General features: G+C 36.1%; 1 protein-coding gene and 1 long non-coding RNA gene across 5 annotated transcripts; both read right to left on the reverse strand.

The window, feature by feature from the left end:
- Positions 1-6,153: 6,153 nt before the first annotated feature.
- LOC149945649 (uncharacterized) lies at positions 6,154-25,761 on the reverse strand. 4 transcript variants are annotated; one of them, XR_016481070.1, is made up of 4 exons: positions 25,558-25,761; positions 24,426-24,828; positions 7,730-7,909; positions 6,154-7,574 (listed from the first exon to the last, which is right to left on the reverse strand). It is a non-coding gene; the product is annotated as an uncharacterized LOC149945649 (long non-coding RNA). The 4 variants fall into 4 exon arrangements; XR_016481069.1 differs by having other exon boundaries at positions 6,155-7,655; XR_016481068.1 differs by having other exon boundaries at positions 6,155-7,909.
- LOC149945650 (uncharacterized) lies at positions 16,610-17,254 on the reverse strand. The gene has a single exon (XM_090176653.1). It carries the CDS (start codon positions 17,252-17,254, stop codon positions 16,610-16,612), a length of 645 nt encoding a protein of 214 aa, XP_090032779.1.
- Positions 25,762-72,089: the final 46,328 nt, after the last annotated feature.

Below are 72,089 nucleotides of genomic sequence, written 5' to 3' on the forward strand. Positions count from 1 at the left end.
GGAGCCAAGCCCATTGGAAGGAGCGCCTAAAGGGGAATGGCGGGCACACGGCAGCCCGCATAACCCGGCACAGCTGGCACCGGATATCCCGGTGGAACTCCAAAAGGGCCGGGAGATGGGTCCGCAGCGCCCTCATACGGAGGCCCGCAGCCCCACAGCAAGCAACTCAATCCGCTTAGAAAGCCAGTTTGCCAGGCCCCTCTCCGTTAGCCTGGGCCGAAGCCCAGTTACCAGCCCACACCGGACCGAAGTCGGAGGTGGAGATAGGACCATTTGGACGGAGCTAACATCTCCCAGTGCGCCACCGCCCGTGACGGGTTACAAGAGCCGGACCCCGACTTCCCGGTAAAGCCACCAGTAATTGCACACTCCGACCCTTCGTGGGCCAGCGTCCACTGTCAGCAGAACCAGTAAAATTTCACCTGGAAATATACCTGATGACATTGTATTTCACTAACATCGTAACTAGTACAATCAACTACTACAGCCAATTGGGCTTTAAATTGAAATTGTTTTCAAGCAAACTCTTAAGCTAGAGGCATTAAAAAATACCACGAAAAAAACTGAAAAAGTGTCAATCAACTGGTTTTTACCATTTCAAACAACTACAATATAATATTTTAAAGAACTTTAATATAATATTTGAAACAGCTTCAATATAATATTTGAAACAGCTTCAATATAATATTTGAAACAGCTTCAATTTAATATTTTAAAGAACTACAATACACTATTTTAAAGAACTACAAAATAAAATTTTAAAGAACTACAATACACTATTTTAAAGAACTACAAAATAATATTTTAAAGAACTACAATACACTATTTTAAAGAACTACAAAATAATATTTTAAAGAACAACAATATTTCATTTTAAGGATAAGTTTATATTTGCGTTTAAGCTTAATAAAACAATTCATATATGACTACTCTTAATTTTAATTGTTTTTAATTTGGAAATAGACAAACATAAACGACATTACGCGCATTATTAAACAATAAGAACCTATTTTAAATGCGACTTCGAACCTATGTGAGTGCCTATTAAAACCTTCAAATGATAATGCGAAATTACATCTTTCTAAGGTGTGCAATTGACCCATAGCGGGTTTGATTTTATTCCTAGATTTAAGATTCAAAATGGCCTTGGAACAAGAAAAATCCGTGACGTTTTACCATGAAACATTGTTTAAACTAAATAGTTATCTAGTAATAAATTAAGCGATTTCTTTAAAATATTACTGGTCCCAATGTTATTGAAGCTGACAGGTGGTATGTGTTACCGTTTGTTATGTAATCGATTGTGAAAATTGTATCTGTTATATGATTGGAATCAAAATGGATATGGTATAATTCCAAGTCAAAATAGTTAAAAACTATAACATTTGAATCAAATTCCAATATATAAAATTCATGAACATTTGAATTGATAAAAATAATTAAATAAGACCAGAATTTGCATCCCACTGAATTATTTCAGGCTCCAGATGGATCTAATTTGGAAATGGGATGATGCCATTTTCGTAAGAGATATAATCAAATTACGATATATATTAAAAAATGACAAATCCTTTACATGGTGAGGAAACGGAGGTTTCAACCAATGTCGATATATGCAAATTGATGGACGAAATGCTATGCAGGGCAAGGAAGGGAGGGTTCAACCGAGGTCGAAGGACTATAGTTGCAACGGGTGGAGATGGACCGAAATGCTATGCAGGGTGTGGGACGGAGGTTCAACCTAGGTCGAAGGACCATAATTGCTACGGGCAGCGATGGAACCAAATGCAACGTAGGGTGAGGGACGCAGGGGCGTAGGAACCGGGAGGGGAAGGGGGGCAATGACCCTCCCTAGAATTTTGCTGGGAGGGGCAACTAATGTTATTGCCCCCTCCAACCTTTGGTCAGTTGAAATCTTCAAAAGGCTCAAATTATCATTTTAAAAGCATATACAATTTATAGAACCTCAACTGGGTTTACATTTCAGTCTTTTCCCGCCAATTTACATAGTAGTAACAAGTACACATGCATTCGGAGAAGCTACACTCCATTAAAAATTAAAAACCATTCTCCAGACCCCTTTTCGTTTATCTTTGCCCCCTCCAACTTCTAGAACGTTCCTACGCCCCTGGAGGGACGGAGGTTTTAACCGAGGTCGAAGGACCGAAATTGTGGCAGGGGCTATGGACGGAAATGCAATTCCGTGCTTGGGACGGAGGGTTCAACCGAGGTTGAAGGACCAAAATTGCAGCAGGCACGATGGACCGAAATGCTATGCAGGGTGATGGACGGAGGGTTCAACTGAGGTTGAAGGGCCGTAATTGCAGCGGGAGGCGATGGACAGAAATGCAACGCAGGGCAAGTAACGGAGGTATCAACTGAGGCCGAAGAACCGATTGTGAAGCAAAGGCGATGGACCGTAATGCTACGCAAGGCGAGAGATGGAGGGTTCAACCGTGGTCGAAAAACCATAATTGCACCAGGGGCGATGGACTGAAATGCTATGCAGGGTGAGGGACGGAGGGGTCAACCGAGGTTGAAGGACCGTGATTGAAGCGGGAGGCGATGGAACGTAATGCTGTTCAGAGCGAGATACGAAAGGATCAACTAAGGACAAATAGCCGTAATTGCAGCGGGATAAGACAGAAATTCCAGCAATGGAAATGCTAGGCAGTTTGAGGGACGGAGGTGTCAGCCAAGGTTGTAGGACCTTAATGGCATTGGGAGGCGATGGACCACAATGGAACGTAGGGCGAGAGACGGAGGTATAAACCGAGTTTGAAGGACGGAATTTGCTAAAAGAGCAATGGACGGAAATGTTATGCAGAGTGAGAGACAGAGGGTTCAACCGAGATTGAAAGACCGTAATTGCAGCAGGCACGATGGATCGAAATGCTATGGAGGGCGAGGAACGGAGGGTTCAGCCGAGTCCAAAGGACAGATATCGCAGCAGGGGGCGATGAACCGAAATGATATGCAATTCGAGACACGGAGGTATCAGCCAAGGTCGAAAAACCGTAATTGCATTGGAAGGCATGGACCGCAATGCAACGAAGGGCGATAGACGGAGGTATCAACCGAGGTCGAAGGTCGGAAATTGATGAAGGGGCGATGGACCGAAATGCTACGCAAGGTGCTGGACATAGGGGCAACGGAGGTTGAACGACTTAAGGTGCAACGGAGAGTGTTGGACATTGGGTACAAAAGAGGTTAAACGATTGAAAGTGCAACGGAGTTAGCTGGACATAGCGTACAATGGAGGTTCATTGAAGGATTATGCAACGGAGGGGGCTGGAGATAGTGTGCAACGGATTTTGAATGACACAATGTGCAACGGAGAGTGCTGGACATAGGGTGCATCAAAGGTTAAACGAAGGAAGGTATAAACCAAGGTCGAAGGACCGTTATTGTAACGGGAGGCGATGGACTGTAATGCTATGCAGGGTGAGGGACGGAGGTTCAACCTAGGTCGAAGGGCCGTAATTGCAGCGGGAGAAGAGGGACAGAAATGCAACCCAGGGTTAGGGACGGTGGTATTCATAAAGGTCATTGGACCGTAATTGCAGCAGGGGCGATAAACTGAAATGCTACGCATGGTGCTGGACATAGGGTGCAATGGAGGTTGAAAGACTTAAGGTGCAACGGAGGGAGCTGGACAATGCGTACAAAAGAGGTTGAACGTTGGAAAGTGCAACGGAGGGGTTGGACATAGTGTCAATGGAGGTTGATTGATGGAAGATGTAACGGAGGGGGCTGGACATTGGGTGCCACAGTGGTTAAACTACGGAAAGTGCTAGTTGGGGACTCGACATTAGTAGTAACGGAGTGGGCTGAGCATAAGTGGAACAGAGGTTGAACGCTGGAAAGTGCAAGGGAGAGGGCTGGACATATGTTAAAATGGAGGTTGATTAATAAATTAAGCAACGGAGGGGGCTGGACATAGGGTGCCACGGTGGTTGAGCTACGCAAAGTGTACCTTGGGGACTGGACATTAGGTGCAACGGAGGGGGCTGGACATAGTGTGCATAAAAGGTTAAACGACGGAAGGTATCAACAAAGGTCGAAGGACCGTTTTTGAAGCGGAAGGCGATGGAAAGTAATGCTATGTAGGGCGAGATATGGTGGTTTTAACCGAGGTCGAAGGGCCGTAATTGCAGCAGGAGAAGAGGGACTGAAATGCAACCCAGGGCTAGGGACGGTGTTATCAATTAAGGTCAGAGGACCGTTATTGCAGCAGGGGCGATGAACTGAAATGCTACGCATGGTGCTGGACATAGGGTGCAACGGAGGTTGAACGACTTAAGGTGCAACGGAGGGTGCTGGACAATGCGTACAACAGAGGTTGAACGTTGGAAAGTGCAACTGAGGGGTTGGACATAGTGACAATGGAGGTTGACATAGGGTGCCATAGTGGTTTAACTACGGAAAGTGCACCTTGGGGGCTGGACATAGTGTGCCTAAAAGGTTCAACGACGGAAGGTATCAACAAAGGTCAAAGGACAGCGATTGGAGCGGGAGGCGAAGGACCGAAATGCAACTCATAAGAAGGGACGAAGGGATAAACTGAGTTCGAAGGACCGTCATTCCAAAGGGAGGTGATGGACCGAAATGCAACGTAGGGTGAGGGACAGAGTAATCAAGGGAGGTTGAAGTGTGGAAATTGCAGCAGGGGGGTTGGACCGAAATAGTATGAAGGGCGAGGGACTGAGGGTTAAACTGACGTTGAAAGATAGAAATTTTAGAAGGAGGCGAAGGATCGAAATGCTACGCAGGGTGCTGGACAAAAGGTGCAACGGAGTTTGAACGATGGAAAGTGCAATTAAGAGACTGGCGATGGGGTACAATAGAGGTTGATTGATGGTAGATGCAATGGAGGGGGCTGGACAAAGTTTGAAACGGAGGTTGAAAGACGCTAGGTGCAACGGGGGGGGGGCTAGTAATAGGTTGCAACAATAGTTGAAAGACGGAATGTGAAACCTAGGGGCTGGACGTTGGTTGCAACGGAGTGGCTGTACAACAGTTGCAACAGAAGTAAAACGACGGAAGGTGTAACGGATGAGACTGGACATAGTTTGCAACGGTGGTTGAACGACGGAAGGTGTAACGGGGGCAGCTTGACATTGTTTTCAACGGAGGTTCAATGACCGAATGTGCAACGGACGGGTTTGAACGAAGTTTGCAACGGAGATTAAACGACGATAATTGCATTGGACGTTTTTTAACGTAGGGTGCGACTAAGATGAACGAGAGAGAGAGAGTGCAAAGAAGGTCGTTGGACTTAGATTGCCACCGAGATTGCATTTATGGAAGCTAAACATAATTTGTGACGGAGGTTAAACGACAGAAGGTGCAACGGACGTTGAACGACGGATGGCGCATTGGAGGTTGCTCAACTTAGAGTGCAACTTAGGTTGAACGATGGAAGGTGCAAAGAAGGGCGATGTTCATATACTTTGTAACTGAGATTGAATGTTGGAGGATGCTTAACATAGGATGTGACGGAGTTTGAATGACGGAAGGTGCAACGAAGGTTGAAAGATGAAAGGTGCAACAGAGGGGGCTGGGCTGAACAGCGCCCTTTTTAACAATAAATTAATTTTACTTTTGATACATGCATAAATTCTAGTAAGTAAAATGACTCATTTAGGCTGGCAGTACACATAAAGCTCGCAAGGGAATTTTGAGCGCATACTCATTCGTTTTCTCAAAAACCAAGTTTGCGCAGGAACAAGCGAAGCGTGCGCGAAGCTTGGGCGAAACTTTTATTTTTTTTCTAATATAGCGTGTCGTCTCTCGCTTCACGTGTGATGTATGCAGCCGGCTTTATTGATTTAGAAAATTGGTAGAAAACTTATAAATGGTTAATATACTTATGAATGAAACTTTGTTTTGACAAATTAAATACATTAATGGGTGGCTATATAATGAAACTAAAAATTTTTTAATCAAGAAAAGTGCTAATGCTCCAGTTAAGGAATTTATTTACTTACAATTATTAAGGTGTCTTTAAGGAAATTAACTTAAATATAAAAATGATAAATATTGGAAAAAGAAATGGGCAATTAACATTAACGCAAACCTTTTTATGAGCCACTAATTAAAAAATAATAAAAAAATTCTAAAGAAAAATGATTAATTTTAATAACGGAAATTACAAAGATACAACATAACAAAATTGAATATTTCCAAATTAAGGAAGTTGATTATTTTCTAAATACGAACACTAATTATTTGCTTAATGAGAAAATTAACTATTTTCTTAAAACGAAAATTGATTATTTAAATGGCTTATAAGCTACTTAAGGAAATTTCTAATTATATATATTAAAAATTTATATTTTATTCATTTTCGTAAATATGTTTTGAATTGAAGATAATTACTTTTTTAATAAGTATTTAACAAAAGTGTTAGTTATGAAAATGAAATAGTTCTTAAAAATGCATTGATTATCCTTAGGGCTGATTTTTATTATTCAAGAGAGTAAATCGTCGTTAAGTTAAATTCTCCTGTAAGGCTGGAATTTTTTTCACTAGCGAGTGAAACGGTGCTGAAAAATATTACTTTTCTAAACATTTGTGATCCTTCTTTCAAAAATAAGGATCGCAAATGAATAGGTCTATAACTAGAATTACACTATTTTCCGTTGAATTAAAGTCTGCCATACTATATCTACGTCACTGTTTCTTAAAACGGGCTTCAGCTGAACTTCGAATTAAGAACATCTGCCAGTTAAGAACTCTTCTTTTCGGAAACTTACTATGAGCATTGAGGAACATTAGTGCGAGACCTCTGTTCTTTGATTAGAGGGGGCCAATTAAAGGGAATATAACATAAGGTATTTGGTGTGGAACACCAACGTTTGCACCTTTTGCAACTTTTGACTTTGGCTTTAGAAATGTTTGGCGCCACTGTACAGGGTTATTTAAAAAAATTGAAGCGATCTTCCATAAAGATTGCTTTGCAGGTAATATCCCTTTAAGTAATTTATCTTTAAAGAAACCGACTTTTTAAATTAACCTCTAGTTTTGGGTGCTTCACTTAGAAATAACAATTCTTTAAGTCAAACCAACTTTATTTTAACTACGCTTGACGTAGACTTCTTAAGAAATAACAAGTTGGCAAGCCAAAATATACCTCTCCTCGGAAGAATTGTCCCTAGTGGTATTAATTTCTCGAGATGGCCCTTAAAGATATCTCCGCAATTCAGAGTTATTTACTAAAAACGTAATCCCGGTTCAATCCCGCCCGGTATAAAATTTTAATTTCAATTAATATAATTGAGACGAAACAACCGAGTTTAATTTATTCAGAATAATATAAATTAAGTAGTTACAACAGCGAGTTAGACCTACTAAAACATTGCACAATTGAATTTAACCCTATTTACAGAACAATTAGTTTATCAGTTAAATATATTACGAAGCAAATTTTAATTAAATAAATATCTACAGAGGGTATTTGTATGTTTCTCGCTTACAAAATACTTGCCGCATCATTAACGCTCATTTTATTTCAACACTCGCCCCTAGAATAGCTACATTCGACATCTGGTAGTGGACGACTCGTAGACTTCCTGTTGACGTTGTGACACATGCCGCATGAAAAAGACCAAAACCGTTCAATTTCCAATATCACATACCCAGGAAATCAATGACTATATTAGGAATCGTAGATGTCCAAATATCCACACACCAATAAAAATGAATTAACAAGAAGCGAAAAACTTACCATCACAAAGCACAGAAAGCCACTTGACTAAACCACAGCTCGTATATCAAACAAGTTGGCAAGCCAAAATATACCTCTCCTCGGAGGAGTTTTAAATTTTCAATGAAGCGTAACTGTATCCGTGGTTCTGCGGCAGAACGCTGACCTGTCGTACAGGAGGCCTCGGGTTCGAATCTCAGCCTAAGAAAATATTACACTACACTTAATGGCAAAAAGAGGGCAGTTTTTTTAAAAACCTTTTCCCTGATTCTAAGAAACTGCGTACGCAGCGATTACACTTTGCTCCGAAAATGCGAACGCGTTCGCAGCTCAGACCCACAGACAGACAGACACGGTGGTTGTATTACCCCTCCTAGGGTACGAAGTCCCCTCGGAGAGGTAAAAATAATTAATTAATTTTAAATTCAATATAATTCACAAAAGCGTAAAATGTTGTTGAAATTTTTTTTTACAAAAGTGTAAAATGTTGTAGGAAACAAATTGACGTCAATAACTTTATAACAGCGTAAAGGACTACCGCTTAGCTTTTTTTGAAAAACACCGAAGCTTAACAAGCGTCGGTGGCTGAGGTGTTAGAGTAAATCTCTCCACGCAGCAGACCCGGGTTCGATTCCCGGCCGGCGCCAATAAATCGCAAATAGACACTAAGCTGAATACCGTGAACAATTGGTGGAAACCCTGCCATTGGAAGTTGAGAGGTTGTTAATCACTCAGCATTCGGTCCGTCTCAAAAGTCAACAAGAAAAAGTTGGAGAGAAAATGCACGTACACACAACCAACACTAACACAACCAACACTAACATAACCAACACTAACATAACACACTCAATACCCACAACCGTCATAACACAAACTAAACATTCACACCCTACACATAAACATTAAAATATCGTAATATCCAATCAAACTGCATCCACACTGTCGCGACGGTGAGCGTAAAACATTCAAAACCAAACCCAACCGCATTGTAATCCGTTAACGCTCACCGTCAAACGGTGGTTTTGCCATCCCTTAGACTTCGCTCCCTAATTCCTAGCAACTGCGAACGCAAAGAGCCCTAGCAACTGCGAACGCGGTGATTTCAACACAAAGCGTACGCAGTGATTACACTTTGCCCTTAAAATGAGTACGCGTTCGCAGGACACACACACCCACCCACAGACACGGTGATTATATAACCCCTACAGGGTACAAAGTTCCCTCGGAGAGGTAAAAATGACCGTAGACGGAATAGTTAGTGCGACACCTTACCATTAACAAACAGGAATTTTCGACGTTATTATCATGAAACCGGATAAGCTAAACAACACGACGTACACATTGTAAAGTGTCCTCCAAAACTGTACGTTTTCGTGAAAAACAAATAATCTCAAAAAACCAAAGATAAAAATATAAGATCAAAAAATAGACAAAAAACAACATTATCTCGATCAGTAAAAATAACAAACGACCCTTCCTTTGTCTAAAACCCAGATACATATTATATTAAAAAAAGAGTATCCGAAAAAACTAAACCTACTGACAATTAAAGAGTTTAACATCGTCATTGAAATATATATTACAGATTTAAAACACAACGTTAGAGGCATCAATAACACAGCGCCAACGAATCAAAGTTCAAAAACCGCGCTCCCGGTTCAATTCCCGACGAATTAAAAACAAGTTCACAAAAATTAAAAAACAAAGTACAATAAAAAAATATCCACATATATTGTATTCTAACGTTTAGTAACAAAACCGGCCTTATCATAACGGTTCCTTTACTTTAATATGCTCCCTAAGGAAGTCAATGACCCAGCCGTGAACTATCCGCATGGTAACAATGCGACCCGAGTTCAATTTCTGATCACGATCATATTTTACATAAAAATACTTAAATATTTAATTAAATATAAGATTAATATAATTTATAAATATTTAATTAAATATAAGATTAATATAATTTATAAATATTTAATTAAATATAAGATTAATATAATTTATAAATATTTAATTAAATATAAGATTAATATAATTTATAAATATTTAATTAAATATAAGATTAATATAATTTATAAATATTTAATTAAATATAAGATTAATATAATTTATAAATATTTAATTAAATATAAGATTAATATAATTTATAAATATTTAATTAAATATAAGATTAATATATTTTATAAATATTTAATTAAATATAAGATTAATATAATTTATAAATATTTTATTAAATATAAGATTAATATAATTTATAAATATTTAATTAAATATAAGATTAATATAATTTATAAATATTTCATTAAATATATGATTAATATAATTTATAAATAATTCATTAAATATAAGATTAATATAATTTATAAATATTTCATTAAATATAAGATTAATATAATTTATAAATATTTAATTAAATATAAAATTAATAGAATTTATAAATATTTAAAATGATGTAGAATAAATTATAGTACCTAACGTTATAACTTTGTAAAGGACATTCGCCAAGGCTGTTTTTTAGAAAACACTGTAACGTAACAAGCGTTGGTGGCTGAGTGGTTAGAGTACATCTCTTGCACGAGGCAGATCCGGGTTCGATTCCCGGTTGGCGCCAATAATCGCAAATTGATACTGAGACGAATACCGTGTACAATTGGTGGAAACCCTGCCATTGGACGTTTAGAGGTTGCATAACACTCAGCACTCGGTCCGTCCCAAAGTCATTAAGAAGAAGTTTGAGAGTAAACGCCCGTACAAACACCACAGACTCAACATCCACAACCATCATCACACAAACTCAACACCCACAACCGTCATAACACGAATTCAACATCCACAACTATCATAACACAAACAGAACAAACTCAACATTTACAACCTACACATAAACATTGCAATAACGAAATATCCAATCAAACTGAGTTAAAACTGTCGCGACGGTGAGCGTTAACGAAAAAAAGACCATCCAAACCGAACCGCAAATCAATCCGTTAACGCTCACCGTAACACGGTGGTTTTGCCAACCCTTCGAGAAACTAAGTACGCAATGATTAACCTTTGCACGGAAACTGCGAACGCAGGACAGAGACACATACAGACAGACACGGTGATTGTATAACCCCTCCTTTGTCCCCTCGGAGCGGTAAAAATATGCAGTGACAGCCTAAATGCATTTCCAGGAAATTTTCAGTTAAACCGAGACGCGTTTATAAAAAACGCTTTGGAATTAGGGAAGACGGGACATTTCGCCAATTTGATTTAAAGAAGATTAACAAAATTTGTTGGGTTTTGAATTTGACAATTAAGGAAAGTGTCACAAACTAAGCTCATACCTCCCTTAGATAAATTCTGGCAGACAAAAATTTAAAACTTTCGGAAACACTATCTAGTTCCATTAAATTGGATAACAAACATTTCGGATATATCAAAAGATAGAACAGTAGACTTTGGTGTGTAAAAAGTACTTAAATACATATTTATTAATTTAAAGGAAAAAACTTCGTTAGATTTGCGTATACAGGGTGTCTTAATTTGATCGACACAGACGTTTTTCTCAAAAACTATAGTTGCTAGAAATGTGAAATTATCAGGATATACTCTTTCAAGGAGGACCCCCTTTCGTTTGGAATTTTCAGAAATATCGCGAAATCTGTCACCGTTTTGAAATTTTTATTTTTTGAACGATAGGTTGTAGACGAAAATGTTCAATCAACAAGACAATTTTTCATTGAAATAATATGCCATGTAAAAAAGTCAAATCATTTTAAATTATGTTTAAGAGGAAATACAATTTACATAGCAGAATTCCAGAATTCACGCGTCTTATTTTAAACTAGCTGGGAAGCCCGGGCGGGATGGAACAAAGTCCAAAACGCGTTACCGGAGCAAACTCGAAAAACCATGTATGCAATTTGGCAAAACCACTTTGTGACGGTGAGCGTTAACTGACGAATTTTGTTGGTTGCGGTCGTTTTTTTTTCGTCAACGCTCACCGTCACGCCGGTTTGGCCTAAGCTTTAAAATAATTTTGTTATTGTAATGTTTATGTGGGAATGTTGAGTGTGTATTGTGGCGGTTGTGGGTGTTGAGTTTGTTATGTGTTCGTTTTGTATGGGTGCTTTCTCTTCACCTCCTTCTTATTGACTATTGGGACGGACCGAGTGCTGAGGGTTACGGTAAACGTCTCACCGTCCAAATGGCAGGGTTTCCACCAATTGTTTACGGTAACCGTGTTAGTATCATTTTGCGATCGCATCGGGTGGGATTTGAACCCGAGCCCTCCTGCGTGACAGGCGAGTGTTCAAACACAGAACCACCGATACATGTTACGATTCAAAGTAAATTATAAGCTCAGCTGAAGTGGAAGAGTATATTAATCGTGTTCAAAGTCAAATGTTTTTAGGTATGAATAATTAAAGGTCAAATCTTGTTTTAGCGCAGTCAGCAGATAAGATGTTTAAGTGTAGAACCCGTAAGAGGTTCACGTTCTTAGTTTTTTGTAATTTATTTCGTTTTTTCTGTCGTATATTTCTATCTATTGTGTATTTAGCGTATTTAGTTTTCAAGCGTAATCGTTGATTTATGAAGAAAATATCGAGTTGTATACATCGGGCTCATACACTTATGTTGGTCTGGTTTTTAACTGGGTCGTCATTACTTCGTAATTTATTTTAAACGTTTTCTCCACTGATTAAGATGTTTAATGCAGTTCATCAATTGGGTTCGTTGGACTTTATTTATAAAGAGCCCTAACTATTCCATCTACGGTCATTTATTGATATACGAACTGGTGTTTAGTCAAGTGGCTCTCTGTGCTTTGTGAATGGTAAGTTTTTCGCTTCTTGTTAATACATTTTTTATTGGTGTGGATATTTGGACATATACGATTCCTAGTAAATAGTAAGTAATAAACTATAGTTACAGATACTTCATGGTTCAAAATAAACTTGTATTAGAAAATAATTTTGCGTTTATGATCTACGATTCCTAATGCAGTCATTGATTTCCTGGGTGTGCGAGTCATTATACGATATTGGAAATTGGACGGTATTCGTCTTTTTCATGCGGTATGTGTCACAACGTCAACATTAAGTCTACGAGTTGTCCACTACCAGATGTCGAATAAAGCTATTCTACGGTATCTTCATAAAGGGCTGGTGTTGAAATAAAATGAGCGTTAAAGAGGCGGCAAGTATTTTGTAAGCGAGAAAAATACTAATACCCTCTGTAGATATTTCTTTCATTAAAATTTGCTTCGTATTATATTTAACTGATAAACTTGTTCTGTAAATAGGGTTAAATTCAATTGTGCATTGTTTTAGTACGTCTTACTCACTGTTGTAACTACTTAATTTATATTATTCTGAATAAATTAAATTCGGCTGTTTCGTTACAAGTATTTTAATTATAATTAAAATTTTATAATGGGCGGGATTGAACCGGGATTACGTTTTTAGTAAATAACTCTGATTGCGGAGATATCTTTAAGGGTCGTCTCGATAAATTATTATCACCAGGGACAATTCTTTCGAGGAGAGGTATATTTTGGCTTGTTAACTTGTTTTTTCTATTATGTTAACGTTGTTAAATTTGAAATATTGCAAAGGAACTTTAAAAAACGCTATTTGATTTAAGGTATTTGGATTAAACACGTATTTAAAAGCAATATGCATTTCCAAAGCACTCCCACTTAAAGTTATGTGATGTTTTTATAAAAAGCACTGTACTTAAGATTATTTACAAAATCTGTTTGTATACTACATTTTTGTGAAAATATTAGGTTTTCTCTTTACCAGTGTACCCTGTTAATCAGTATCTAGAATTTGAACTTTAATATTTTCTTCTGAAGTAACTCTGGAAAAAGCAACATATAGTTGTCCATGAGCGAAAACAGGTTCTGGCAAAATATGCCCACATATTCTAGAGTTTTCTCCTGTGCTTTATTCACAGTTATAGCGAAAGCAACGCGAATCGGGAATTGTCATCTTTTCAGACTAAATGGCATATTTGAATCCGAAGGTTTTATGTCTATTCTTGGAATGAATACTATCTGTCCTATGCGTGAACCGGTTAAAATTTCTGCTAAAATTATGTTATCTTTCATATCATTAATAACTAACCTAGTGCCGTTATACAGGACTTTTTTGGTGTTTAAATTTCTGACAAGCATTATGATCGCTCCGACTTTGAGTTTTAGTGAGTATAATGATATCCCTGATGTTGTCAATGTGTTGGGAAATTAAATTGGACTATTGAGCCTTTCTTGTTTGTCATCAGTGTCTACGGAATTAACTGACTAATAAATTTGTGTCTACCCTTGCAACCTATCCAAAACATTGTCATTCAAAACGAATGTGTTTTCGTTTTTCGGGCGCAGAATATCCCGGTTAGCGAAAATTTTGCTTTGGAGTGAGGGGAATTCTTTCCCAAATATGTCCGTTAAAAAGAATCCTGCGAAATATACTGTGGTGGTATTTCTACAATATCATAGCCAAGGTCGAAGGAATTATAAATCTCACCATCTCCCAACTCGCAAAATTTCTGTTCTGCTCCCGTACAAACGTTTTTCGTCAATCGAAGCATAATAAAATGAGGCTACAAAGAACAGTATTTCATGCTTGATTGAACGATGGCCCTCTGGTACTTCGTAGAAGAACCGAAAGGGTTTGCCGGAAATCACCTCCAAACAACATAACCTTCCCACCAAAAGGCGAATTTTGGCCAGTTATTTCATTTAGTTATTTATCTACGGCGAGTAAAGCGATGCTTGGAGTCATACTTGCCTCGTCCCAAAGTAATAGTTTCGCCTCTTTCATACGCTTCCTTTCGAGGGATCCAGAATGAATTTTGGAAACTGAGGGTTCTGTCAAGGGTACTGAAAGCTGGAATTGCGAATGATAAGTTCTTCCGACTTTTAAAAGAGTAGCGGCCATTCCAGTTGAAGCGACTGGAAGAACAACATGGGAGTTTCCTCTCAAAACGCTCATGAACGTGTTATATAGGTAGGTTTTTCCAGTTCCGCCTGGTCCGTCAACGAAAAATAATCTTTTCGGACACTCAGGATTTGTTACCGCTAGCATAACTAAATCAAACACGTCCTGCTGTTCTTTATTTAGTTGAGATTCAAGTACCTCACTTTGATCTCGCTCAATTTCTGGGCAAAAATCCGCACTTTCAACGTTAACCGGAGGTGGTTCCGACTCTGGCAAACCAAAATCAGAACACGTTCTCCCATGTATTTGCTAAGTTCTTCCAATGTCGAATAGAGCTAAATTTTCTGGGTTCGGTTCCTTTCGAAATTCAAAATCTTCCATTAAGGCGACTTTGTGTACATCTCAAAGCAGCGGGCCGTTGCTTAGACACCCAAAAACGCAAATGAACGTGAATAACTCTCGCAGCTGTGTTGACATCTTAGTGAAAGTACCTTCTTTGAGGGCACTGTCTCATTCCACATCATCCGCCAAAAGGTGCCTTGCGGAAGCAGCTTCTTTCAAAACCGGATAAAGAATGTCATTGAAGGTGCGCAAGTCTTCGAAAGTGCGAGCTCCTTTTACATGTAGGAGAAGAAGTCAAAGGTAATATCGCTCGGCTTCGGCTAAACTGACGAAGCACATGCGGCTGATGACATTGCCAGATTTCCTCGGTTTCCACACGTTGTTTGGTTTCTGAAACACGTAATGGTCCGGCATTTCTGTATATAAAAATGCCCGTGCTTGGGCGTCGATTTGATTTAATTTGTACCAAGCCGTTAAAGTGGTTTCTTTGATTCTGGCCCTTTCTAACGTGTAATCGGATGCGACTGATGATGCATCTTGAAACCGAAAATCCTCCAGATCACTTCAGGTGCGCTGATATAACGGGAATCGAGGAATATTTTGACTTCATCGCGATTCAGAACGCCGTCCGATGCCGAATCTTCGCTTGGTGATATTTCTATGTTAGCGCAGTCATACCCTTTATATACATATTTGAAAAGGTTTTTTACGCTTTTAACCAAAGCGCATATTTCGACATAAATATGGCAGTTTAAATTTTTGGTTAAGTAAGGGTTGTACGGAACTACCCAATTATTATATTTTTCTTTATTCCTGACCGTGACTTGAAAAAACCCAAAGAAGAAATTTTGTGCCTCTGATAACGTGGGTAACCGCCGACGTTTCCGCGAGTATCAGATTCAAACTCTTTTGGGAACCCTTAGCTACGCTGACTATTTTCGATACACGGAACGTCAGGGTAGTCTTTACCGCAAGGGCCGTGTATCATGTGTTTGGTCACTATAGTATATAAGTTTGGATCTAAGGTCTGGTTAGGAATTTCGACCCAAACGATCTTGTCTATATCATTCCTGGTTCTTGGCTGATCTTCAACTGTTGAGGATTACTAAAAGATGTACGTGAGGTAAACCTTGTTATTGAACTCCACAACGTGAACCTTACCGATCACTCGACGAAAAATAGCGCCTTTAGTTATTTCGTCCATAACGTGGTTGACTTTTTGATTGAAAACGCGAGCAATTAAATCAGGTCGGTACACTCTTTCGGTGCCGCCAAGATTTTCTACAATTTTTTTCCAGCTGGGATTGAAGGTTACTGTAATAAAGATATGTTGACGGCTGAATTTTCTGACAATCGCCATTGCGTCTTAATAAGCTTGCGTCATATTGCGAGGGCTTCCTTGAAATGTTCCCGCTTTCAAGCCAAGTCGCTGGGATCGAGAATTTACGTGGTCCATTAATCCACTGTATTGTTCTACGCGTAGTTGTTTTTGGTTTTGTCGAAAAAAATGTAATCTGTTTTCTTCAATTTTACCGTACGCGTCTACTATGAATTGTTGAGTCAATTTCCCCGTGGCAAGAAATGAAGTAAAATCATTCCGAACGGACAATATGTGCGAATAATAATCCATTTAGGTTAATTTGTGCTTGGATCCAACGCTCCTCAAGTTAACGCTCCAGCCATCATTCCCGTAAGGAGAAAGAATCGGATAGATCATCGGATCACATTTCGAATGTAAAATAGATATTGATTGAGTCAAGTTGGAAGCCTTGTTATACAGTTTAAAGTCTCTGTCAAAAGATGGCTCTCCATCAACATTTTGGGAGACAACCACGATTTCATTAGTGGCACGTGGAACGTTGTTTCGTCTCAGGTCATCTCTAGGATCTTTTTTAAAAGAAAGGGTAAGAGATGGAAATCCCGTACCATCAATAACCAGTTCTTTTTCGACATCTGATATCATTTTGTATGACTTAGTTTTACCATTTTTAGTAACCATAAATTCGATCAATGTACTCATAGTTTCACGAAAACAGTCAGCGTTCTGAAAAATAGCCTTGCGCTGATTCAGCGCTTCGTTGGAGACTACAATATACAGTTGGGCGTATCGAGGTGGTTTTCCAGGTTCCGGATTTGTGGACCGGGATGTTCGGCGATAGGTTTGCCCGTGAATTTTAAAGCAAAAAGGACCACTCTGAAGAAATGTTTCTACAGACGCGCTCATTGAGGCGAAAGCTATTAAAATAGCGAATGTTCCCTTGAAAATTGTTAGCATATTTGTCTGGATCCATTAAAAGTACTTCCATGAAATGTGGGTTAGAAGGGGTAAGTGGCAATTTTACTTAACCCTTTTGGCAACCATAAATAATTTTTTTGTCCGCCAGCTCTTCCGCCCTAAAATTATTTGAGCCACAAAATTTGCATTTTAAAAGAAAGTTGCTGAGCGAAAACTCTGGAACATCACAAACCGCACCCTTATAAACGCGAGCTACGATTTGGTTCAAACAGCGTGCGCGAGTAACATAAGCGGCTTGCAAATATTTTCTGGCGACATGGATTTTTGCTCTTCTTGACGGCGTTAACACTGCGTTTATTACCAAGCGTTTTTGTCTTTTCGCAGTATTCAAATCGATTTTTTGAGGCGTCAACCGGGCGCTTGATTCCGCGCTTTTGTCCCCTCGTGGTATTCAATGCCACCCTTTTATCCAGAGTTAATTCGAAAGTTGTTCGAGCATAATGTTGTCCACGTAAGGCAGTCTTCTCAATTTTAACCTACGCATATCGGCACCGACGTTGTGCATTTGCCCGAATTCGCTTTTGCAATAAAGACAGAGTGATTAAGTCGTCTTTGTCAGCACTTGATCCAGGCTTTGCAATAAATGAGGGATCACTGGATCGAGGCATAGCAACAGCTGAGAGCGAGCGGAAAGCGTGTTAAAATGATTAGAAATGTAGGAAAAAACCAACCTACGCAGAGAGGCCACGGGACTAACCTACGAAGTCGTCATTGTCTGAGGGATCACGTGCTTTTGCCCGAATTCACATTTTCAATGAAGACAGAGTGATTAAGTCGTCTTTGTTAGCACTTGATCCAGGCTCGGCATAAATGAGGGTTCACTGGATTGAGGCATAGCAACAGCTGAGAGCGCGTGAACGAACCTAGGCATAAAGGCCACGTGACTGAATGTTACGCCGATAGAGCAACGGGTCTTTCAAACCGGAACGACCCCGAGACCCCCCACCCCCTCCCCCTCCCCTCTCGGTTTCCGAAACTCACAGGCCTTCTGAAACTACTTGATAAGCCCCCCCCCCCGCTCCGTTATTCGCGGCGGAAAGAGATAGAATTTCGGGTGTATTGCGGATTGGGACAAACACGGCCCATCTCTCAGGGGCGACAGATTTTGAGAATTTTAAAAACTGACATTTGCGTCACTTTTGAAAATTTGTAATAAAGAAATTAAAATCGAAATCTGAAATCGAAGCCGACTCGATGCGAAAATAAGAATAGTAGCGTACGTAAAAAATGCCACGCGAACCTCGCGCCCGTACCGCGCGCGCGGAAAGCGTCAGAAAATCGATAAATAAATCGCCCAAAATAGGTTGACCCAACCATAAGCTTTTATTATATAGATGAGGTTCAATAATTCCACCGTCCGCTGCAATACAAATCCGTGCGCGATGAAGCATATTTTGAAACGGAGCGAGGACCATCTCAGGAGTTACTGTAATGAAAATTTTTCAATACGTTACCCCTCCTTTAGATTTTGTTAAGGAAACAATTATTTTACGTCCCTCGGCATCCCCATATGGTCGCGTTGGATAGTTTGTGGGAAATAGGAAGTAGTTAGCGAAAGGCCAAAAGAGGGATCCAACGTGTTTCCATTTTTACTTTTCTGCTAAAAGGAATCTCTATGGATGCCTGAAATTCCCCTCCTGTCACCGAATGTGTGCGCGTCTTGTGATCTCAAGAAATTGAAACTTTTGGGCGTTTGAAATAAAGCCCTACGTTGAAATTTGGTGATTTGTCAAATCATAGTGTCTCTCCACGTGACAGCCCGTTATAGTAATTCGATTGGGTAACGAAAAAACCAGGATGGACCCAAAAAGTCACGTGGCTTATACAACAAAACTGGGAGACAAGAAGTTAAAAAAGAGAGAAGAGGAACCGAATCTCCGGATCTTAAAAACACCGCTCTGGATGACCTTAAAAAAGGAACATAGTTTTCGCGCCGGTCGCAATCTATGAATGTCACCAGCCAATTGAGCAGTTATCGCCGGACCATGGTTTTCATCTGCGCATCACCACCACAACACCTCGTAGTCAATAGTAGTAGCCTCATCGTATCTTCAACGTCTAATAGTAAATTTAGTAGTTGATCATTAAATCAGAATCTGGGTTTGGCAAAAACTTGTCCTTACTTAATTATTCATTAGCGTCCTTACGAATCATTTTAATCTAGTAGCATAGTAGTAGTATATGTCAACCTATTGGCCTATATTAGTATTAGAAAAGCGATTCATTTGGAGGCCCAGCCGGGATTTGTCTCTCTATGCCAGTTTAACCAAGAAACTTTGTTTATGGGGAAATTTATTAACGTAGATTCCTAGAATGAAATAATCACATTAACTCTGGATTAGACGTCCGGTTGATCACTCGAAGTGTACACCCCAATTAGGATCATTTTCAAGCTGTTCCGACTGTTGTCAATCCTTTTCGAAAACCCAAGCTATAGCTAGAGCCAAACGGGATCAGAAAAGAAATAGTAGGAAAATGAACGCAAACGCGACTGGGTTACTTTGGGAGGGAATGGATCTAGTAATAAAGTAGTCACAACTAGCAGCCCTGCAATAGTAGCCACTAGTTTACCCGTAGTAGTCGTAAGTAGCTAACCTTCGATATCCAGTAGTAGTAGTCTGATTAATACAACCGTGACAAGTTTAGTTTTTAGTTCAACGCCAATTAATAGTATTGTCTCAAATGCTCTGACTACGACCACGTCAGGCATGAATAGTCCCTTGCCAAGCAAAGTTAGTCCCATTCCTGCCGGTATGTTGATTTAGCCGAAATGCAAAAGCAGCTTCAAGACTTGCAATCTCAATTCTTATCAATTGTGCAAGCTCAATCTCTAGTAGCACCACTCTCTGGGGCGGAATGGCCCAAGGGGCAAATAGTCAATCTTCTCAGCTAATTAATAGTTGTCCTCGTCTGCATAGTATCAACTCGTTAAATATACGTTCCAGCTTGCCTCATAATAGATAAGATTCGCCAAATTAGGGAAACACTGGCTATGCCAGATAACCTATTTATACAAACCTGGGCACCGCAAATGTTTTTGGGACCAGCACTGGAATGGTGACAGTCGTTAAGGGTAAGGCCGACAGACTTTGATGAGTTGCAGTGTTTAATTAAAAAGTGGTTCGCTTTCCACGTAAATGACACGGTTTTGGCCGAGCGTATTATAAATCGCAGACCGGGTCATACCGAGGGAGTTCGCGACTACGTAAACAAAATGCGCGAATTATTTCTCCATATGGAAACCCCTCTAACCTTTAGCCTACAAGTTGATTATGTTTTTCGAAACATGCAAAAAGAAATGTTTCATTGAACTTAAAGTAGCGGATATCGCGACCATAGCATTAGTAGAGTCAGGCAGCTCAGTTACACTTATTGATCGTACCCTCTCTAATAATTTAGAACAATTAGGAATTAAAATTTCACCGACCAATATTAACCTTAGAGTTGTAAACAAAAATCTAATTAACGTTAACGAATCAACTAGAATCCCTATAGAATTTCCAGGAAAACGTTTGACACATGACGCGCTCGTACTTGCTGACCTAGCCTACCCTTATATCTTAGGCATGGACTTTTTAAAATCGTCGGGAATGATAGTTAGTTACGGTCAGTTGAGTTAGTGTTGGGATGCAAGTCCGTCCGTCTGGTACGAATTATACAATAGTGGTAGTAATTTCAATTTAGATGAATGTTGTTCATCCGAAGACGAGGATTTTGTTAGTGAAGAGATTAATAAGGCTTAAGAAGCAGCACCAGTAGACAATGAACAACGTGAGTGATTAAGGACTTTAGTTACCAAATGTAAGAGCGTGTTCTCAGTTAACCCAGGTATAACGCAATCCATGGAGCACTACGTCGACACGGGTGATAGTATGCCGATAGCGTGTCCCCCATATAGATATTATAATCATAAGAAAGAGATAATCGATAGTATATTTCAAGAAATGTTAGACTACACTAGTAGTTGAAAAACGTGATGCGAAACACTGTCTAGTTATAGATTATAGGAAACTTAATCACATCACGCGTAAAGATTCGTACCCTTTGCCCCGAATCGAGGACATTTTAGAATCCATAAAAGCCCCAGATTACCTAACTGTATTGGACATGCGATCCGGTTATTGGCAAATTCCGTTGCATGAGGGAAGTAGAGATACTTGCGCCTTTGTAACCCATAGTGGGATTTATAGACCCAAATTCATGATGTTTGGGCTTACCAACGCCCCAGCCTACTTCCAAAGGCTGGTAAACAATTTATTCGGTGGATTAGCTAAACAAGGCGTGTTCGATTATTTTAACGATCTATATATTGTATCTGATAAATTTGAAGACCATCTCGAAAGCTTAGAAAAGGTCCTAACGATTCTAAGAACCGATGGCCTAACCATTAAATCGTCAAAAACACAATTTTGCCGAAATAAAACGCATATCCTGGGACACCTTGTTTCTAGACAAGGTATTGAAGTAGACCCCGAAAAGGTGCGCTCAATTTCCGACTACCCCATTCCTCGAACAGTACGTCAACTCAGGCGGTTCTTATAGGCATGGTGGAATTCTATAGACGTTTTATCCCTAAGTTCGCTGAAATAGCTAACCCCCTACATCATTTGACCCATGACAATGTTAGTTGGCAGTGGGAATTGGAACAGCAGGATGCCTTCGACACGCTTCAATACGCGAGAAAAACCTTAGACTCGACCCAAAGAACACTATCAAGCACCGAGAGAGAATGTTTAGCTATTGTCTGGGCCGTAGAGAAGTTCAGGATATACCAAGAGGGAGCCCCCTTCGAAATCATTACAGACCACAAATATCTCGAGTGGTTAAAAAACGCGAAAGATCCGACTGGTAAATTTACTAGGTGGAGTACTAGACTTCAGCCTTATCATTTTAAAATTATATACATCCCCGGTAAGGACAATGTAGTAGCAGACGCGCTCTCCCGCATACCGGAAGCGTTAGAAATGGAAGAACCTGTCGTAGGACCAGTAGACATAGCAACCGAAAATTTTGAAAGTATCACATTCGATAGAGAATTGATAATAAAACAACAGAGTGCGGACTCGAAAGCTGGTCGTCTGTTGACCTGTCTGGAGGACGGTTCAGTTGGCGCCAATGACAAAATAGGCATCTGGATAAAACAAATAGCACCCTCCTGTAAATTAATTGACGGAATAATTCATAGAAATATTCCTGTAGTAGGTCAGTTAGGAAATAGCCCTATAGAAACGACTAATAGGGAGAGTTCCGAAAGTCAAATAGTAGAATCGTTTAAAATAGTAGTTCCCAAATGTCTAGTCAACACAATCATGTCCGCCTGTCACGATATTCCATCGTCCGGTCATCAAGGTTATAGTAAAACATTAGAAAGAATTAGAAAATATTACACGTGGGAGGGAATGACGAAAGATGTTAGTAGGTTTGTCAAGTCATGTAAAGTCTGTCAGGCCCATAAATCTCCGTCCGTCAAGCAGGCCGGTTTTATGAAATACGCAGAACCCTCTCAGCCTTGGGAAGAAATAGGGATCGACCTTAAAGGTGAATACCCGACAAGTAAAAGGGGGAACACTAAAATTTTAGTAGCTATAGATTATTCCACCAAGTGGGTAGAAGCTTTCCCTCTAAAGAAATCGACGACTAAAAACATAGCCCTCTTACTGATCAACCAAGTGTGTTCTCGATTTGGCGGCCCTATAGAATAGTTAGTGATAAAGGGCCGCAATTCGTATCCAATCTTATGAAAGAAGTATGTTGGCTATTTTCCATTAAACAGCGCTTCACATCATTCTATAGTCATCAAAGTAACCAAACCGAACGAGCTAATAAAAACCTCGGAATGATGATAAAATGTTACGTTAAAGAAAGTCACCAGTATTGGGACGAAGGGTTGCAACAGTTCGTTAAGGCCTTACGCAGTTCAAAAAATGTGTCTACGGGATTTTCTCCCGCATTCCTAAATTTTGGCAGGGAAATACGGGAATCAGCCATAATGAATGTAGACCATAATCAGTTATCGAAAGGCTGCCAGCAAATAGACGCCTAAGCAAAAGCCGAATTAATTAGTAGAGCCATAAAAAAGGCCCAGGCAAATTTAGTAGAAGCCCAGCAAAAGAACGCGGTTCTTTATGACCAAAAGAAGAGCCAGTTTGAGTTCACGGAGGGAGATTTAGTCTTAAAGAAAACACACTACCAATCGTCGGCCGGTTATAGATTTTCAGCAAAATTAGCTCCCGCTTGGGAAGGTCCCTTCGTTATAGGACCTAAACTATCTCCCTATACGTACAAACTACGCGATATAAATAGTAGCAAGGAATTAAGGGGGACATTTAACTTAAGGGGACTTAAGCTCGACACCGAGCGTGACCAAGTTACTGCAGAGCCCCAATTATCACCCCAGAAAGTGAAACCAAATAAAATTCGTCCTCCAGCCGACAATAGTTTCCATATGAATTTGCGTTACCGCAAATAAGTTACGGCATCAAGGGACTCTGTGTAAAAATAAATCTTATTTCGTACGCTTTACGTCCTGGGAAAGGTACACTCCCGGTTACTGTAAATGTCGTCGTGGCACATATTATCCTAAGCCACGCAATTAGTCCCTGTATATATTTAATTCATTAAATTTTGTCAGGTTTTATTTCCATTTAATTTTTTTTGGGGGGTGATTCTTCTGCCTCTCGAGGTCGTTCGGCTCTACGGAGTGTGGAATGGAACGAATATTTTTCAAAACGTTACCCATCTTTTATTTATTTTCAAGTCTCGAGACCAACGATAATCAAGAATAGTGATGAGTACTTTTTACATGGCGCAATTAGTGTATATAGTAGAACATGTATTTTTAGTAGTCTGGCATTGGTCGAGTGCATGCTGCATGTAGTTATTTTGGGGGTCATGTTAAATAAACTAGTAGTATTTTATTGTTAGAGGTGTTATTTGGTTTTTATTTAGTATTTCGATTTTTATAAGTTTGTCTAATACTAAATTTAGTAGTTGATCATTAAATCAGAATCTGGGTTTGGCAAAAACTTGTCCTTACTTAATAATTAATTAGCGTCCTTACGAATCATTTTAATCTAGTAGCATAGTAGTAGTATATTTCAACGCTAGGAACCTATAGGCCTATATTAGTAATAGAAAAGCGTTACATTACAAGTTGGAACGCTGCGATGATTCTCTGCCGTAGATCTTCTACGTTAGGGACAGGTGTTTTATACACTTCCTTCTTGACGAATCCCAAAGTTCAGGAAAACGTCCGGTGGTGCGAAATCTGGGAACCTCGGAGGCCATCGTACTGGACCTTTCTTGCCTATCCATCGCCCAGGGAACTCGTTGTTAATGTACTTCACGACGTGTCTTTCTTGGTGGACAGGTGCACCGTCATGCTGGATCCAAAGGCGTGGGACATCGACTAATGACACATCTTCCAACTCGTCTGTGACTTCATTTTGTAGAAAGGCCAGGTAGTTCTGCCCATTGAGTCAACGCGGAAGAAAAATGGCCAATAACGTGATCTCCCAGAAGACCAGCCCAGATGTTTAAACGGAATGGTACCTCTAAAAAATGATTAAAAATGATTTTGCTTAAAAAACAGTCCCTTTTTTATCTTTACAAACATACGATCTTTTCAAATTAGATGGGTTTCTCTAATTTTCTTTTTCATGAGACGTAAACCTTTTTGGGTAGTACCAACTTGTTTTTATCATGACGTATTATTTCAATGAAACATTGTCCTTTTTTGACCAAACCAATATCATCGAAGGTTTTTTATTACGCTCTACAACTTGTTGATTGAAAATTTTCGTCTTCCACCTATCGTTCAAAAAGAAATTGGAAAAAGGTGAAACATTTCAGAATTGTTCTGAAAGTTCCAAAACAAAATGGTCCTCCCCGAGGGAGTATATCCTGATAATTTAACATTTATAGCAACTATAGTTTTTGAGAAAAATGCCTGGGCCTATCAAATTAAGACACTCTGTATAGTTTTAATATATCTAGTGTTACTAGGGGTCTAATATGTTAAGCCCCATAGAACAACTAGGTTCATTATAACTATACATGCAAATCTAACGAAGTTTTTTACCTTTGAATTCATAAATTAGACAAAGCATATAGATTGTAAAGACCACACCTTCTTTCTACTATAATTGTTAATTTACCATTTTAAAATTAGGAACAAAAAAGGATCATCAAAATTTATACGTTGACGTCAGATCTTACGTGAAATTAATAAAATATAATAAAGATAAACATTTAAAAATCACAAGATTAAAAATTTGACTCACCAAAATTTACATAAATACTCTTATTTGGAGACGTTTCGATCGTAAATTTAGCTTCAACTAATCGTTTGAAAGTGGCACGACTCACTAACGACGACACACTCTGAGAATTCTTGACGTGGCGCGAAGATAATGTACAATCCATTAACACTAGGCGGATGACGTTCCTTTAAATAATTAGATTAATCACGCTTTTTACGCATTGCGGATGAATACTTTAGAAAACTACATATATTATTTGCGAATTGGGAAAAAATATAAAATAATGGTATTCTTTCCCCTCACAGTTTTCCTGTCAACTGTAGCCACGTCGCACCACCTGGGATGCGATGTTTAATCATTTCAAATAATGGCTTCAATTGGAAATTGACCAGAAAACAAACACTTGTATTTTTTGTTTAATTTTATGACTTTTATTAAACTGTCAATATAAAAAGAAATTAACTTTTTCAATTCATTGGGTTTATGATAATAATTCCTTATCTTAATTAAATAATTTTGTTTTGGTTGATTTTTTTCTCAACAAAAAATGCTTTATAAATAATTGAGTATAATCGTTTATCTTTAATTTTCTTAACGTCTTTATATATCAAGGTAGATTTTTAAGAAAACGTGGACGGGAAGCAAACTTTAAATCACATTCGAGAAAAAAAGAGATATTAAGTGGGGGGTTTCAACACTGGTCACTAGAGCATTATGTTTTTTAGGTGTAATGCACTCGTATCGAGCTTGGTGAAAGTCAAATGACCCGTTATATTACCACTTTTGTTAATTCTTAAAGTGGGTACGGAGATTATTTCGCCCAGATCTATTGCCATGGGAACATGCTCAAACATGGCGACCTGCTTAGAAGAGTCTGCCCTATTCAAGGGTTTAAATTTTCACCATATTCCCTTTACCCAAGGAAAAACATAATATTTTTATTTATCTTTATTTTTTAAGAACCATAAATAATTTTATCTTTTGTACATAAAGTTAGGTACCATAAAAACGACAGGTATAACGACTCCTATTTGAAAGTAGCGGACAGCAAGGGTGCCAGAATTTATAGCCCTGCGTACCTAGTAACAGAGACCAAACCACTGGAGTGCCATACGCCAGCGTCCAGAAGCCCGGACAGGTGACAAATCCAGCATCAGTAGAAGTAACGTAAAACTGATGGTCGCACCTTCGACGCCAGCCACTTAACCCAGCAGAAGGTGCAACAATGGGACTACCAACCCCTTACTTCGCACACAGCAGTGTGAATAAGAGCGGATGCTATAGTATTTCCAGTTGACACCCTATCTACGTAGGTAGAGAGCCAAATCCTTTGGAAAGAGCTCATAAAAGGGAACGACCGACACAGCGGCCTAAGTAACCCGGAAAAGCTGGGATCGGACACCCGGTGTAGCCCCAAAAGGCCGTGGAACAGTACCACTGAGCCTCATACGGAGTCCCACCACCCCACAGAAGGCTAGCCAATCCTCCGAGGCGGCAGTTTGCCAAGACCCCCTGCGTTAGCCTGAGCCGAAGCTCCCTTTCCAGCCCATACCTCAGCAGGAGATAGATCCATTTGATCAGAGCTAACATCTCCCAGTGCGCCACTGAACTTACGGGTTACATGAGCTGGACCCCGACAAACCGATAAAGCCATCAGTTATTGCTCACTCTGACCCCCGAAAGGCCCAACTTGATGGATGGAAGTTATTTAAAAAAGTGAATGTTCCATTCCTTCCGTTGCGTCAGCGCGTTTTTTGCTTTCCCGAAAAACGCTATATTTACTCCTGCCATGTTTTGTTGCCCTTCGGATATTATATGATTAAAGGCTCATGCACTGGTCGATAATTTTCCCAGCTACTGATGGTTTGAATCTGAGTCTGGCTGGGAAAATATGATGCAACTGCTTTTTTTTGTTGCATAGATACATTTCCGTATACTCCATTTTATGCGGAAGTGAAATATTATTTAAACCTTCGGATCATGGGCTTTACCACAAATCATTGACAATTCTGTTCATTAGAACCAACCAGTAATTTCTAGAAGTCATTTTAGCTTATCGATGAAGACTTATTTTAGAAAGTATCTGGTGCTGGCGGCATTCGTGGCGCAAGTTCATAACAAAATGTAACCTCGGTTATAGCCAGTGCTTTTCTAATTAATAATTAAGATACGAATCATATACTTTATCACGGAAGTTATATATAACAGGTTATAAAATCAAAATCATTCAATGGTTACCAAACTCCTTATAGCAATGTCTGTGAAGGTAAGTTTAGCTTTCCAAGAATGAGCTATTTTATTCCGAAGCAACTACTGTTCGATACCACAAATATGAAAATCCTCATTTACTCAAAGTAGCGAGAGAAATGTTATACAATCGAAAGGTCGCAAAAACACGAAAAAACGCATTTAAAATATATTCTACCACAAAACCATCAATGTTCCATAAGTTTAATGTTATAGCAGCCGTTTCTTGGATCCGTGCATATGTATTGTACACTCTGTTCGAAAGGTGTTCGACCGTTGAGGTTCTTGCACTTAATTCCATTTTTCTCAAACTCTATGAGAGGGAGGACGATTTTACCAATGCAATTGTTATATTTGAAAGTTTATATTTTACAATAGATCAGTTATACTTGTGAAGAATTTATATTTTCGCGTGAAACCAGAAATTTAATTTTTGGCAATTTTTCAAATATACGCGTCACACCACTGAGACTATCATTATCGGAATCACAACGGTTGATTTAAATTGTTTAGAGAGTGTCACTATGATCTTTCTAATAAAACATTTGAAAATATTGCCACACATGTACACACTTAGCCCATATCGTCCATATCTTTTAAACTCCAGATTTTCAGCAACGTTTTATATATTTTAAACTTTCATAGAAAGTAATAAAATGTTTAATTATAAAATTGAGGAACTCATTCTTTCCTACGAAAGCAAAGCGTTTATTGTTATAAACAGGGTTGCGAAGGCACCAATTTCGCATTTCTGGCTATTTGTAGGGAGACGGTGCCCAGTGTTTCAAAGACGCCATATTTAATAAAATATGGTCAGAGACGAATAACATTTTCATAATTATAACAGTAAAATTATATAGAGTAACAGCGAACTTATTTTTCTTGGAGAAATGCAGGGTTGTGTTTGGTGGCATTTAAATATCCTAGAACGTGGATAAAAATATAATGTTTTAAGTGTATTCCAACACAACTTTCGGTTACTTTAGGGGCTAGAAAGTCTTTTTAGGTCTTGATCACGTAACATTTATTTTCAAAGAAGCAAGTGGATACCCAAATGTTTCGCACTTCTTCCAGTCATCGATCCATTCCATAATTTGTTTGTTTTTCTTCGCGATCTTTGGCAAAAGATCAATTTAAAATTTGTCAAATTAAGAAGTAATTTACTAGTCCAAATGTGTTTAGAAATAGCAATGAAGGATGACTGATCAACCAAAACAACGAGTATGGCAAAAAATACATTGAACGATAAAGAGGGTTTTTTCTAACCAAAGTTATGAAAAGGTATAAAATCGCTAGATGACTTGGGTACCTATAAGACTAGCTGATAATTATTATTTTTAGTAAGAAACGGTGTTAGAAATCCTTGGTTCTCAATCAGAAAACTAAAAAAGAAATGGGTATTAGCTGGAGGGAGGGTCATTTGGTCAACTGTTTGGGTGACTACGACGACGCTAACTCTGCAAACCGTTTCTTTTTGCAAGACACAGAGCAATTCTTGATTTTTGTCGTCGTCTCTTTTGATGGCCAAGAGAGTATGTATCTTGATTTATCCTGATTTCGGACGATAAGGTAGTTATTTTTACTGTAATTTTATACTGACGTAAATATTGTTACGTTTCGTAGTCGTTTTATAGCTCATATAGTTTACCAGCCGTCAGGGTTACTAGGCGTCGTAGCTAGCGCCATTTCTTTAGCGATATAAAAATAACAAAAAAAGTGATGATTATCGGTTAATGTTTGGGTCTGCTTAGGAGATGCCCAAGCTGGCATTCTAAGACCTAAATTCAGGTACCTAAATTAGCAGAAGTAAATGCAAATCCTGAGACTATGCTATCCTCACAAGCGGCTATATATGACTAGCAAGACGCTTGAATGTATTTATTTCTAACTATTACTTCATTTAGGTTATATTTTATGCAAGACTCAATCCCGGCTTATACTGCCAGGGCTACGAGAGCATAATAAGAAGTTCAAGGTTTGGAACTCCCTGTTGGCAGCTTTTGTCTTCTGACCTTAATCCAGTGGGAAACGTCTGCTCCAAATGACTAACTAAACCAAACGGAGAATATCCGAGAAAATTTATCATTTGAGAAATATGGTAAACGAGGCCTTTAACCAATTGTTGGCCAACATATACGCTCTTTGACAAATTATTTTCGTTGAAGATTAAGGGAATGCGTTAAAATTTTGGTTTTATTTCACTAATTGTTCAAGTGGAATATGTTTTATGATCTAAATTGTGATATACAATTCGTTGACCTGGTTTTCAGCTGACTGCGAGACATTATCTCTGTCAACACATACCGCCTTCTCTTATCCTTACGCAGCAGAGGTTTTCCCCTGGATTGAGGTGGAAATATTAAGGCTTCCACTGCAGAAATGCCTAACCTTTATCACGTTAATATGCTCTCGTTGTCCTGGCCATATGAACCAAGCAATAGTTTGGCGTTAAATCTTCTTTTGGGGTATAAGAAGAAATGTTAAAATACTACTAAAAATATTAATAGATATAATTACCTTCCAGCGTCTTCCAAGCCATATATGAAGGTTTGAAATTACGATTGCGTATTTAGGTGCCCAATTAAGGGACTAAGAAAGCCCACTTGGTCATCTCCCAAGTTTCAGTTATGTGACACATATATTTAATAGGTTGTCAATGACATTATTAATAAAGTTTCACTAGTAAAAGTGATCGATTAATCTTTCAAATATAACAAATACATTGGTTTAGTCGTCGAACCTTTGGAAAGCAGGTACGGTCGCGAAAAAAACTTTGAGCTTATATGGTTAATATTTCTAGTTCTACTTTTTTTTTAAAAAATTGAAATTCCTTACTAACAAGATCTGCGGAATTTCTGCCATTGCCAATAAAAATAATCGTTTCTGAAGAATCTTTTGCCAAATTCACGATTTTCATGAACCTCACAAAATAAGCTTATATATCTCATTATCCTTAAACTTTCCTTTGAAACTAAACTCTTGCGAATTTAGCTAATAAAGCCGTTAAAAGTTAAAATGGAAAATCAAATTTGAGCTGTAATACCAATAACATTAACAACAACAATCAGATAGGCTAATACCCAAGGCACCAACTTAGGCCTAAGTCATCAAGCGCCTTTTAAAGCCATTACATCAAGTAATACACTGTTAAGACTTACAGTCGAAACGGGTTAAACGTTTGTTTTAACTTGCCTTCGGAAAATTATTGAATTTTGATTGCGTATGTTAAGGCAATTTTTATGATAATTATATTGCAAACACATTAAAATTGCAATACTATACAAGATTTACTCGACAGTAAATAAGAGGATACTAAATGCTTTCCTTCATAGACACATTTTTGACATGTCTGCTTTCATTAGTTGGGAAACTCTTGAGCTCGCAGCCGTGTTACAAAAATCAAAAATAATATTTCGTAAAGCATCGCCTCAACCTAGGTATACATCTTTTCAGTGTAAAGAAATGTATTTTTACCTCTCCGAGGGGACAAAGTCCCCTAGGAGGGGTTATATAATCACCGTGTCTGTCTGTGGATCTGTCTGTCAGGCCTGTGAACGCGTTCGCATTTTCGGGGTAATTGGCAAAACCATCGTGTGACGGTGAGCGTTAACTGATTGATTTGCGTTTGGGTTGGGTTTCGTTGGTCTTTTTTTCGTCAACGCTCACCGTCGCGACAGTTTTAACTCAGTTTGATTGGATATATCGTTATTGTAATGTTTATGTAGGTTGTGAATGTTGAGTTCGTGTTATAACGGTTGTGGGTGTTGAGTTTCTTGTGCTTGTGTTATGATGGTTGTGGGTATTGTAATTGTGTGATGATGGTTGTGGATGTTGAGTCTGTGGTGTTTGTACGGGCATTTACTCTCAAACTTCTTCTTAATGACTTTGGGACGGACCGAGTGCTGAGTGTTATGCAACCTCTAAACGTCCAATGGCAGGGTTTCCACCAGTTGCACACGGTATTCGTCTTAGTATTAATTTGCGATTTATTGGCGCTGGCCGGGAACCGAACCCGGGTCTGCCTCATGCAAGAGATTTACTCTAACCACTCAGCCACCAACGCTTGTTAAGTTACGGTGTTTTTCTAAAAAACAGCTTTGGCGAATGTCCTTTACAAAGTTATAACGTTAGGTACTATAATTTATTCTACATCATTTTAAATATTTGTAAATTATATTAATCTTATATTCAATTAAATATTTATAAATCATATTAATCTTATATTTAATTAAATATTTATAAATCATATTAATCTTATATTTAATTAAATATTTTAGTATTTTAATGTATAATTTGATCGTGATCAGGAATTGAACTCGGGTCGCATTGTAACAATGCGGATTGTTCACCGCCGAGCCATTGACGTCCTTAGGGAAAATATTAAAGTGATGGAACCATTATGATAAGGCGGGTTTTTTTACTAAACGGATTAATACAATATCTGCATATATTGTTAATTGAACTTTGTTTGTTTATTCTTTGGTACGGTTTTTTGTTTTGTTTTTAATTTGTGTTAAATTATTAACAAAATTTCGTTAAAACACAAAAAGTAGTACATTGTTACCTTTTAATAACGCTTAGAAAAAGGATAATTCTTCAAAACTCCCGCGGAAACTATATCAAAGTAATAATATAGCGCCACCGTGAGGAGAACTATCAATCAAACCAGGTAAAAAATATAATATCTTCAACTTTTCGAACTTTAGTCAAATCTCGACGGGTCCAAAAAAAAAACACAAAATAAAAGTTTATAAGGCCGTTGCCGTCAATATAGAAGATACAGTCTTTCTTAGTTCTTGGCTGTCAGACGAACTACTACAGGACGGGGTCCTGGTGTCGGTCAAAAGTTATGCGGTTTCAATTAGGATGTTCGGTCTTTGGTCAAGAAAAGAGTTAAATTGCGTTTCGCGTTTGGAACGTGAGTGAATGGACTTAAGTGTATGAACAATGCGTGTTTAAGACTGAAATTGTTAAAGTAATTGTGAACTAACTCAAGTCAGCTGTAAGATAAAATTGATTGTTATTATTTTTTAAATTGGAATAACCTAATTATACCCTTGAAATTAGCAACTCAACCTGTGAGGCTAATAAAGTAGATTGGAAGTAATTAGTAGCTCTCAGCTCTCAGCTGTTAATTAAGACAGTTTACAGTTAATTAGTTTGAATTTAGTTAAAATTACTCAGTATAATTTATGATATTTACTTAAGTGTAAGTGTGTTTTGGTTTATTTTTCAATCACGATGAACTAAGACAAATCTAGTCTTAGACACTTGAGTACAATTACGTAGAAGGGTTGGGTTATTGATGAAATTTAAATCTAGAACGTTCCATATACTGTTCTGAATAAAAATAAACATTTATAATTTTGCATAATTCTGGTTGCCATTTTATTTTCTAGTCACTCGCCCACAACATTACAATTCTGGCAATCCCGAATCAAATACATTTTCGATATAACGGCGACGGGAAATTATTCTCGTGCGGCCTTAGGGAATATTCTTTTAACAAAATTTCGATAAACTATCGTTTAATTAAAATCGGCCCGATTCCGTTAAAATTATAAACCAAAAAGCGAACGGTCGTTATAATACCCTCTGTAGATATTTATTTTATTAAAATTTGCTTCGTATTATATTCAACTGATAAACTTGTACTGTAAAAAGGATTTAATTCAATTGTGCTTTGTTATAGTACGTCTAACTCACTGTTGTAACTATTTAACTTATGATATTCTGAATAAATTGAAATTGGTCATTTCATCTCAATTATTTTAATTATAATTAAAATTTTATACCAGGCGGGATAGAACTGGGATAACATTTTTAACAAATAACTCTTAATTGCGGAGATATATCTTTAAGGGTTATCTCGAGAAATTAATACCACTAGGGACAATTCTTCCGAGGAGAGGTATTTTTGTCTTGCCAACTTGTTTATAAATAAATTTGGTTGAGATTCATTTATTTCTGCGTTAATAATTATTTTAAAATAAAATAACCATAATCTTGTTGAAATTAATTGTAATCAACATTTTAAAACTTAAGCCTTTGAACCCCTGTACTTATACGGTAATAACTTTCGAATATCGGCTATGTTTATATAATCATTAATCATTCTGGATCGATTATTTTTTACATATTTAATGTAAGCTATCACATAGTACTAACTATTATTACTAAACTTTTTATTAAAGTTAATTGTTCATTAATAATGTGTACATTGTTTATTAAAATATTAAAATAACCATAATCTATTTAAATTTATTTTATTTCACTTTTAAAAACTTATGTCTATACGCACGCATGAATGTAACACGGTAAGAGCTGCAGTATCAAAAATTCCCAGTAAATTAATTATATAGTATCAATTATAATTATTAAGTATTTTAATCAGTGTTAACTATTGTCAACTATTAAGGACATTACCGTTATATAAAATTTACCTCAAAGGTAAAAAGTACTATGTCATCTCTCATGGGCTATGGGAAAGATAATCACTTGATCAGTAGAGATGTGGGTTTAAGAAATATTTCACTGCCTAGCTTGTATGCTATCTGTAGCATCATTTATCTAAATAAACTATTGTACATAAATGGTAATTATTAGATAAGCGTTCTTGCTAGGGTATTCATTCTCTATTTTTATTCAATATTACATTACGAAACTGATCTAAAACATCGTTTTCCCTTGTTCAGTTTTCATATTACATAATCACATTGAGTTCAAATACCAAAATGCTATAAATACAAAATGTAAAAGTCAACATATTAACCATTTAATAAAAAAACCTATACAAGTAGCTTTGTCTTTCAATTTGAATATTAATAACCTTATGCAAAAATAACCGATTACATTCTTATGATATAATCTGTGAAATTCTACAATTGGCGATTTCAGATGATCTAACGCTGGGTCACTTTTAATGGGTATTTAATATAAAAAGAATCGCACAAGATATAATTAGAAGTCAATTTGGCATACAACAATTATACGATAAGTTTAGTATAATATATTTGAAAATATTTTAAATACCGTTAATAAAATTCAGTAATATAGTAAAATATCCTACAGCAAAGTACTTATCAGTTCTATCAATAATATTTTTAAAAATAAAACTTTTTATTTTCCAACTAACGGCTTTCTCTTACAAATATAAATTTTCGGCAAAATATGCCCTGTGAGGCAAAAAAAAAAGCTTTTATCAAAACAGTTGAAAGTTGATTTAAGGGGTAGTTATTGGGATCTAAGAAGATGCAGATATTGAAAATGTTTTAGGTTTCAAGAGATTTTTTTTTGGAATTTTCGAAAGCGAAATATATTTCTAAAATAATATCCATCGATTTTCCTCACCTTTAATATATTTTTAAAGCCTTCCCTTAAATATGAGCCTTGAAACTGTAACAGTAAACTGAGAAAATTTTAAATTGTAAGGGATTACGTGTAAAATGACAGCTTTTAACCTCTATATATACATATAGAGTAGGCTCACTCTGTAGGTTTCCCAATGGCCGGCCTTTTGTGAGGGATATTTTATACACTGAAATCACTGTAAACAGGGTGTTTTTTTTGCTCGAACAGGGGATTTTTTTCCAAAACTATGTTTACTAGAAAATTGAAATTTGAAGTGTACATTATACGTGCTGGGGGACACTTTCTACCAAATTGCATCTAAATTTAACTTAAATTTTAACCGCTAGGTGCTATAAGAAAATTTTCAATGGGAAAATTGTAGAGCGTCACCGAAAACGTACAAATAGCGTAGACGCGAAAAATAGACGTCTTTTTCACTGACAAAATATGACTTGAAAAAGTGACAAGTTGGGCAAGCTAGAATAACTTTTTTGAATTCCATTGGGAGAGTAGTGTATCTTTATGAAAGTCAGAAATTTGTTAATCTGGTTTTTAATACAATACCGCTAAAAATCGAGGAGACAATGGCGAAGAAAATAACTTAATTAATTAATTAAATTATTAATGGCGATTTAAATAACGTAAGATCTGGTGACCTTGCTAGCCAATGTGCCGAACCGTTTCACCCTTTTCATCGTTTTTAAATAGAGTATTTCAGATTTCGGGGTCATGAGGCGTGGCACTCTTTTTGAAACCACAATCTGGCTCATTTCGCTATTGACTTTTCCTATTAGTTTTTTAATCTTATAGGCCTGTGTTTGCAATTAGTCGTATTCGAAACCTATTTTAACCCTGATAGGTGATAAGATAAATAGACGATAGCTAGGTTTAAAGGTCAGTTAAAACCTTAAATGTATCTTTTTCTTTTTAGATTTTGATCATACAGCGCTATTAATTTATCCATGGCTAAATGGGCGTGATTTTTCAAATTGGTTTAAATATTTCGATTAGAATAGAAAACATTCAGAACTAAACACGCGTACTCCTTTACAATTTAACATTTCCTCAGTTTACTGTTACAGTTTCAAGGCTCATATTAAAGGGAAGGGTTTTAAAATATATAAAAGGCGAGGAAAATCGATCAGTAAAAGGAAACAATTGGGTCCAAGGGATAATAGAAACTGCACATTTGCGCGTTTTTTAACGTCTTGGAAGACGATTTTTGACGGCCAATTACTCCTCCTTACCCAACGAACACTCCTGTAAATTTGTGCCAGACATTACTGAAACACCCTGTATATTGACTTAAAAGATAATTTGTCAATTTTAGGTTTAATCGATTAAAACGCTTAGTGTTTCTTTTTTGTCGTGTAATGTATTTTATTATGTATATATAATTGCGGTTTTTAACCTTTAATAATATTAGCTATTATCAAAACATTTAACTAATGGGAAGAGTGATCGAACGTCCTGAAATCAAACGTTTTACGGAAGAATCAGACTTAAGTTATCACCTTTTAATACCTTTGCCCCCCAAACCCACTCCCCCTGCCTGAAAAGAAATCCTGAGTGAGTCCCGACTACTTACAACCTTAAGTAAAATCTCTGGATATTTCAGCTTTAATTAAAGGGAATATAACCCGCAAAGCAATCTTTACAGAAGATGACTTTAATTTTTCAAATTACCCTGTACAGAGGTGCTAAACATTTCTAAAGCCAAAGGCATGAGCGGCCAAAGCTTTAAACTAAACCTGAGCTTATATTCCCTTTAATTGAAAAATAATTTGCCTTTTTAAGTGGTATGAAGGGAACACCCCTAAAATATATTAGGGGCCACTAGGTGCTTTTTTCTGCTAATTATCTACATCAATAGTATGATTGTTTACAACTAACCTAACGATTTTTACCCGCTAACAGTGGCGCACCCCGATATAATTTATAAAGGGGTGGAGAAAGGGGTTTGGTAAAAACAACTACGGATAATATCCCTGTTACAAAGAACTTAAAGAAATAAATTGTTTTAGGTTTAACGTTTTACCTTAACTTTAAACTGTCGAGTAAACTCAGATCTTCCTATAGGCTATAAGACCGGGTTTAATGAACTAATTGTTCACGAATATATAAAAAATCATTGTGGTTAATTAAAAGGAGCATACACCCAGTTTTATTTCTGTGACTAAATCAAGCATTAAGCCGAAATTGACCCGGCTAAAATAATATAGATCATTAAACAAAAAAATAATAAGTATTTATTAGCAATACAAGTTGTTTCGCCCTCCAGTGAGCGATTTTCGGGGAACATCACCGTGATAAAGAAGCGCACCCTGACATTTCTCAAAAATGAAACAACATTCAGTCGCTCGGGTACTTCTTTTCCTCAGCACGCTGCGAGCGCTTCTTACTGACAAAATATACCATCGCTCACCGTTAACATGATCATGGACCCAACGATAATGATTCTTAAAAATGAACAAATATTTTGTTGCTCGGCGCGATCTCTCTCAGCGCGCCGTGAATGTTCACTACTGAGCCGACTACCCCGCCGCTGGGGTGGGGAGGTGGAGTATTTCTTAAAAGTGAGAAGACCAACCCGGGCGAAAGGCAGCTCTCGCTCAAAGTGCCGTGAACAATAGACGACTGAGAAATTTTTTCGAATATCCCCTCGAGCTGGCTCAGTTTAAGAGAGAGGAAATAAAATCGTCTGCCGCCGTCCCTCGCTCACTTGAGAAAGGCAATTTGAGAATTGTGAGTGTTCATTTTGGATGTGATTAAATACAGAATGCCTACCTCTGCTTTTAGTGCGTTTTCCTCAACTCACTGTGATTTTATACTGGAAAACCAAGTATTAGAATATCTTCCATTTTACCGTACACCATATGTTTTACCAGATCCTGTACCCAAGGAAATTCCACCTTGTAGTTGGAAAACAGATATATCTCTTTTGCCAGACACAAATATATATCACACATTTGATAATTATTGGAAAAAGCTCAGCTATGCTGAGGAAAAAGGAGATATATAGGTAACCCTGGGCATTTTACTTCGGCTAAGAAGGGGCAGGTATTAGAGAAGATAGTATCAACGGAAAAGGCCCTAACTGGCATCCCACCTAATGACATCTAATTAAGTGGCATCGTACCAAGGGGCATTGCCATAAGTAGAATCGTACCTAGTGGCATAGCCCTAAATGGTATAGTACCTAGTGGCATCGCACTAAATGGAATTGTACCTAGTGGCATTGTACCTAATCTGGTACTGAAATCTGGTGTGTATTGAGAGGGGAGTTTTGCTTTTCAGCCTATATACAGGGTGTCTAAATTTGCTCGATCAGGCCATTTTTCTCAAAATGTATTTATGCTTGGGTTCTGAAATTTTCAGGATTTATTTGTTAGGTATGGAAGGCTTTGGTTACTAAATTTCAGATGTTTATACTTATAAATCAAAACGGTTCCTGATTCAATATTGAAATATATATTTTTGATACATTTTTCCATTCCAAAAATAAAATAAGTTTTCAAAATTAGTACAATGGCACTTTTCATATCAAAACATTACGGGTGAAATTCTAAAGTTATTTAGCAGCTTGCATATAATAACTTATTTCTCCATTTTATTTAATTATATTCTATCCATAAATTAAAATTATTTTAAACTTAACTATAACATTGTACCATGTTTAATAAATATTATGGTGTCACCTCGTTATTCAACAAACCCATTGACTTTCAGGCAGAATTTAAAAAAATCCTGCATTTATACACTAAGGCCAGGCACTTGGCTTTATAATTCGCTAGTTGACTTAAGCCAACGGAGGTTCATAAAGCAGTAGCTTAGCTAAATATTATTATCATTACTTTACTTAAAGTATTGTCTTGAATTGGATTTTTTCATTAGAACAATTTTTAGAAACGGAACGAGTGGCACCTTGGAATTATTAATATAACTGGTAAAGAACTAATTTTAACCATTACAAACTAAAGAAAGGGTTGAAACATTTTAAACTAACACTAAAATACTAATGCACGATTTCAACAATTAAAATATATTACCGGCCTTTATAAAATAAAATACGACGCTTTTCATGTTGTGGTATAATTGATAAATCTCTTTAGTTTGCTTCTCACATGAAATAGTGTACCAATTTTGTAAACTCATAAAAATTCTAATTTCTGCAATCACTCAATTCTATAAATCTTTTTTCTTTTGCATATCCAACTGGTGTATAGTAAACGTATATTTGGCAGTATTTGCACAGTGAATTATTAACGACTGACTAAGTTCAAATAAATCGCTCTCTGAAGCCAATTGATATCATCCCACAATCGAATGAATTACACATATATTTGGTGCTAGTCCAATGACATCTGCTTTTCATTGCATGTACATCCATTCCATTTATGTCGCAGTATGAAACATTTTTGTCTTGATTTTGACAATAGTATATAGTAGACGAATATTTTACACTATTTGAAAAGTGAATTACCGAGAACTGACTGACTTGAAATAAACTGGTCTCCAGCCACTCGATATCAAAGAAGTACGCCACTACTCCGACCAAAAGAATGCTTTTACCAAACCTCTTATATTCTCCGGTCCCCACAGTGGCATGGGTTAGACAAATATATGGCACTAGTCCAATGACAGCTGCTTTTCAATGTAAACCCATTAATATCACAGTTCTTATATTCTCCGGTCCCCACAGTCGCATGGGTTATACAAATATATGGCACTAGTCCAATGACAGCTGCTTTTCAATGTAAACCCATTAATATCGCAGTAACAAACATTTTTCTGTCTTGATTTTGACAATAGTATATAGTAGACGAATATTTGACACTATTTGGAAAGTGAATTATCGAGAACTGACTGACTTGAAATAAACTGGTCTCCAGCCACTTGATATCAAAGAAGTACGCCACTACTCCGACCAAAAGAATGTTTTTACAAGGGCTCTTATATTCACCGGACCCCACAGTCGCCTGGGTTAAACAAATATATGGCACTAGTCCAATGACAGCTGCTTTCCATTGTTAATCCAGTAATGTCGCAGTATGAAACCTTTCTCTTTCTAGATTGTTACAGTAGCATAGAGTAGACTTATATTTGGCAGTATTTGTGAAGTGAAAAATCTTTGTCTAGTCAAAGCAAGCCAAACGTTTGATCAGCATCTAGCAGTCCTACCGACTAGTTGTAAACTTTCAACATAATTTCAGAACTTCTGATGTCAAGGAAATCCAACTTTTTGATCCAAGTTTTTAGGCCTTACGGAAGTTCCTCGACAGAATGTAATTTGCAATACATGCGGACATTTATTAAATTATACTTTCTCTAAAAATAAACAATAGACATCAGTCAAATTGTTATAAAACCTTTTTTTTGACTTATTTCACGGTCATTGCAAAGTGTCCACCCTGTTCCAGATCCAGGATTCTTTAGAGCAGCTATGTAATGCCCCACTGCACAGTCTTTTCCAATATGAACTATTGCAGATTTTGTTTTGAACAAGAAATCATTAATTTTTACTCTATCAGTACTAAACTCTTTAATTGGAGTGTGAATTTTAATACTTTCAGCCCCCCGGTAAGTAAACCTGGCCAAATTCAAAATAAGATATTTACTCGAAAAATACAAAATCGTTTGACGTTCATTCATTTCTTTTTGGCACTGAACGCAAGGGTTTTCAAATTGCTCCCAGTATTCCAACAATGCATTAAAACTTAAATTTTTTTATCAGCCAGTACATTAACAATGAAAACATTGCCATCTTGAGGTTGCTGATTATAAACTCTCTCATTAGGACAATTTGGACATCTTGTTTGATACTGAATACGAAATGACAATAAATTATCAATAAGAACATTTTCACCTTCAAATATTTGAGACAAATTCATCAAAAATACCACTGGATCCTGTTGATCGTTTCCATGAAACCGTACGTCAAGCGTACATCTGACAGTAGAGGTTTTCAAAAGTGCAATCTTAGGATCTTCCCTCTGAAGCAGCAGTTGTTGCAATGCAACAGTTGCTGGTCCTGGAGAAATAACTTTTTCTCGAATGCTTCTAACAAATTCTGGAATTTGGAAAAGAGCTTGCAAAATGGAAATAGCATAGCATGAGTTATCATTATTAAAAAACCCCTTTATTACCAAAGGTGAATTATCTTTAGGAATATTACCACTTACAGATTTCTTTGGTACTCTAGCCTTAGAGGGGCCAGCTTTACTTCTGGAACTAGCTTTTACACCCATATCGATTTCATCCCCTGTTTGCTCAAATCGCATTAGTGACACTGCAAAAGTGGTTTTGGTTGTTTTTTTTTTTGGAAAAAAGGCAATTTGAGGCAAATCAGGCCTAAATTATTTTCTTAGTCGATTACACTCTAATATAGCTTTGCGATCTGCATATATTTTCGACGCATCAAAATCAAGCAAATGAAGGCCCTCCAAAGATATCACTCTCGAAAGAGCAACGTATGCCATCCCACTTTGAAAGACGCTTGGTATTATATTTATCAAAGCACATTCCACACTCATACCTTGACACTTATGTATAGTAACCCCATAAGCCAAAACCACTGGAAATTGACTTCTTGAAACATAAATGTTGGTCACAATTTCAAACTTGATTGTAACTCTTCCAATTTTTTCTTCAGTGTTATGATTATAAAATAAAACCAATAACTGTGAAACAATTCCATTTTCGTTCTTTTTAAACCCTTTCACAGTACCCATGGCTCCATTAATAAGTCCTTCTCAGCATAATACGAGCATTTATGCAAAGCAATAGTCTAGATTCTAATCCTGCTGTTACTGATATATTGCTTTCGAGTTTTCCAAGCTGCTCTTTAACTGTTTTTTGCATTTCCTGCGGCCCATGGGCCTTATCCTCACTTAATATTTCCAAAATAGGATTACCACATTTTTGAAGCATAACACTGTTAATGTCATTACACTGTTTATTGGTTGATAACAAACAAACAGGTTTTTTACCTTCTTTGCACAAGTTATCGTAATAGTTGGCAACCTGCTCAACATTATCTGCACTGGGAATTAGGCGTGTCTTCAAAAGATCAACATCTTCAGCAGTGACCTTTCCTACCCTAAGTCTACTCAACATTTCTCCATAGGAAAAGTCTTTCTTATGTCTTTTATTAATAGTTAACTAATCAAATGTGAAAAACTGACGAAATTAATTAAATCCACCAACTGAGCCAATAGGTTTACGAGCTTCTATATGAGTGAGCATAGAAAATTCAGGATCCCCTTTAACTGGTTGTAATTGCAATAAATCTCCTAATGCCAAAACTGAAACTCAACCAAACGGTTCTTCTTTACCAATCATCTCACTTAACCTTAAATGGATATAACCTAGCAAAGCCGAAGATACCATAGAAAACTCTTCAATTATTAGTAGCTTCAAATGGCCCAATGTGTTCTGCATTATCTTCAAAGTGTCTGGGCCTAATTTGTAATATTTCGCAGTTTTGCCACGTTGAACAGGTAGCATTAACAAGGGATGCAGAGTAACTCCTCCTATGTTATGGGCAGCCAATCCAGTAGGAGCTGCCAAAGCCACGCAAAGTTTATCTTGAAAGTGCGAGCATAAAAATATTCTAAGGGTTTTAATTAGGAAAATTTTCCCAGTTCCTCCATATCCACTAATCAACATATGCAGTGCTTCATCAGAAGAGTTTGAACTGCAAAAATGACTAGCGATTTTATCAAAGATGCTCCTCTGATCTGTTTCCAAGTATACAAGCGCACAAGCTAAGCTGTCAGGAGTTAAAACTAAGTTTTCCTTAAGAGCTATGTTCACTTCATGCATTGCACTTTCGACTTCTCCCAACTCTCTTCCCTCAATTGGATTATCAGTGCTAGCTACCACGAAATTATTCTGATTATCAGCTAATGTATCTTTGGTTAAAGCTTCTTGCAGTTCCTTTTCTGCCTCTAGTAAAGCATTTAACTTTTCGTGATACTTCATCATATCCTTCAAAAGTTTTATCATTCCCTAGTATAGAACTTTCTTCTCTCCAAGGTAAAAATAACATCAACAACATGTGATAAAAAATTTCAGATTCTGATTCAGATTTTTTTGGATCATGATTTGGGTGCTGAACGAGGAATGGTTTATTTCTCATCTTTACAAAACCAGCTCCATTTTTTAGTTCCAGTAATTCTGAAGGTCCTTTTGTAATAAGCTTTGTTGAAACCCGATAGTAGAATCTAGCCCAATCATAGAAACTAGTGTCTTCTCGACTATCAGGGCGATTTGGATATATATCATCGACTAACTGTTTCATTAATATATCTGTGCTATCAGGATCAGTCTCTTTCAGAGATTTCAAATCTTTGTACCGCTTAAGTAATCGCTTTCTATATTCTTTAGGGGAAGTATTAACAAAAACAATGGAATCCGATTTCCCATGCAGATCAGCAGCCTCGTAGCTACCAATTTCACGATGTGAAATAGCTTTTAAGCCTACTGACCACAAACGGCTGCGGAAATCTTTATTTCCTAAATCATTCCAAAACTCTCCTTATCTGATTTTTCTTTTTTTCGTAATATAAGAGGTATTATAGCGTGCAATAGCCATTTTCGAGTCAGATAGAAACTGAATGTCCATATTTCCTTTAAAAGCCAAAAGCAACAAAGGGTTGTAATCATTGATGTGCGTTTCGGCTTTCGATCTAGGTAGCAAATAAAGCTTGCTCCTGGATTTTCCTACAGCTTGTTGCTTAATAGTAGTATCAACTGCGTTAAGAATAGCCGTATCAGTAACAACTCTGGGAAACTTGAAACGACAACATGTCATGAATTTATCTGCTTTTTTTTCTTCCTCAAGCAAGTTGCATTGCATTTGTGCCACTGGTATTTTGATACTAAATCATATAATGTTGGATTTTTATTCTTATCTGGTAAAGCACTAGTGACATACTTTTGAATAAAATGCAATACTTCCTTATCTTTTGCCATCCCAATTTTTGGTGCGTCTTTAATCCATAAAATAAAATGGATATGAGGTGCACCACGACTCTGATATTCTACCCTCCAGAAATAGTGCACCACTTGCCCTAAAACAGCGTTTTCTTTATCCATTATAAGTTTCTTCCAAACAGCTTGAAATCGGTTATGGTAATGTAACAGCAACAGGATCGTTATTGCATAATTCACCAACTGGAATTTTTGAAAAAATTTCTTTCAAAGGGTAAAAAGATCGCAAATGATCATGAAGTTCCAACCAGTCGTACTCTGCTGGGTTCAACGTAGCAAACCAAGTAGGAGGCCCATACTGAAAACACATACTTTTAACTTCGCCCAAACGTTTATACCAAAATTCTTGGGTACCACGCATATTTTGCATGTAAGCAAACAAACTAGCTTCTAGTTCTTTGTCTTTACATTCCATTTGATTCACTAAAAGATTAACAGAAAGAGACTTACTCGCAGTGATACGTAACATAACATTTATGCTATTTGACAACCCTTTGATTTCACTATCATAAAGAAGGTGAAAAGGGTATTGTTCATTTTTAGAAAACCTCCTATCTTTGTTTAATATCCTCTGAAGACGAAAATTTGCTTCGGACAACTGAGTAAAAGGTCTTTCCGAGTATTTGCCAAAATCCCCAGTGGGGTACAAATCAGGAAAACACAATAAATCAAGGTTTTTTTCCCAAATACTTAATCCACTTTCTTCAATTTTCTTCACTTGGAAAACATCCAAAATTCCCCTTGGATTTTTTCCATTTACAGGACAAATGGAATAGTGTTCAAATAACTCTTTGTGCTCCGATTGAGACAATCTTCTAAGCAATGACTTATTATTAGAAGCAATCTTAAATGTCTCCATATCAGAACACGTAAAAAACTTCGTCATGAAACTTACTGATATTTACATCACTGTAAAGTGGATTAATATCTTTTAATTTCAAGACAGCACTTCTCACTAAATTTAAATCCACTAATGACTGCCAAACGGTTTTACTTTTAGTGGGAAGCCCGTTAACTAGGATCAATAATTCCTGGTCAGCAGGTAAATTTTTGGGAATCATTTCTACATTTTTTGACAAAGGAAGAGGCAAATAAACCGCACTACTTTTAACTGCCCTTGTTAACCCAGAATGATTAGCAGCTTTTTTCCCCAAAAGCGTTTGCAAACGAATAATACTTTGGAATACTTTAACTTTCTGAATTAGCATTTTCTCAATAAACTTTAACTGGCTAATTTCATCAGGCACAAGGTCTACTTGTAAGCCATTTAGGAAACACTGAGGTGGAACTTTTCCCAAGATAATATACCGCACACACAAATCACATAAAAGTTTATCTTCAAACATGGACGGCACAATAATGTTACATTCACTTTCTGTAATATCACCATCACCAATATCATCCTGTACACTTTGATCAGAATACAAAATAGGAGTCTCACCAAATTGCCAGTTAGCTATTAAAAGCATCAAAGCATCATTGCCAGTAATTTGCTTCCTAAACATGTGGCCCACTGATTTTAACTTGCTTTTTTTAAACAACTTTTCACAACTGCCACATGGTGTATCATGAAACTCATACATATATTCAAAACATCGAGTTAACTGACCACCATACTTAGATAACAATTCCATTTCATCTAACAAGGGTCTTACGGGCTCAACTACATCACTCTGAGATTTATTGATTACTCTATCAGATATTTTAGTTACATCCATAACCATTTTAAGGAAATCCAAATTTCCAATCCTAATGGCAATGCGAAGTTTCTCATGCAAGTCACACTGAAAATTAATTCTATAGACTATTTTCACTAAGGTACGTAACCTACTATAATGCGGCGCTAATTCTCTCAATGTTCTCATATAACTACGGCATTTCAAGGATTCAATGCAATAAAGTGGATGTCAACTACAAATGGAGTGCCGTAAGAGGTTTCCCAAAAATAGGACTCATTCCAAGAATTATGATATTTTCCACCACCCAAACTATCTACCAAATTCTCTGCACTTAAATTAGCAGGAAAATTTTCAACGAATTTCTTACACATACAAACAAATTGTTTGGCCAAAGACATAAACCTTTTAAATAATATCATTTTAAAATGAAAAGCTTTTCTAGATATCAAAAGGCATTCTATTTTAAATTCCATAAACCCATATTTACGTCTTGAAACAAATTGTGATGAGCCAAACCTCTTCCTTAACAATTTTTCAACTAACATAGTTTGCATTATTTTAAATTTTGGTGGTGTCTTTTTTTTGTAACTTATATTTTTTTGTTTAATACGACTAGGATTTCTTTTTTTATAATTTTCCTGCAATTCAACATATTTAGATAAATTCTTCTTGAGATATTTTTCTTTTTTAGTTAAAGTCTCATATACATGAGAATTACAACTACGTTTAAAATGGCCTCTACTTAGACTCAAACATGTGAATTTCCGTTTTTTGGATACACAATTTGAATCTATAAATTCATATTCAATGTTCTTCTTAGGGTTGTTAATTTTCCGGAAAAATAAAAAGCGGAAAAATTTCCAGAAAATTTTCCGAATTGCGGAAAATTTTCCGCAAATCGGAAAAATAAAAAATTTAAACATAAATTACTTTTCAAGGGTTTTTAATGATTTAAACTTTTTATCGATTTAAAATGACTAATATCAGTAAACATACTACAAAACATTAATAGTGTTACATTTCAATCAGTTTTAACTAGTCTATAGGTTTAGTTTTACTTTTAGATTAGAAAAATGAGGTGAAAATGCCGCTTTATTTAAATTTGCAAACAATATATTAGACAAATCATGGAATGAAAACGTTTTTAATATTTTTCGGAAAAATACGGAAAATTTTCCGAGCGGAAAATTTTCCGACTTACAACACTAGTTCTTCTTTGTCAATGTAACATTAAAATTTTCACTTGCTTCATAAATATTATTATATGACAAGTATTCAAAAGAATGCCTATTTGTTTCACCACCACAAAGTCTATTAATTGAATGTTCATCCTTAGCATTGTTTATTAAATTACTAAAACGTTTGTCCAGACCACCAGAAGGACCATTAGTTGGCACATAATGAGAACAGTCAAAATATGACAGCCCACTAGAGACGTCATTATTGGACAGACCACAAAACTGGCTGTTATTTTTGGATACACCAACAAAAGGGTCGTTTTTCATCAGACCACCAGAAATGTTGATAATCGACATACCACAAGAAGGGTCATTATTCATCAGACCACAAGAAGGGTCATTATTCATCAGACCACAAGAAGGGTCATTATTCATCAGACCACCAAAAGGATCAATATTTGATAGACCAACAAAAGGGTCATTTTTCGACAGGCCATCAAGAAGGCCCATATTGGAAACAGCAGATAAGTCTTCCCTTACATTTGAGGGCTCACTTGCTTGGCCTTCAAAAGTAAGATCACCACTAAAACAGCTATTGAAAGCATCATTAGAAAACGATTAATTTACACTAGGTGAAATCCATACTTTGTTTCCTTTTATAAGTTTCTTTTCTTGGTAAATAAGTTTTTTTTTTACTCTTTTCTTAAAACTTTTACTAGGCATTTTAAATCATAAACTGAAAATAATATTTGTTTTCACAAACACAAAATTTACTGAAATTATACCAGAACCTTTAGCAGACACAATTTCTGAAATTCTGACAGAAATTTAAAAACGGGGCCAAAAATAAGGTATTATAAATTCTTGGTGCGGAAGCTAAAATCCCGGCTATTCTACAACTGGCCTTTATCCCCCAATGCAATAGAACTAGCTTCAGCGCCACCCCGATTTGGGAAAAAGTACTAATTATAATATTAATTATTTAATTCTGAAATATTTATAAAGAAAAATAAATACCGTTAAAATGTTTGAAGATTTTTAAAAATTGAAATTTTAACTATTAATTAAGTAAGAAAAAGTACATTTGGCCCAAGGGGTGATTATTCCTCGTTTCGGTTTGTCTCTCCGTCAGAAAATCGAGAGCTCCTCTAGTCGCAGTCGCGTGTGACGTAGTTGGATCCCTTCTTCGAAGCGCCTACGATCTAGACACAATAATGAGGCGGCTTACAATCTCAAAACCATGTATCAACTATGTCTGTCATTTTAAAAACTTCAATCGTTTTTATAAGAATTTAGGACTATAAAGGAACTTATGGCACACCATTCAGGACTAAATTCAACCAAAAATATTTATATATTTTTTGTAAATATAAAGGTGTTTTTAAAATAAAAAGGTGTTTTTGAAATATAAATTACTTTTCAAAATATAAGGCGAATTCGTCTAAGACATTCGAGGCCAGTTTAAGAAATGTACTACCTACCTGGAAGGTACAAACGCACTATAGTAACACTGGAAGGTACAAACGCACTATAGTAACACAAACCTCACAGGCAGTGGCGTAGACTAGGGGGATTTCCGTGTCACCGCTCCCATTAGGCCTACGTTTGACTGTACTAAATTGTCACCCCTCCTCGACCTCCTTTGATGAATTTCTGACTACGCCACTGCTTACAGCCTACAAGAATAGTTTTTTATATTTATTTCCTGCAACTATGTATTAGGAGACAGCAATTAAACCAAAACTTTCTCCTACAATGCAGGAAAAATGGAGTACACCCTAAATCATTTCTCCTAAGCATAGCAATGGAAAAAGGACAAAACCAGAGACCCTATATTTTAAAAACACCTTTATATTTTAAAAGCGTCTTTATATTTTAAAAACGACTTTATATTTTATTTACAAAAAATCTCTATTTTTTATTGAGTTTTGTCCTGAACAGCGTGCCATAGGAACTCTTATTTATTTACATCTAAATAATCCAAAGTTATATTTTCATAAAAACACTTTAATATAGACTAAATCCAAAAATAGTTCTCAAGTACAGAAATATTTATCACACAGGCATGTAAAATGATGAAACACCTTTCAATTAAATTATTAATACTAGTTAAGTGACAACTTTCAATATATTAACGCTTTTAATATTTTATACATTCAGTAACTATATAACGTAATGTGATACCTTAAGATACAGTTGTTAACAATAGCAGTAATTAATCAAATTATAGATTTTTACTTTTAAGTATTTTAAAGTATATTAATTATACATATTCAAAATTTACATTAACAATCAACTAGAACTTTAATTACCAATTTTATAATATAACACCTTTAATTTAAAATTTTAACATTAGCAGAAATCTATACATTACTGTTACTTTAGTAAATTTTAAATTTGTACATATTTAAACTTTAAATAACACGCTACTAATACTTTATCACTTTCTTTATACTATATTTCATTTCTTGTTCTTTTTTGAAGGAATGGCAGTGGGTATTCAGAGCCTCTTTGTATTGGGTTCATCAATTCTACTCTCAGATCTCTTGGATAATCTTCTTCATAGAAATGTTCCGAGCAAATCCTTGCATATTTCACATTTATTTTGTCTTGGGAACGTCCGCAAGCGGTTGTCCATTTTTGCCTTATAGTTATTTGATATGGGAATCGATGGTATGACAAATTCTTCTTTCGGGTGCCAATTAAGGAATTATTGCACCCGAGAACCGAGCATTTTAATCCGTGCATTACTGTATTATGTTGAGTTCATGACAACTTGACAAGCCTTTATTAACAAAATTCAAAATAACCGCCTTTAAAAAATTAAAAGTTAAGCCTCGGCTATAAAATTAATGGTTTAAAATAGTCAAAAATAATATTATTATATAACTATACCATTTAACACTAGTAAAAATGTAATACGATAATGGATCTAATTTATGGGTAAACGATTAATGCTTACCTGAATTTTAATCCACAAAGAAATTTTATAAAAAGGCAGACGCGGCCTGCCAGCCGAAGAGGAATGTTTGCAGTCAGTTCTCCCGCTCGGCTGTCTTCCCACCGCGGAGTTTCTGAGGTACGCGACGCCTGTTTATTTTCGTTGTACATCGCTCCCTGGGATCCAACTACGTCACACACCGGGAAAACACCGTGTTTCCCCCCCGTTTTCTTCTCAGCAGATATCTCTATTCCCGACCCCGCGTTATACGCTAACCTTATAATACACAGTATTTTTACCAACCTTGCATTTGGCCCCACTAATTCTTAAAGCAAAACAAATTAAAAAAAATGATGTTACTGGTTAAACGGTTTTTCGGCAGATGGCTCGTCCACTTTTATTATCGCAGTGAATCGCGGAGACAGCTGCTATTGCAGCCCGTAACCATGGACTAATTAATTAGTCCATGCCGTAACGGACAACCACCCGATGCCTTTTGAACTTTAACCTGTTGTAGAATAGCCGGGCTACTATGGTGACTGTTCACAAACACCTTGGATTAATAAAACTAATTATTACCATTGAAAATAGAAGCTTCCTAGAAAATTGGAATGATGGAGCGCCCACCGATTTGAAACTGGCGGATTAGGCTCAAACGCCCTCTTATAAATAAATCTTTATACGTAACGGAGGTACACTTTTTAGTTCCAAAACTACCGAGAGAGGCTGTCACCAAATACACGTAATTAGAGTTACCAGATTTTGGAAATCAGATAGCGTTTTAATTTTTAAGAATGTAATGTAAATGTTTGTTTAAATTTGACTAATTTTTTAAATAATGGATCTAAAATTAGCATATTTTGTTGCCATAAGTTTGCTCTCAAAAGAAAGATTAGCATAATGATGTATTTATAAAAAATATACGGCCAAATCTCATTGAACATGTTTTATCTTGTTGCCTTCAACGAAGTTGGCGCTAACTCGACGGGAGTCTGGACTCTGAACTGGCGGCGTAGTATTTAAACTTCCAAGGTTACGTCCATTCTTCATTTTCTGGTTTAAACTAGTCTCACAGGATCTCTGAAATTAACTCGTAAGTACAAGTCGTGACTCCAGGTGAAAATGTACAAAGGTATAATTGTATAAATTTTTTTCCTAGGAAAAAATGTACATGGTAAAAATGTACATGTGTTTAAAGTTACACGGTAAAAATGACCATCGAGAAAAAAAAATATTTTTTTAAGTATATAAAAAGCTCTAGCATATTATTATTTTTTAATACTAAGTTTATAAAAGCTCTAGCATAATTATGCTTCGTTTTAGTTCTAAACTTATGGTCGTTCGATATGGAAGTAAAAATGTTAGTTAGTAACAAAGGTGCCGAAAAGTTTTGTCTTTCGGGGTTCATGTATACCAAAAAACATGTCGGGAAATTATTTATTACGTGGCATTGTTCTGAACGCGCGAAGTTTAACTGCCGTGGTAGCCTTCAGATAAATTTGGATTTCAAAAATCCGAAAATTCGCACTAACCATGGACATCCTGGCAACGATAGACGTGTTGATTTAGTTGAAGCGAGACAACGAATGAAGTGTAAAGCCGAAACAACTTCCGAAAAACCACAACTAATTTTTTCCAACGTACTTAAATCACTTTCTGACGAGGTTGCTGCTCTACTACCAAATGACGGGGTTTGCCTTTTGAAGGTGAAGGACTTTTGGAATACTTTGACGAAACGTACGTTTCCGGTAAACTGCGTAAAATCCGCCACCACCAAAATCTTATTCGCTTGCGCGTACGAAGAACACCGCCGCTTTTTCCTCCTAACAGTTGGAACTGCCACAAAGCGACCACAGACTGTACCCCACGCACAAATAACGTTTCCGAGGGTTGGAATAACGGGTTTGCCAGACTAGTGGGACACAATCATCCAACTGTGTGGACACTTATAGAAAATCGAGGCAAGAGTAAATAAAAGAATAAACCAAATATTAATATGAAACCAAAACTATATTAATTTGTTTTTAAATAGGTAGTATCATGGATGAAAAAGGGCTGAAATCATCTCTATTACAAAAAGCCATGACTGAAATCTTCACTCCTGAAAGTTCAAACCCAAGTTCAAACCAAATCTCCAAACATAAATTATTAGAAAACCCCAAAAATAACTTTACAAATCGAGCAGGTAACAAAATAAAACTTAACTTTTTTAAAAGCCTCATTAAATTTAAGTCATAATTACTAGATGGTCAAACCAAGAGCACCACCACGCACTGCAGCAACAATGATGGATAATCAATCAACAACCAAAACCAAAATCGGAGGTGACGAAAGTGATGAAGGTGAGGGGAATAACAAAAACGACGACTTAGAGATGAATGATGAAATAACTCCTTCACAACTTAATTTTTTAAATGAAGCAGAAGAAAGTTTGGTAATCCTCCATTAATTTATATAAATATGAACTACCAAATTATTAACTTATTTTAACAATTAGGCTCTCCTTGAAACCACTAACTTTGTACCTGTTATTAATCAATGTATAAAGAAGAGCGGCAAATTAAGCCAAACCACACTTCGAAATGAAAAATTGCTATTTAATATAGAAGAGGGATTGATGAAATGTATGGGCATAATCATTGAAGCTCATAACTCCACAACACAAGTACTCGCCAAAATTTATTTTAAACCTAAACAACCAACTAACAGTTTTTCATATTTAAGTGCAATGTGAAAACTTCATTGAATTTAGCAAAAACTCAACTGAATGATTCATTAAAAAAGATGGAAAACTACCGAAGAGCCAACATCATACGCGATTATGACCAAACGATAAAAACTTCTGTTAGTCAAATCGAGTGGTCGAATATGTCACGGCACGCAATGCTTTTCCCGACAGGACCCTTTGAGGCAGCAATAAAAGAAGTTATAAAATCTCATGAAATATTGGTAAGAAAACATTTATTTAATTATTCAATAATCAAATATATCTAATTTCTTATTTCATGTTTTGCAGCGCCAACATGCTTCAATTGAAAGATTAAACCAAAATTATAAACACGGTGGGAATCGAAAGCGACCGTATAGCAAGCCGTTAAACCATCAATCATGAATTTCTTTATGCCTTTGTTAAGGGTTTGATAAAAATTTCAATGGAAATAAAAATACTTCTTTGCATCTATCAACTTAATTTATTTTGAAGCCAAAATTTAATATATTAATTTATATACTAACTCCGGAAAAACATTGCATGGGATGGCATATTGGACCACACAATTTGACTTGGAGGTCTTTTATTGTGTGGTTATAATACCATATGATGTTCACTCCTCAGTATTTTTATACACTCTGTATCAGCTAAATTCCATGATGTTATTACATTGCACTAAAATAACTGTTAGCCAGTTGTTTAAGTTTAAGATAAATTTTGAAGAATACTTGTGTCCATGAGGTATTAGCTTCATTGCTCATCCCCATACATTTGATACCTTTTTTAAATAACATTTTTTAATTTGGAAATGTGGCTCAACTAGTAAAAAACCCTTGTTTTAACAGAATTTTTAAACCTTGTTGAACAAAGTATTAGTGTTTTAATTTTTGAACTTAGAAATTTCGCTTTGGAATACCTAAATTAGAAGGAATCTTTGAAGTTTTAGAAATTATTAATTTAACAGTTACAATACCATATTTTACAATTAAACCACTTTAACCCAAGTCTTAGGCCCTGTGTAAAAGGCACACCAAATTTACATAATTTTATTAAACACTTAACATTACCTTTGTTTTCATATCAACGCAACGAACCATTGCAATTAACCACTTAGCCATACCCGGCGTTACTTATTTTTAATGATTGTCCATTTTGAAAAGCTTTTCGTAAATATTTAATAAAACTTATTAATAACAAAAGATAACTAAGTACAATATTTTTATAAAAAATTATTTATTATTTTGTAACCTATGTCTTCATTTATTGTTTCCTTCTCATGTAACCTTCTAATTATGACCTGAAAATTATGAAACTTATAAAAAAATCACTCTAATCAGTAATTAGAAAACCATAAAATAAGCTACATACCTTGAAACGCTTTCAATATACCAGTTACCAGTATTTAAATTCATTTTGTTTATCATAGCTCATAGATAAAAAAATGAAGAAAGGTGACTTGGGTATTAGCCTAGCTTATTATTATTATTTTTTATTACTAAGCCACCGGCTTAACTTGCTCTCACCACTAGCGGTAAATAACAACACCGTATAATGATAAATGTAAGCCTTCGCATGTAATTTCAAGAAAGTGTACCCAGACGACAAAATATCAATTGCTCTAGAGGATATATATTCGCAATTCATTGAGAAAAGCATGACTCCCTCCAAAAAGGAATTAACGTTAAAATTTATTTTTCTTATTTCTTGTTTTTTTTTTAATTCCAACTCTGCCAAGGGCGTTTTTAAGGGGGGGTTTGGGGGTACAACCCCCCAATATGTTGGTGGCGGGGGGGGGGGAGTTTAAACAAAAAACTGTAAAGCCATCGTCAACACCCCCCCCTGGAAATTTTGGCCTCAAAACCCCCCTGAAATAAAATACTGGATACGCCCTTGACCTCTGCTGTGTATCGACATGGCATAGTTATGATACTAATATAAATGTTTGAAATTTGCAGAAGCAGTACGCATGTCTGTGGATCAAAAGATTGTAAAGGATGTGTACGTGGAAACTGTTATGAAGAATTGGTTTAAGCATGCCAAAGATAGGGAAGGCGGTCGTTTAGGCAGACTTTTGAAAATTGATAAAGAGGGTACTCCTCACGAATTCGGTTCTAAAGAGATGAGTAAACCTCCAGAAGATATGTAAATCCCAATATAAATTTGATGTATACAGTTCTTTGTTTTAAAATGTTTACTAATTGCTCAAAAGTTCTTTTAAGAATAACAAATAATTTGTGATAAGGAAAGATCTCGTAAATTTTTATAAACCAGTAGAGTTATCAAAAGGACTGAACAGTGAAAAACAAATGGTCGTGAAATTTGAGGAGGTTCCAACATATTTCCGTTGCAATGAAAATAATTTTGAATAAAGATAAATATTTCGAAGAATCAGTGAAAACCCAGGAAAGCAAATGGGCTTTACTTGAGCTATGCATATAGACACAGTAAGAAATGGGAAAAACACGATGATCTCTTGGATAAAATACTAGATTGTAGTGATTCGGAAATCACCATTATTCATTTAATTTTATACTCAAATAATTAGTTATGTAACAGTAACATTATGTAATTTAAAAATGTTACAAAGTGTAAATAAAATAGTTTTTTGAAATATTCAAATTATAAATATTAAGCAATTTCAACTTTGTACCCAGCGGGTCAACTTAATAGGCAGATCGCCAACTTTAATATTTCCACTCCAAAACGAACTTATATTATCGCGCCAATTAAGCGCTATTACGCGCCATATACTTCGAATTTTGCGCCATACCAGTTTTTGAAATATTAAAATATAAATATTAAGCAATTTCAACTTTGTACCCGGCGGGCCAACTTAATAGGCAGATCGCCAACTTTAATATTTCAACTCCAAAACGAACTTATATTATCGCGCCAATTAAGCGCTATTACGCGCCATATACTTCGAATTTAGCAATTTAAATTTTTCAAACTAAATTTGTTCATTTAATATTTTGTAATATGGATTTTAAAATTGATTTATTCGTAACTTTGTCTTGCTTAGCGTTCGCTGCTCTCAATAGTTTTTCAGAAAATTTCAACCCGTCTTTTATAATCCAACTTAAAAAAACCACAAATAATTAAACACCGTATTTTCCAATACACCAAACATCGTACACCGATTTTTTTTTCACCAAAATTAACTTCACCGAATATTTTACCACGAACTTAATTTGGGGCTCTTAATATAGCGTTATTAGCAAAAAAGAAGTGTGAGCATAAAATAACGGGACACTTTAAGGAGCTCGTCAATTTGTAAATCACAAATAATGTTTTGAACGTTAAATTTATTTAAGATGAGCGTAATAGCTGAACGTAAATAATAAATATAGCTCTCGAAGTTAAAATTGGAATTGATATTTAAATTCGAAAATGGATATGGTGCAAAATTCAAACTCATTGGCGCGTAATGGCGCGTAATCTGTGCATTAATATAAAGTATGTTTCAAACTCATTTGAGAACTTTGGCTACTGCGTAATGTCAGCCCGCCAGTTTCAAAATGTATTTGTCATTCATTTTGAACAGAGCAAAATTCGACGATGGTGGTGCGTAATAGCGCGTTATTGTGGCAATATTTTAAGTAGGTTTCAAACCTAGTTTTGCGCTTGGCGGGCTGCGTCAACTTGGCCCGCCGGGTTTCGAAAAATATTTTTTTAATTTTTTGTTATAATAACATTTTCAAATTTTAAATTGCGCAAAATCAGAACTTTATTTTGAAAAACATTGCGTTGAAATTTAATGAGTTGGCGGGCTGAATCTCAAATATTGGATAATTAATAACTTTTGATCCGTTATGGCTCAAAAATTTTAAATGGTGGCGCACAATAGCGCAAAAAAGGCGCAAAATTATAGGGTGTGATTTAAGAGATATATTAGTTTTCGGCGAGCTGGCGTCAACTTAGCCCGCCGAGTTTCAAATTGAATTCTCTGAAATTCTACACTGGCGCAAAATTTGAAATATACGGCGCCCAATAGCGCGTAACTAGCGCCTAATTATGCGCGACCTGGATTTTAATTTTGAAGAAATGGTGAGCTAGGTTGACGACACCAAATATCGTTAGTTCTTGTTATGGACACTCCAAGAAAAATATATTTTTTTGTTCTTTTCGTTAAGGCTTAACATTTACGTTGAAACGAAATTAACAAATAAATATCAGTTCCATTTAAAATAATTCTTTCAAATTTATTTTTCAGTATTTCTGGGAATTAAACTTCTTAAATTAGCTGAAAAACATTTAATTTCAATTTGTCATTATGCAATAGTTTGCAATTTGCAATGTCAATTTTTGTATATGGCGTAAATCAGAAGCCTTAAGACAAATCATTGCCTCGTTTTGGATGCTAGCACGGGCTTTTAAAATAAAGTACGCAATGACTTAAATTATTAGTAATATTTGAATAGCAAAACTAACAGATAAAACAATTATCCTTGTTTATTATAATTTGAATGGAAAACCACACATCAGCCATGTACCTAAGCGGCGTCACTGTTTTGGACCAAGGATATCCTAGTTGGCATTTTTTTGAAATTATACATTGAAAGGTTATACGTATATAACTCGGAAATAGTTGCTTTGATAATCCTTTGTGTTTGATTTATTAAGTTTTTAAACTGGGATCATTAAAGTGTTAATATTTCTTCCTAGCTTTAATATTGTCCTTTTTCTATTTTTATTCATTGCGTGTGAGGAAATAAATATCACCAAGTGTTTTATAATTTTGCATCAAATGATTAATGGAGAAAAATTATGAAATTAATAAAGGTTATATATATATATTTTAGTTTGAATGAAAATGGATAATTTGGGAATCTGCGCAACACTGTTGTATTTGACAGCTTTACCATTTACTTTTTCTCAATTGAACCTCGAAACTAATAAGCTAACTCTAATCTTTAAGGTTAAACGTTCGTTTGGTATGTAAGGTTTTTTTAATAGAAAGATACCTTTTTATTTTTAGAATATTTCCTTATTTGATGACAATGAGCACAATTCGGCTTGTGCTGTGGTTGTTATTTTAGTAAATTTATATTTCAAAAAACTACTTTAGGAATAAATCACAATTGTAAAAAGGCTTTTATTTGAAGTAAATTTTTTTGAAAAAAATAAATCTTCTGTACTGTGCTTAGTATAGAAGGAATCACCTGTATTGGTACACTGAACTGCAATGTATTTCAGTCAAATTTCAGTCGAAAACAAAAATTGCAATTAACTGCATTGAATTTCTAAGCAGCAATTAGATAAAGTTTGACTGTAATAAGAGCAAGCTAAACTACTATTGCAAGTTTCATAAACCCGTTTTTGCGGCCAAAACTTTAGATGTCACATGGAAAAATTATTTTTATAAAATTAGTTACTTTATAAAATTAGACATTTTTGAAATCTAAAGTTATTTTTATACGCCACGTAGAGGACAAGTTAGCATTGTGATACTTTTTTTGGAAAAATCAAGCATCGAAATCAATCATGAATTATTTCAATATCTTATATAAACAATTCATTGCCTTATGTCCTTTATTTTTAAAGTTATCGAACAAAAACCACTGAAAAATGCACCAAATCCGCCATTTTCGTTTGGGTTTAACTTGAGAACCCGCAGGCTAATTTCGATTTCGTTTTTTTAAATTGATAGAAAACAAAAGCTATTACGATAATATTTTGAAAAAACTTTGCGATCTCTGACGCAGTAGCGGCAATTGGTTTTAATTTTTAGTAAAACAATTTCTGGTAAATTTGCACAAATATAGCCAGAAATTGGGCTATTTTTGGGCTAGAAACTAAAATAGTTGGCGAAAAGTTTATGCATAAAAATTAAGAACCGGATTGTCCTAAATACGGATAAATGACCAACAATTTTCACTTACTTAATTGTAAAAGATATAGATGTGAACTTGCGACGATACCACTAAGATAGTAAACTAAAATCGAAAGTAAGTTCCCGTTGGAATGTTTATAAAAATTTTCTTATTAACATAAAAACTTACAAAATTAAAATTTGCAATATAATAATGAATGATTAATGACGCCGTCCAGTTGATGTATACAAATAGTTAAAAATCTAACTCATATACAGGGTCTTTTTTTTTGCTCGGAAAAGTGTTTTTTTTCAAAAACTATTTATAGTACCGATTTCAAATTTGGAAGGTCAATTCTCTATACCGGGGGACATCAGTTTGAGAAATTTGAGCGTTTTCGGTAATGTTTTTCACCAATTTTGAAAAATTATTTTTCGACCACTAGGTGCGAGATAAAAAATTTCTATTATAAAGTTGTAGGCCGTCATCGAAAACCCTTAAAAATTGTTCACTCGACGAAAAACAATTTATTTATCAGTGAAAATTCGAGCTTGAAAAATTTACAAGTTGGTGAAGCCAAATTACGATTGTTTGAAACGATAATTGAAACCGAATTACCTAATCCAGTTGAAACTTTGGTTAAAAAAACGACCGGATTTAAAAAACACGAGGCTATAGGTCAATCCTAAACATGCATTGGGTATTTAAAGGAAAACTTTGGGAGATTATTATCAGTGTTTGATAATATTTCGAACAATGCCTCGTTATTCAGTAGCTGAGCGTACCGAGATAGTTGCCATTTACTATGGAGAAGCAGCGCAAAACCTTAGAAGAGTGACTGAAATCTTCGCAGAAAGACATCCAAATGGAGCACCATCTGTAAATACAGTAAGACGAGCAATTCACGATTTCAATCAATTTGGTAACTTGCAACCTAGGTTTCGCGGATTGGGTCAACCGGATTTAGACTTCGAGAACAATGTACTCGCGTACTTTGTGGCATATCCTCGTCACAGTTGCGCTAACGCCGCTGCTGATTTGGGTTGTTCTGCAAATCGTGTGTGGAAAATTCTTCGTAAGAATCGCTATCACCCATACAGAGCTACGCTCCACCAAGGACTAATTGACGGAGACCATCAAAGACGTTATGAATTTAGCAACTGGTTACTAAATGCTGTCCAAGAAGATAGACAATTTTTGCGCCATGTTTTGTTCTCCGACGAAGCGTCATTTTCTAGAGATGGGCCCTTTAATCATCAAAACAGCCATCTTTGGTCTGACATCAACCCACATTGGGGTTTTGAATATCATCACCAGGTTCAATTTGAACGGGTCAATGTTTGGGTTGGACTTGTTGGAAACCGTTTGATTGGTCCCTTTTTCCTGCCGACGAACCTCAACGGCCAAAGGTATTTACATTTTCTACAGAACGAACTGAGTGACGCAATCGACGACCTTCCATTGGCTGAAAGACGTCAGTTGTGGTTTCAGCAAGATGGTGCCCCTCCGCATTTTTCCCGGCAAGTAACTGAGCACCTCAACAACGAGTTTCCTGAAAGGTGGATAGGGAGAAATGGTCCAGTGCATTGGCCAGCAAGGTCACCTGACCTAACACCGCTGGATTATTTTCTCTGGGGATTCGTTAAAGCAAAGGTATACGCCACGCCCATTGAAACTAGGGAGGAACTCATTAGACGAATAATCAGTGCTTGCCGAGACGTCACACCAGAAATGGTAGAGAAAGCGTTGAGAACTTAATTGTCCGCGCACAAACCTGTGTTGCAGCCAATGGTGATATTATTGAAAATGTTTTGTAAAAATTTATGTGAATAAAATATCTGCATTTAAAAACCAAACGTGTACATTTTTTCAAGTGTGAAAACTCTACTACGTTTGTATTAGACTTGTTCCCTTTTCAATTATCGTTTCAAACAATCGTAATTTGGCTTCACCAACTTGTAAATTTTTCAAGCTCGAATTTTCACTGATAAATAAGTTGTTTTTCGTCGAGTGAACAATTTTTAAGGGTTTTCGATGACGGCCTACAACTTTATAATAGAATTTTTTTATCTCGCACCTAGTGGTCGAAAAATAATTTTTCAAAATTGGTGAAAAACATTACCGAAAACGCTCAAATTTCTCAAACTGATGTCCCCCGGTATAGAGAATTGACCTTCCAAATTTGAAATCGGTACTATAAATAGTTTTTGAAAAAAAACACTTTTCCGAGCAAAAAAAAGACCCTGTATAATACAGTTTATATGATGAAGTAGAAAATGTTAAACATTCAAAAAGTTAAATTTTCCTTACTTTTTTTATTAAAAATGTATTAAAATCAAATTGTAATTAATTTATGTTATTTATTATTATATTGCAAATTTTAATTTTGTAAAAGTTTTTATGGTTATAAGATAAATGATATAAACATCTTAATAGTTTCGTCGCGAGTTCTTTTACAATGATATAAGTGTAAACTGTTGGTCATTTATCCGTAATTAGGACAATACGGTTCTTAATTTTTATGCATCAACTTTTCGCCAATTATTTCAATTCCTAGCACAAAAATAATCCAATTTCTGGCTATATTGGTGCTTTTTACCAGAAATTGTTTTAAAAAGAATAAATACCAATTGCCGCTACTGCGTCAAAAATCGCAAAGTTTTTTCAAAATATTTAAGTAATATCACTTGTTTTCTTTCAATTTTAAAAAACCAAATCGAAGAGAGAAGGATTATGACCTGGAGGACGAGATTATCAGTCTGATATCTCATCTCGTCCACCAGGTCACAATCAGTGGATTCTCTCTCTCCGCTTTCCCCCTCTGCTTTCCCCATTCTCCAGAATATAATCTCGTCCTCCAGAAAGCAATCCCTAGAATCTCTCTGCTTTCCCCTCTGCTTTCCCCATTACCCAGAATCTTACCTCGTCCTCCAGAAAGTAATCCCTAGAATCTCTCTCTGCTTTCCCCCATTCCAACTCCCCATTCTCCAGAATATAATCTCGTCCTCCAGAAAGCAATCTCTTGATTATCTCTCTCTCTAAGTCCTACCCCCTCCCCATCCCTCGTTAACCATAATTTCTTAGGCGCTTCTAATTTCTATAATAAGCAATAAAGAACAAGTTATTTAAAGTAGAGGTTTACTTACAATTAAGGTTAAGGCAGCTGTGGACTCGCGTGGCATGAAGGACTTGCCATCACCCTGCTAGGAATTGTAAATCAGCCCCCTGTTTAAAGACATTATAAGTCGCTCGATGATTTGGGCCTTAAGTAATGCCTTGGGTATTAACCTTTCTGATTATTATAATTATTAAATAATACTACATTCGTAACGTTTTTATACGATTTCTGCTAGACGGCTTGAAGAAAATTGTAATATTGAAAAAAGAGTAATACTATCCTTTCTTTCTTAATTTGCATGAATTGAGTTTTTTCACTGTTGTAGAGATATTGCTACACTAACAATTGTAAGTCTTCTATTTAGCTACACTTAGCATACATTTTTTGAAGCTTGCTTTAGGTTTTTCTTCGTTGCATGTTCGATTAGTTAATTTAACCTCTGGGAGTACGATTTCGAATAATCACATAAAAGCTCAGTTTTTAACTTCTTTTCATTTCTCGCCGATTGGCTCTCAGGGTGGAGTAATGGGGATATTTATATTAAATAAAAATATGTTTTAACTGTTTAAACGTGTTGAGTTATAAATGTTTAGCTTTTAAGATGAAAAATACCTTACAATTTAAGAAATTTTCACTGAAATGTAATAAAGGAAATTTAAATAAAATGTCTAGCTGAATAAAAATTATTTAAATAAATTCATTTAGCTATACAAAAAATTAACACATAATACCCAATAAGGAGCGGCTTTCATATTAACTAATCAGCTTTTTATAAAACGGAAAGTTTTAATAGTGGACCGGGCCCGAATTTAGATAACTCGTATTAAACAACCCAGAACACTGTAATGATCGACTAAAGTGAATCGGGGTTAATCTGAAAATCATCGCCAGTCTGTTTTAAAATTTTCGGGTTTAACAATGTCGAGAAATGAAATTATTGGTAATAATAATATACATGGCAAACTAAAAGAAAATCAATCAGAGAGAGGTGTTACGACTGGGGGATTGATATCTTATCTCATTCCCCCAGTTGTAACAGCAAGATTTTCTCTCTCTCTGCTTTCCCCCTTTCTACCCTCCCCAATCCCTCGATCGTAATCGCAAGATTTTATCTCAGCTTTCCCTCTTCTCACCATCCCCAATCCCCCGATTGTAACCGCAAGATTTTCTCTCTCTGCTTTCCCTCTTTTCATCCTCACCCTATCCCCCAATCGTTATCGCAATAATATCTCTGCTTTCACCCTTTCTACCCTCCCCAATCCCCCAATCGTAATCGCAAGAATTTCTCTCTGCTTTTTCCCCCTCCCCAATCACTAGAATTTTTCATTCTCCAGAATCTGTACTACGCAGCGCTACTATCTTTGGTAACCAGACTGTAACAGCAAGATCCTCCCCCTTTTCTCCCTCCCCCCAATCGCCATAATTTATCGCTATAGCACCCCCACCCTGTTAACTATAATTTATAATATCAAGAATAGGATCAATAATAACAAGTTATTTAAATTTAATTTTTTATTTTAAATCTTTGCTTACATGATTAAGTAAAATTGGTTCTATGATTAATCCGATATTATATATAATCCTTTTAAATCGTAATTTATCTTTATAATTGTAATTAATTCGATCTTCGTAAGGGATATAAAAAATTTCATTTAAAGGGTTGAAACGAACTACCTTCTGCAAGTGCAAGTTGTATAAATTATTTAAATTACAGTTAAATAATTTAATTAAAAGTTCTACCTCACGACGTCTGACCGGAATATTGATGAAGTCTTCCTCCTCCAGTGCCGCTGACCTTGGTGGTGCCGGCATGTCCCATTCTTGCGAGATGTACTTTTTCCGATGCTGAATTATCCCTCGACGGACAGTGTGGAAAGAATCTGGCATGTTCCCATTCGGGTACGTCCCCCGTTTCCCAGTTTCCTAAGATTCCGTGGCACTTGTAACATCGTACTTCATCTCCACGTTGAATATAGTAGAATCCGGCCTCCGCTAGTTTCTCTTTAGTGATGTACGGATTTTTTCAGTAACGAAACGTTCAAGTCGATACGTTTCGATTTCCATAGCTGATCTAGGTACAATATGTTCTATAGTTTCAAATGATACATTCTATACTACAACATGCTACGCCTACATGTTAAGACTAAGTGCCTCACTAAGCCTAATTTTATCAATATGGTTAAATTTCTACGCTAAAATTCGCAATATAAACGCTTTTTTCAATATGCAATTGTTTTAAATTTGTCTAAAAATAGAGTCTATTACAAAGAAAAAAATAGTTACTCACTTAACGGTTGGAAATCCTTTGTCGAGCTGTAAAAAGAGACGGAACGATTCGACAGCAGGTCTTTCCTCGTCAATGCACCGAAGAGAAATGACGCGTGGGAAATTAATCAGTTCCTATCTTGTCGAGATTAATTCTTCACGTGATCTAACCTTTAAATAACCCTCAAATTCTATTGGCTGTCTCTCTCTGAGAGTTTAAACTGCCTCTAATGATTGACGCCATAATCCACTTGAAAAAACCCATTGCTACTCGAACGAGAGTTTTGGAAATACCACGTTGACGATATCAAAATCTCACTTGAAAATGTTTACGGAAAACAAACCTCTTTGAAAATGGAGAAGGTTGCTAAAAAATGGGTAAGTGTTATGTTTTTCAATAAAGAGTCTTTTTTACATTTTAAAGTATTTATTAAGAGTGAAAAAGTTACATAGGAAAAATTGTTTACATTTGTTTTTTTGGCGCACATAAGTTTACATTATTAAATAAAATGTCCAAGGTTGCTAAAAAATGGGTAAGTGTTATGTTTTTCAATAAAGAGTCTTTTTTACATTTTAAAGTATTTATTAAGAGTGAAAAAAGTTACATAGGAAAAATTGTTTACATTTGTTTTTTTGGCGCACATAAGTTTACATTATTAAATAAAATGTCCAAGGTTGCTAAAAAATGGGTAAGTGTTATGTTTTTCAATAAAGAGTCTTTTTTACATTTTAAAGTATTTATTAAGAGTTAAAAAAGTTACATGGGAAAAATTGTTTACATTTGTTTTTTTGGCGCACATAAGTTTACATTATTAAATAAAATGTCCAAGTCAAATTTCAATCTTTTTTAACATAACAAGGCGCAAAGCTAACTAAATCTCAGTTAAATTAACTCAATGTGTTTTTTCACCAATCTTTTTTGCGTTTACTGAAGATATTTTGCTAATGACGAGTGGAAAACATCTTTGAATGACTTTTAGAAGGTACTTTAAATAGAACGTGCGTGAATAATGCAATATATTTCTACCAATGTTTCGTTTTCATGCTAGATTGCGTAAACCACCCCGTTGCCCTAACTATTATACCAATACTTCCTGATTCTATTTGCACATTTTTTCATTTTTTATGGTTTATTTTATTCGAAAGTAAATGGTTTTGCGCTCATAGAAGCGCGCGCATGTTTTCGAGAGAGGTCGGGTCTTATCTCTAAAAGATACCAGATGGCGTAGGAATATTTTTTTATCATCTGGAACCGGATTTTTTCCAGTCAGTCACCATACCTATCTCTCTAGCTAATGTAATCGCCAAATTCGATGTGATGATTTTTCTAGCATGATTTGCGAAAGATAAAAATATCTTGTGGTCGTTTTTTTCCCAATTTTTGGAAAACTTTTGGTAGTACGTTTCCGTACTCTGTCCTTTAGTTCTATGCAAAATATACATTACGCAATATTCGCTGTAAACGTTACTAGTTGGTCCTTGTAATCGTCTTTTACTAAATGTCCACGACTTACACATTGAATTTAAATATTTTCTGATTGGTGGTAAAAACGGTGGAAGCCCCATCGAATCAAAGTAGAATCAGAGAGTGCAAAGATTAATGAGAGGCGTCTCTTCCCATTCCCGTAACGTTAAAATTTCGTTAAATATTTTGAGAGCGTGCGCCCGTAGGAGAGGTTCCGATACTACCCGCCACACGATGGCGCTTCTCAAAAAAATTTCAATTTTGTAAACATCCGGAAAATATTTTTCATCAGTCATGGCTGTTGAACATAGTTGAATTATGCTAATTTAATATTAATAAAATTCAATTTTATGAAAAATAAAGACACGAAAGTACAAGAAAGCGGACTATTTATAATATTTTAATACTAAAAGAATTAATTTGTTTGATTAACCAAGGAAATTCATTGGAAATTTAATTTAATGGGCGAGGCTTAACAACCCAATAAATTAAAAATATGATGTAATTAATATAAATTAGAGCGGAATAAATTACAAAATACGAGGAAACATTGAAGTAGGTAAAATGAGATAAATGTTGTATTTTTAACAGTTTCCTATCTAATCTTTTCTGGGTTTTCATGTATCCATGGTCGAGATCTTGTTTTTAAGGAAACTATGTATGCAGAATTCTATGAAAAAAGATATCATGTTTTGGTATGCAGTTGCACATGGAGAATCATCGGTAACTTTAAACCATTTCTTGTCAATTCTTCGGAAGATGAATCTCTCCAAACGTCCTTTAATATTTGTCATATGCGATAAAAGCTAAAAACTGGTGTCAAATACTTCATTTGTCTCCGTTACAAATTTGAAGAAATTATCAGTTGGTACGATTAGGCTGGTGATAGAAGAATTCTTTGATGTTTTGAACGCTTTAAAGTAAGAGAGCAGATTTGTTGGGTCAACAATTGGATTGTCTTTTTTGAGTTTACTTATGCTAGAAGAGCATTGATGATTTGAGTAGCAGCGGTGAATTAGATTTCCGGAAATGAAACTAAGAACATTTTGTTTTAGCCGGTTTGGACTATCAATAGAATTACAAATTTCTAAGTCTTCATCGGAACATCGCCCCGGGCTTTGCAAGACTAAAAGATTTTCAAAATTGGAGAAATCTTCATCCGGTCCTGGAGCTGCAGTTTTAAACGTGTCAATGTTTAAAATGAACTCATCTAAATCATCAATGCAATTAGAATCCGGTGGTTTCAAGAGATTATTCACAGAGGCAGCCCTGTATGCAGCTCGAAATTGTTGTGGATTGGGATGATCAAGGTTGCCTCCTTTCTGTCTTATAGATCCAAAAAAATTATCTACAAAATCTTGGCTAATCCTGCCCGTTAATAAAAACTTGAAACCCAAATTCTCCTTTAGATCTTCCCAGAGGAGTAGCGACGCTTGAATTGAAATTTTCCATCATTCAATACAAGGCAGGGTTCTATATCTGCAGTTTTGAGGCTTCCACGTGGTAAACCATTCCAATTTATCATTCAACATTTGTACGTGAATTGACGAATCCCTCATTCCTCTCTTACACAGCGTTTCATTATTAAGGGTCCTACTGTTGAATAAATCAAAAAGATCATTCATGTGGAGAAGGAACTCGGCTGTGAATGTGCTATTTAATGTTAGGTCTTCTTATCCCAATGAACACGCTGTTTGGATACGTTTGGATACAGTTGGAAACACTTCGGCTGAAAACTTGGGCTGCTAAGCTAACTTTCATGTTGGAAAATGCCGGTAACTTGACATGTTTGGATTTTAACTTGTGAGCACCGCGGAACTTTCCAATTTTTTGGTCTAACTCAAAAACATTTCTAGATCCTTCCAATAAACTATGTTGCCTTCTACCATAATTGGATATTTCTTGAAATTGTTTCTTACACTTTTTAAGAGATGAGGCAGATCAAAGAAGAAATATATTTTCTTGCCATCAATTTCAATGTAAGGCTTTTCCGTTGTTATTCCGAGATTTTTAAATAAATTTTGGTTGCCTGTTCCTTGGTCGCAAACTACGGCTTTGACAATTAGGCCAATATTTTCAAGGTGTTTTATGAATTCTTTAAGGTGCAGTTCCAAAGTCTGCCCAGAGCAAGCATCCTTGGCGAGGAAGTACCAATTGGTTGTTTCCATTTTAGTTTGAGGCCTTTAGCCATGAAGACAAGGGCCTGATTTGCGTACTGCTTGGTTCTTCCATGTGGCCCATAATAAACAAAGCCTTCAATAATATCATTGCATTGGTCAAGGGTGAGTTTTTCTTTTAAGCTCATTTCATCAAAAGAAATTAAAACCACTTTATCACTTAGTTTCTTATTCTGGAATTTCATCTTCAAGGCTTCGAGTGTTTTATGATCAAAATCAGGTGCAATTTTCACGCGCCCAAGCCATTTCTCCAAGGTCCTTTTCGTTGGAAGACATTACACAGCTTGTCACATCCTATATGATTGGGGACTATGGTAGAATAGAGAAAGTGGCCATTTCTTAAGCATTGTGGAATACCTCCTTCCCTTTTTATTTCTTTGTCGAAGTTTCAACTCTGAATCGAAGAGTTCTTTCGAAAAACCAGTTAAGAACCTTGTAGCATTGCTAACATCACAAATCTTTTCACTGTCTGCCAGTTTTTCTTTTAAGCTTCTTATATGTTTCTTCATTCTTTAAATTTTGTCATTTTGCTTATTGGTTTTTCTAATTTTCTCTTTTTGTTTTCAATCATTTTACTTCGACAGCCTGATCATTGCTTTGCTTCACTGAAGCTTCGGCTCCTACATTGAGATATGCTGTAAATAATTTGAAAAGCCCTTAAATAAATGCCCTAAATTTAAAATATAATATTTATCATACCATATTCATTGTGGTTATTTATTACGCAGGTGTTGTTTGGATGGATTGTTTTTGTTGGATCACTTATTTCGGTTGGATTGCTAAAGCTATAACTGTACGCGTTTAGCTGTCTCTGTAAAATCCAGGTTTAAATCCAAAGTTCTGTTTCCATTTTGATAAACTGTAGGCTTTATAATGCTTTATCAATTAAAATCTAATAGCTATCAGGGATACAAAGTCTTTTGAATTACCATTTTCTGAAATTTTCAATGGTGTAGAGTCATTAAAAATGAAAATTGTTGGAACAGCGGATGGTGTGAACCTGTTTTTAGTTCTAGTATTCATAAAACTGTCATCAGTAAAAGGATTCGCGCAAATTCGATGGTTAACGTGTAAATATTCCATAGTTTTATTTGTAAGCCCATCATTATTTACATTTTTCCTTTTGAAACTTAAAAAAGATAAACGAGGATTTCTTGTTTTTGATGTTTTGCAATTTCAAACGGAACAATATACCCAGGCATAATAAACTATTTAAAAACTTTTTAAAACTAGCATTAAAAATCGGGAAAGTTTTGGCGTCTTTTAAACCTAACATCGAAACGCGCGCGCTGTGAGAACGGCGCCACTGGTGGCGCCATCGCTCTTACGGTAGTAGTGGACATTTTTGAAAAAAAAAGTAAGTACGCTTTTTTGAAAGAGAGACGCCTCTCATAATCTTTACACTCTCTGGTAGAATCCTCGTTTTCTGCCTTCGACGTAGACGCAAATCCAATGAGAACCTGTTTCGCCCTTTTTATCAAAATTAATGATAAGCGATTGTGGGTACTTCGCGACGGGTTTTAAATTATCTGAAGAAAAAACGCCCAAAAAGTTTGGTGTTTTATACAGTGCCTGAGATAAGTCAACGTTTGTCGTAGTCATTTTAATAGTCTCGAATAATGTTCTTATTTTTATCTATCTGTAAACAAGATTGAAATTCGGCGTAAACGATAACGACCGTAGATTCTTTTAAAGGGGTACCAAATCCTAAATCTAACCGTAGTTGCCCTCTCTTTACTGGGTTCCAAAACGTGGCGTCACTAGCAGAATTATCGGGAGTCAGATCAAAAGCGTATAAGGAAAAGCCTAGAGGAAAGTCAGCCAACGCGACGTGATTCCCCTCGTCTTTGTAGTGAATCCCAGTTCCCGAGAATAGCGAATGATAGACAAGCGTAAATTGTTTTTCTATCAAAATTAGGTGTCAAAGCTTTCGAAGGGATTTGTTCGTTATCAACATATAGAGCCAAATAATTTAGATGGAAATTTTCAAAATTATAAGGATTAGAATTAACGAAGCCCTTATACGCTTTGTTGGAGGCTAAACCAATAATGACTCTGTTGGGCATTGGACCTAAGAATATATTGTCAAAACTATCGTTTTGAATCGAACTAGCCAATGTTTTAGCTTTAATTTCGGTACGAGTAAAGGGATATTTGGCATTACTGCGTAATAATCCTTGCTGATGGGCTAATAAAATTTTAGGCATAATTAAGTCGTACGCCATTAATTAAATATTTGTTGATTTTAAAAATGTCACAAAAGTGTTCCTGTAAAGTTCAATTTCTTTTGAATCCGAGGCGAGGGCTTGACGCTTTGTGAATCCGGTGTTCGTCAGGAGGTCCATATTTCCGGCCGTGTCATTGTACCATCCAGATGTCGCTAGGTGAGTGTTTTTCGCATCGTTCCCAAAGTTGAGCAAGGTTTCGATATACGCCCGATAGGGGTAATTCGTGGCCGATGGTGAAACCGTCGTATCATCGAGTTTCACTTTGTTTGAATAGCGAATGCAGGGAATTATTCACGAGCGAAACGTTAGACCCGCGATCCAAGTTGTCACCGTTGGTCTTGACGATTTTGACTTTACAATATATCATTGTCCTGGCCAAATCTGTGTAAGAGTCTCCCGTACCCTTTACCGCAAATTCGAAGATAGAACTGCTGTCGATAGAAGAGATTGGTTTGTCCCATACCATTTGACCTTTTTCAACGCTGAGTTGAGTCAGTAGTTCGTTGAAAATATTTAATTCGCTTTTAAGTACTTAGAGAGCAAAAATATCACGAACAGTACGCGTGAACTTGCGGCGTTTAACTGAACTCTTTTTCTTAGCGCGGGGCTTCTTCGATGCTTTCTTAGTAGTTTTTCTTATCTTGCGACGACCCGAACCTTCGTGCGCAGCCATTTCGTCCACAGTTTCTGTCATTCGTTTATTGGCTTACGTTTTTAAAGCTGACCTTGCAAGACGTCTCCGAGTACTTTATTTCCTGTAGAAAGAGCCCCTTTTCCCACGTATTATGCCGACTGTTTTAGGAATGGGAATTCAAACCTAGCTAGCCCTGAAAAAAGCTACCAATTTTGTGTCCTTTTTGTCCCGCAAACCCAGAGAAATAAGGTAAATCTACTCTTCCCTCCGCCTGATTTAAATAATATTGCATGTAGGGACAATTTCTATCAACGTACTGATAAGACATTTTTTACGGAGCTAGTCGTAAATGTACCTTACACGTGACTGCACCAAACTGAATTGGCACGAATTCACCTAAACTAATTCTTATATCAATGTCGATATTGTCAAAATAATTTCTACTCAGTTTAAGGTAATGCGGAGAATCGAAAGTTTTGGGGCGTCTTTTGGTCTACAACAATTGTTCGCAAAAGGGGGGCTAATGTATCCCCCACCATTTCATTTCCAACGAAATCGGAATACACGAACATAAGATCGGGGACGAATAAGTTTAATTGCATAGGGGTATCTGATCTGATTGTAAGCGTAGGTGAAATATTAGTAAAATTATCTCTAAATCCTAAAATTTTCCTAAACTCCGACGTTAACTCGAGTTTGCAATAATTATTACTATAGGAAGTGTATTGTACGTGTCCACTTTCTAAACTTTAGTCAAATTTTCCTAATGAATCATTATCGAACTATGAATTAGCACTTTCCTTTAAACCAAGGTTCAAAGTTTTAATACTTTCATTTAGTACAGCCAAAAGTTCAAGAGGATTTTTGTAGTAGCCCTGAGGTATCTCGCTGAAGTCGTACGTATATTTGTAATCTACTATGTGGGCTGGAGAGTTCAATAATAATTCCTTAATTTCTATTCCGCATCCCATTGGTTCGCTTACGTTATAAAAAGATAGAGGATAAATAATTTCTACCAGGGCAATTTCCCAATCTCCGCGTAAACTAATGGGTTTGGCTAACGTTGTAGAATACGAGGCTAGAGTATTTTCTGGGTTGTTTTTATTCTTATCTAGTATTTCTAGGAAGAGTTATGTAAATCCCAGACGTCATCTTGATTAACCCAACTATTAAACGATGGAGGATATCCTAGCCAACTAACGTACAATTGTTTTACCCCGTTTTTCGTCCGCTGCCGTAAAACCTTGTTTAACTTGTACGAACGAGGCGCGCTGACCTTTTGAAACTCTGCTAAATAGAACGTCCCTTTTATATCGGCTCCCGCGAGATCTTTTATTTAATAAACGGGAGGATTTCATTAACTATAGCTACGACTTTAAATATTTCTTCGGTATAATTAGCTTCGAATCCCCTTTGAAATATCATTTTAGTTGTATTTATTCTAACCAAATCCCCTACTTGGAATTGCGGTTTCATTTTCAGTTTCTCGGCATAATATTTAGAGTAAATATTATTGTTCACACGTAATACGTTAGTTTCCGAAACGTCATTAGGGGCCAATTTAATTGAGCTATGGTAAGAGGAATTGTACGCTTCGACCAAGTCCTGTAAGAGTTCCAAATATCTATTTGTGGAGAGATGAGTAAAATATCTATACATTTTTGTTTTTAACGTTCTATTAAACCTTTCTACGATAGAGGCTTTTATCTCGTCATTTTCGGTACTAAAAAATTTAACTTTATTCTTTTTGAAAT

This window comes from Leiobunum rupestre, chromosome 5 (assembly GCF_980474605.1).
Source record: "Leiobunum rupestre chromosome 5, qqLeiRupe1.1.hap1, whole genome shotgun sequence".
NCBI lineage: Eukaryota > Metazoa > Arthropoda > Arachnida > Opiliones > Sclerosomatidae > Leiobunum > Leiobunum rupestre.

Excerpts from the sequence above, each read along its gene's own strand:
- LOC149945650 (XM_090176653.1), bottom strand. The coding sequence starts at position 17,254 with ATGCTAACAATTTTCAAGGGAACATTCGCTATTTTAATAGCTTTCGCC.